Source organism: Petromyzon marinus, chromosome 6, assembly GCF_048934315.1.
Source record: "Petromyzon marinus isolate PM22_M1 ecotype Great Lakes invasive population chromosome 6, UKy_Petmar_22M1.pri1.0, whole genome shotgun sequence".
Classification (NCBI taxonomy): domain Eukaryota; kingdom Metazoa; phylum Chordata; class Hyperoartia; order Petromyzontiformes; family Petromyzontidae; genus Petromyzon; species Petromyzon marinus.
Window position 1 is genome coordinate 4,425,895 of NC_133672.1, and position 67,937 is coordinate 4,493,831.

Consider the following 67,937-nt stretch of genomic DNA (forward strand, 5'->3'; position numbering starts at 1 on the left):
CCACCGACGTGAACGTTAACAAACCCCCCCCGCCCCGCCCCCCCCCCCTAGGCCACTTCCCCACCGCCACCACCAGCAACCAGCCTTAAAAACATATTTTATTGGCGTCGTGGGCTCACGAGATGGAGTAAGCACTCGCATCTTAGCCATTAGCGTGCTATTTTGCGTACCTTAATGTGGAAATATTTGTATTTTTTCCTCTCATCGGCCAAGCTGAGGTGATCTGTTGCCTTCATGGCAAAGGGAGACAGGGAAAAGAAAATCGCTCAATAACAAAACTCCGACCCCATGCGATGCTACCCCTGGCCTCATCAGCGCATTCCATCAAGAATGTTTCATCTTCCACTTAAGGGCCCTTTTGTTGTTAGCCTCCTGGGCTGGTGTCGCTGCATAAAGTGGCACGTCCGTGATATAAAAAAAACAAAGCACAGTCGAGTCCTAGGGAGGGGACAGCCGAGGTGTGGCGTGGTGGTTGGCGCGCTGCGATCTGAACCTGCTGAGTTCGATTCCTTGACCACAGCCTAACATCAGTGGGCGAGTGATATGTGAACCGGTCCTTTCGCCCCCCCCCCCCACCTCCACCCAAAGTCATCCCTAAAGGGTACGGAGAATCGGGGCGACCGCCCTGGGCCCCGCACTTTGGGGGTCCCCGGGCTTCAACGTCACGCGGTGTCAGATTTAATACTTCCCCGTTAAGTTTGAAGGCGTGGGATTTTCCCCGCCCCACACTATTAGCGGCTATGCACGCGCCACACGCTTTCACCAACCTGCGCTGACCAGCGTGGTGAAGTATGGTCAAACAAACTACAACACGGCATGGCTAAGCCTTCATCCGACAGAGGATTAAAATGGCTGCAATACTTCACGCTCTACCATCAACGAGTCAAAAAACGCAAAGTGACGAATCGATTTTTCTTTTTCACGTTGCGGCGAATTGCAGCGGCCACTAATAGTTGCTCGGTTCGCGTAAACCCTTAACATACATTACTTTTCTTGTATCGTTTAATAATCGATATGAATCGATGCATTGCTACACCTCCAATTGTGTGAATTGTGTTATTAATCGGTGCAATGTCAGCATTATTTCCACAGCTCAGTGTGTGGTCACAATCGTTATGCTTCCTAACTAAAGCGTATACAGTGTGTGTTAATTTCATCACACGACAATCATTATGATTTGCAACGTCCTCGCGTAATCTACAGTGATGTATTCTGTGTAATAATCGGATAATTAATATTTGTAAATTTCTGAATTAAAATTAAGGTGTGCACGAGGGGACGCGTGTGCTCGTGGTTTCGCTCTTTGCAGTATGCAGAGCAATTCACCATCTCGATCTTGCATTCAGCCGCAGCCCATTGCTTATTTTAGATTAAGCGCGACCCTTCTCGATACCATTTCTCATTTTATTGCATAGCACACACTTGTCTATGCCAATATGCATTGACCGTAACGTCTTGCAAAGACGTCACGTAATTTTTTTTCAAACAACCCAATTCACTCTCTATCGATATATTATCATTGTACGTGAAATGTGACAACAAAAATGTCTAATCTCATAATTTCACAACCGTAGATTGTTGGGGGGGGGGGGGGGGAAACACCAAGCCTGAAAAACGTTCACGCTTCATCGAACTAGTGTGAGTCTACAGACACCGTGACCGTATGAATCGTGGTCTTTTTGTCAGCAATGCATTTGCCTAGGGGGGAGTAAATGAGGTGAATGGGCCGTGTGCAGTCGTGTGTACGCTCCGTGTTTCATGTACATATACATAAGGGGCTTCTCGGAAAAGGTCAGAGCGTTCGCTTGCCCTGAATGAATTTCTGGTTCTGCAGGATGGAGGTTAGCCAGAAAACAAAGTAACGGGCTACGACTGATCGATGGGGTGTTATCAGATTGCTTTCGTTAAGCGAATGGGGAGTGACCGTAGTATTTATTGCGACCGAAGCCTTATGATGGGATAAGCCGACCCAAGCCCAACCCCCTTGGTTCTCACATCACGAATACACATATATACCCATAGCGTCTCTCGGTTTCGCAGTGCAGTTACAGAGGCAATCCGCAGCTCTCGCCGCATTGGCCATTAGGATCGAGCAGACGGCGGACACTTCAATGGTGCCGCCTGTGATCTAAGGACTCGCGCACGCTGGCCCCTGCCTTTAAGGGCTCTCTGCCATCATGAGCAGCCGGCAGACGCCACTCTTCGTGCTGTTGCTGCTCTGCAGTTTGCTATCGCAAGGTAGGTTTCGCAGAGTTAAACGTCGTCGTCATTGTTATTGCCTAATTTTGCAAAGGGTGTCTCAGCGTCTAAACATAAATCGTATCGTGTCACTTTTGATTTACAATATATGTCTTTAACACGCTGCGCGGTGTGCAGTGCCGTTGCCCGTGCACGATAATCGCAAGTTTGCTTCAGCACCCTGGACAGCAACCAATGCATAATGCAGATGGCGAATGCCCAGTCGGAACGTTTGATAGTAATTAAATTAAGACGCTAGACTATGCAATAGAGGCGTTGACTATAGAATGCGTGCGATGCATTTCCTCGCCTTTTGCGAGTGATGTGTCCAGTTTATGAATTATTCGCCCTCGACTTTCTCCCACTCGTACGGATGGAGTCAGAATGTGCGCGAAGCCCATGCATTTATTTACAATCTCATTGACTTTCACAAGCGGCAAGAAACCAACGGGCAATTGTAAATGCGATCTCATGCAGGCCATGCCTGGAAGTGTTAAAGGTGAATATATCTCTTGGTCGGATATCCAATTGCATAGTTGATCACGAAAGCGATCCGATTTTCTCTGTGCGTTAAATATTGCACGGCTGTTACGTCAATTTCCAAAGGTTAAGTGTGCCGACTGGTTAAGTTAACGGAGAAATGCTTCACGTCAAATGGTCTTGACACATGCGCGCGCACGTTGATTCGTGGTGGCTTGTGAAATCCACTCACTGTCTCCGAATTCGTGTACAGCATCGCGTTTGTCTCACTGACGGCTTTTCGAGTGCGCCATTCTCGTTGCACAACCGAATGAAGTTGTTATCTCTGCGATCCATCTCACTCATAGGCACACTCCAATCACTCCATCTTTCTTTGATCGTCTCGTCGCGTGTATTTCTTTCCTCAGCTTCAATGCAGTCAACAAGGTAATATCCATCTATCTAGTCTCATCTTATTCTGCGGCCATCCATTGCAAACGATGATGACTGCGGAGAACAGCTGGTAGTAGTTGGTGGGATGAGAGGCCAGCCCTTGAGCGGAAGCATCGGCCCGCACTCTGTGGGCAAGAGTTGCTGCTCATCTGTTGATTAGGATTCGTGTCGTGGATGTCGATGTTGGTGTTGATGCTGACAGGAATTTTCCATTTTGTAACATAGATCCCTTCCGTTTAACACGTAGGCTTTCACGACTAATATCATCCATAATACAGGTTTTTTTGGGAGGTTAGATCGCGTAAAATATATAAATGCGTCGTGAAACCCGCCAACACCCAACACAGCCAATTATTAAGGTTCATCACCTAAACAGAACATGGCAATCCAATTAAATAATTATTTGTAATGGTTTATGTTGCATTACCTCTTTTGTCTATCCGAGCCATTCCAAGGGAGCATCTCTTCCGCGGTGTTTAAATTAATTGAGACCTTTTAAGCAAATCTGTTTCAAAGACAATGCATATATTATCAGAGCATGTTTGTTTGCATGTTTTGCAAAGCACGAGTGGTTAATGCAGACACGATTGCCTTGCAAAATTTATCTATTTGGCGTTTGAACATCTTTACACCTTTTTAAATCGCCAGAAAGTGTAACATCTCTACTTGTACTTTTCATCATTTTTAATGTATTGCTCGTGTAAGTTCACCGGACTAGGTGGATGACCACACCTTGCAAGATCGTGGGAGATAGCAGTGGCTTAGGGAGGCTTTCATTCAGCAGTGGATTTACCATGGCTGATGATTGCGATGACCTGTGACCCCTTCCCGTTGTTGTGTTTCAGCCTCGCTGGCACCTTTGACTGGGCAGCTGTCCAAGGAAGACGAAGCGGTTGGTTAATTAAATTAATTAAATACTTCCGCACCAGTGGAGACTAGGCTCTATGAAAAGCCGTTTCGGGTGTGGACCAATCAATTTCAAGGACAGTGCATATCATTATCAGAGTTGTCTCTTTTTCTTTGCATTTTGACTGCTTGTGTTGTGGTTATTACAAACATGATCCCTTGTATAAAGGTGTCAGTTTTGGTGCCAGATAAAAGGGTAAAAACCTATTACTACTTCCGCTCCGTTTCGTAGTAAACATTGAGTTAATGTCACCCTCTCGTGCATGACGAATCACCGTGGGTGGCCTGTTACGACTCATGAGACATGTATTTGAAGAATTCTCAAAACATTTCAGGGGGTTCCTTTGAATCCTAAAAAAAAGCATACTAAATCAAAATAAATATTGGTTTTGCTTTGAATTACCCATGCATCGTGAGAGGGAGAGTTAATCGAGTCGAATGCAACACGCTTCGGTAATAGATTTGCAACGTGCACGCTCCGTTGCAATGTAACAGTCAAATACTGCGATGTAGGAATGCGCAGAAAGACAACGTGGTCGCACTACGAGCCGCCCGCACGGGCAGACGACAGACCTTCGAGCGTGTACGTGATGAGTGAACGGCGAGTGTGCGCGCTGTCGTTTGAAGGTAATAAAGTGCATCATCGAGGTGCTGTCCGATACCCTGAGCAGAAGGGAGGATTCCACTCTAACCAAGGAATGCCTGGAGATACTGAAGAGCGGTTCGTATGCACTCGTATTTTAATGACAGCAGAAGCTGCGTACACAAAGCACACCCCCGTCGGGCGTAATAAGACCAGCTGTGCGCTTGAATCAGAAGTTTCCCTTCGCCTTCATCTCCCACGAGGTTCATGTAAAGAGCGTTGTTGCTTCGATGACAACTGCCATTACGTAAGGTGTAACTTATATCCAGCCTCCGAGTCTCAAGTTTTATTTTGTTGAACCCGGTGAGAAGTCACCAGACCAGCATGGAGGGTTTGTTTGCGAGATTGTGACCTGGGGCACCGAGACGACAAGAGCAAATAACATTTAAAAAAGAAACAGTGTGGGCAATGAAGCAAATAGCTTCTACTGTGATGATTTACAGAAACATTGCTCTCAAAATGTGGACCTTGTCGCTGAGAAAAGGCGATTTTAGAAATGATCGTTACGAAAACTAGGAGATAATATGCCGATCAGCATGTGTATCGTTAATTACTTTGTCTAATTATAATCATTTAAATAAATTAGCCCGCGCCAATGATCCAATCACAGGTGAATAGCATTCGATACCGTCAGATATCGGAAGAGTAAGCAAACTCGAACCTGGATAGGGCTCGGTGTCTCACCCACCATGCACAAATAGGGTTGTGATAAGGCTGCTGGACTGAAATGTGCAGAGAAAAAAAAACATGTGCTGTCCTGTATAGTATTTCTATGCTCTCTGCCTTTAACTGGCACTGACCAGCGTGGTAAGGTATGGCCAATGAACTCCCACGACCCTTGATGGCATGGGGAGGCCCTCGTCCGGCAGTGGATGGACAACAAAAGCGCTTAACCTATGCAACATTAGGCACAGGTAATGGATGATGAAGAAAAATAATATGGGGTTTTTTTCATTGTAAGTACATGTTTTCATTAACTTTTGCAGACCAGCGGATATATGACTTGCTGCAACACGACAGTGTTTTGAATGGACTCCAAGAACTGGCGACACCAAGTAAGGAATCACCTTCCGCTGCCAATCAAATCACGAGTCCATTCGGTATTCGCGTCATTCTTATAGCAACAAGGCGACCAAGTTGTTTGATAGCCCGTTTGACAATATTGTTCATGTTTTTGTTTTTTTGTTTGTTGCGGTTGCACCCGATTCAAGAGCCGAATGGCTCACAGGGCTATACCAAATAAATGAAAACTTTGAAAAAAAAAAGCTATGAAAAAACAATACGAGAGGCACACGAAGTATTCTGTGCTTATTTACGTTGTCGAGCGATACCGCACACAAACACGACCTCGTGTGCCTCTCTGCCCTGCTGCTGACTTCACGCATAGCTCTGTGGCCATATCGGAGATGTGAAAACAAATGTTTGGTGATGCTACGTTGGCAGTGATGCGACAAGCACCACCGATTAGCACGGTTAAGGTACGGACGGTGCGAAAGAAGTTCATCATAATACAACAAATTCCATGCTCATGTTTGTGCTATGGAGAAGGGTAATTTTCCTACACGTCGCCTATTATGTTTTTTTCCTTTTAAAAAGGTGCCATTGATAAATGTGTTGACTTTTATTTCGTTAACATAGGAGAGTTGTATTTTTTTTTGCCAAGTGTACACACTCCATATTAATGCGACAGCAGCTCCATGTTATGGGTCAGATATAAGGACACGTGGAAGGATTATAACCTCAAACCTTAAGGCTGACGCTTCAAACCCATCCGCTGTCAACGATCACACTAATAAGGGACGTACTGTAGCCGCATTTGCACGTGAAAAGCCACCAGAAATACAAATATTTATATAGCAGCACTCAAGCAGGGGATAGCCGAGCACTCCACCATCGAGGCGACCGGAAGAGTACAGGCAGAGACGTGAATGGGTCGCGTAACAACAGTGAGTTGTTTACATTGTTATTCTAGCGACGTTGCATCGTGTTTAAGACAAATTATTAATTTGACTGGTCTTTTAGAAGCGACGCTTCCGCATTCGGATAGTAATTGTTCATCAAATGTGGTATGGAATTGAATGCAACTATATCCTCTTAATTACATACACAATAACTCATGGTCGTATGTGTGTGCGTGCGTGTATTTGTGAACCCTTCTTCATAGCACATACATGAATGGGGAGTGGTAGTGTAGCGGTTAACGCGCTGCGCTACGAACCTGGCGATCCGTGTTCCATTCGCGCTCAAGGGCCAACACCAGTGACGATTATCTGAACCGGTCCTGCGAATCCTCTCCTAGGTAGACTCAGTCTCAAATGAGTACTTGGTGCGATGTGTAAATATCGCCACTAGGGAGACAAAGGCGGCCGGGAGTGATGTTGGCCACCCACCCCCTCGTGTGCCGTGCCGGCCTTCATAGGTGCTCGCTAACAGCACTTGCCCAAACAGTCTGTTAAGGCTATAAGGGTGATCTTTGTATTGGTGAATGAGATGCATATGAATGAGATGCAATTTATTGGCGATTAAAAGACAGACAATGCAGGGAGATTCCCGTTATGGACAAGATCTAAACTGTATAATCTCCTCTCGTTTATAATGGCACAAATTGGTAATTGCCAGTCTTCAATAGACAATTTTAAAACATGCTAATGAAGCTAATCATTTTGTTGCTTAGTGCGTTAGGCGTAAAGACAATGTAATTACCACGATGATTCATTATATCCTTTCTGAAATAAGTGTTTCAGTCATTGAGTAATAAGTTCCGTAGCGCTTCAAGGTAAGCATTTAACACAAGTGTGCAGGACATTCATTATTAACCTCCCATCCAGGGTAATCCATCCTTTCTCACTTAGCGATAAATAAACCAAGGGCATTCCAACCAATAATTCATCACGTTTTTCCAGGCCAAGTCAAACACAAGTCTCTCGCATCTGGGTCTGAAATTCGATCGCCGTATTTATTTAGCACCCGTTAAACTAAATCAAAACTTGTTCAATATAAAAAAATAGATATTTAGAAATATATATAAATTATTGCACCACAAACCAAATCACCCTGAATACGCTCAATCTCATCGGAGCTCGGAATATAAGCAGGGATGAGCCTGGTTCTTGAATTGGGTGACCAACTATGTCTGGCCAGGCGTTGTAGGCATGGGGCAACAGGATGGCTGGGAATTGGCGATGAAACTTGGACGTGTACAGCCTCGCATGCATGGGTTTTTTCCAGGTTCTCTTCCACGTGCTAAAAAAAGATCTATAATCGCCACATATCCTCATGTTGGACCCTTCCTAAAAATATTAATTGACACTCATTTGAGACTTCCCAGGCTAAATAACTGGCATTTATGATTCAACTTGTACGGTAGCATCTTGAGAGAGCAGTGTATTAGTCATCATGAGAGAGATAATTAACACAAGTGCAGAAAGTTGCTCGTGTGTGCAGTCTCTAGACCAAGATACAGACGGCAGCATGTTAAAAAGACATACACACATTTTAGTGTATCGCAGGATCCTGAGAGATGGAGGCAGCATGGTGAGACCTACATCCCTCAGTGAATTGATCATGGCTAGTGATGATGACGATGATGAGGATATACATTTATGCATTATATTACACAGTAATTACATTTTAAGTGATACTTTTTTCGACACATTCGATTTCACAGCTCTAAAAAAATTTTTTTTTAAAGGAACGCGTGTAAATGGTGACATCAAATGACTTTGTGCATGTCGCAACTGACATTCTCGGGTGTAATATTCGTTGCTCGTATTCTTCCCCAGGTGTAAAACTGACACCGAGCCGACGAGGTGACAGCAGGGATTACCTCTGGGATGACTTTCGCAGGCACTGGGAGAAGCGATTCACGGAGCCCAGCGAAGGTACAATAATAGCTTCCCCTCTTTGACCTGTGCAGCCGCAGCGTCTGTGGAAGCTGCATGGTGCTGCGACAATGGCCAGACTCCACTGGCCCACCAGTAGCCGACATTCCATGGGGACTTGGACATGTGCAGCCAGTTTTGTCAATCCGCTGCTGGGTGAGGGCCCACCCCACGCTGTTAATTTGCTCACTTTTCATGCAACTGCAGATGGAGGTAAAGCAACGCGGCATTGGCGAGAGTTGTGGTTGCTGACCTCTCTCGCCCCGCGGCCGCTGTGATGCGCAAAAAAAATTGCGGACCACCACGCCCCGATGGAAATTTTTTTTAAAAGAGATAATGAAGACTACTCTAAAAGTGCTTTCAGTTACGATTTTAAATAAATGCATACAAAGATGAACTCTTCTTCGCCATTGATTCGTGTAAATAGTGCAATGGATAGCAACACAACAATGTAGTTTGATGTAAAAACTAAAATCTTAAGTAGCTGCAACATTCCCGCGGATCGCTCCTTCCCGCGTCCTCGTGCAGAGCCGCGGGTTCCCAACCGGAGTCACGCGGGGACCCCTGGGAGTACGGGGCAATGTCCCAGCGGGGTGCGTCGTGAGACGATTTATAAACGCGTGAAATTATATCGTGCGTGATAGAGTCGCTGGCGAATAATCACGCATGAATCTGCCAATGTAAGAAATAACGAGGATAAAATGTTAAATCCATGTGGTAACATAGAACGGTCGTTAACATCGCGGTTTCCAAGAGTAACTCATGAGGGGTGAACAAATCACGTCATGCGTGCAGAGTGTCGTTTGGTTTTTTTCCGCTTGCAGTTACCAGCTAGTTGGGATACCTCACGAAATGGACAATTAGTTAAGAAAATATTGCTGTTCATTATTCACATATTTATTCATCAGAGCCATGTTGGGTCAGGCAAGGGGGGTAACACAGTAGCCAACGAAAACAAATGTTGACAACCACTGTTCTAGAGCATGAACTCTTGGGCGAGAATGAGTCGTGTGGTTGTGCCCAATGTGCCCGTGTCCAGAAGAAGATGTTCGGTTCTCTGGCAAAGAGCACGCCGAGCCACGCGGCCACCACGTGGACGACAAGCGACTGTGGCGGTTCTGGCCGTCGGTAGAGGAGGAGGGGGAAGAGGAGGCCAAAGAGCACGGGAAGCAGCCCATGGAAGAAACGAGGCGGCACCACGAGGAGGAGGATGAGAGGAAACGGCACCGCGAGGATGACCGCAGTGAGCCGGAGGAGAAGGATGAGGACGAGGAGGATGAGAAAGACGGCAGAGAGGCAAAGCGTCATCACGACGGCAGGCACAGCGCGGAGGACACGAAGCGGCACGCGGACCGGCACGGCGAAGAGGGGGGCGACGACCCGCGGCATCGTGCGGACAGACGGGGCGTGGAAGAGGAGGAGGACGAGGAGGAAGAGGAGGACAGGGAACGCCACCATCCAAAGCGGCACCACGACGACAAGCACAGCGACGACGACGACGAAGAGGATGAGGAGGTGGAAGAGAAACGCCACCTCGGTGAACAGCGAAGTGAAGAGGAAGAGGAGAACAAACGCCACCGTGACGACAAACGAAGCGAGGAGCGTGAGAAGCGTCACCATGGCGACAAGAGAAGTGAGGAAGAGCAGGGCCCTGTGCATCACCATGGAGACAGGCACAACGCAGAGGAGGAGAAGCGTCACCATGGCGACAAGAGAAGCGAGGAAGAGCAGGGCCCTGTGCATCACCATGGAGACAGGCACAACGCAGAGGAGGAGAAGCGTCACCATGGCGACACGAGAAGCGAGGAAGAGCAGGGCCCTGTGCATCACCATGGAGACAGGCACAACGCAGAGGAGGAGAAGCGTCACCATGGCGACAAGAGAAGCGAGGAAGAGGACAGCGACGAAGACGACAAGCGTCACCATGGCGACAGAAGAAGCGAAGAGGAGGTCGAGAAACGTCACCATGGCTACGAACACGGCGAGGAAGGGGAAGACGTCGAACGTCACCACGGCGACAAACGAAGTGGAGAGGAGGGAGAGTCTGAAGAAGGCACGCGCAACAAGGGGACGGAAGAGCACAACGGACATCACCACTTAGTTAAAAAGCATCACCATGACGACAGGCGGAGCAGCGAGCGCTACTTTGAGCGTCCCGGCGAGGAAAAGCGTCACCACGACGAGAGAGCGAGCGACGAAGAGGCCGAGGAGGAGGAGGAGGAAGACGGCGAAAGGAAGAAGCGTCGCCACGGAGAGACGAGGCACAACGAAGAGGAAGATGAGGAAGAGGAAAAGAGACACCGCCACCGCGAAGAGAAAAGACATCGCAGCAGCGAGATAGAAAGCGAGGAGGATGAGGAGAAGCGACACCGTCGGGGAAGCCAAAGCGATGATGAGGAGGACAAAACACATCATCACGGAGATGACAAGCGCCACAGCAGCAGCAGCAGCGTGAGCGAGGACGACGATGCTGAGGACGACGAGGACGAGCGTCATCGCGAGGAGAAGCGTCACCGAGAAGAAAAGAGGGCACGGGGCGAGGAGTGGGAGAGTGAAGGTGACGACGGAGAGAGGGACACGAAACGCGACGACGACGACGACGACGATCGTCATCATCGTCGTCAGCGCAGTCACCGCCACCAGGACAAACGCTCCAGGGAAGAGGACCGACGGAGCGAGGAGAGCGAGCGTCGTCAGCGCGGCCAAACGCGCGGCTCGGAGGAAGAGGACCGCGGCTCGGAGGAGAAACGCCTCAGGGAGAAGCGCAGCGAGAGCGACGGCGGCGAGGGAGCCGCGGCGAGCACGGAGGAGAAGAGGTCCCACCGGTTCCTCCCTCGCGCCGGGGGCAAAGACGCACAGATCCACGAGAAATTGCCCGACGACGAGGACGACGAGGAGGAGGACGAGGAGGTGGAGGAGGAGAAGAGCGAGGAGCATGGGGGCAGCAGCGCGGAGCTGAGGCGTCAGGCCACGCCGGAGGTCGAGCGACCGGGCCCCGTGGCGGACCCCGACAAGCGCACGACGGAGTCGGCCAGGGACGAGGAGACGAACCAGTTCAAGGTTCACAAGAAGGGCGAGTCGGAGGGAAATGAAGGTAAAGCTCAGGAGGTACGTGTGGCCAGGGCAAAGCCCTCTGCTTGGAGTCATCGGAGACTATTCCGTTGTTGTTGTTGTTTCCTCTGCGTTCAAAATGGAATTCCGGCGTGACGCTTACATATTTGTTTATTTCATGTCTGTTGTTGTTACTATTATCGGTGGTTTGACAGATTTGTGATCGTTGCATCGCAGGACCGTGAGGGATGGCAACCGCTTTGGCAGGCCATCATCCAGCAGTGGATTGATCATGGCTGATGGATGATGTTTATAATATTCGCACGATCGTAATCTCTGGGGTGGTTTTAATGTTTGGCTTCTTGCTTTGCTTGCGAGAACAAAGACAAAGATCCCCCGTATAGCCTTAACAGACTGTTGGGGCAAGTGCTGTTAGCGAGCATCACCTATGAAGGCCTGAACGGCACACGAGGGGGTGGGTGGCCAACACCACGCCGGGCCGCCTTTGTCTCCCTAATGGCGATGTTGACACATCGCAACAGGTACTCGTTTGAGGCTGAGTCGACCTAGGGGAGGATGCCCAGGTACCGGTTCAAATAATCGTCACCGGTATTGGCCGTGAGCGGGAATCGAACCCAGGTCGCCAAGTTCGTATCGCAGCGCGCTAACCACTACACTACCGCTCCCCACACACATACACACGCACACGTGCGCACTTGCACACACACGCGCGCGCACGTGCACCCTTGACCCTTTGACCCGTGCCAGAGTTACCGACGCAGTCCTTCAGTATCGCGTGCAGGTGTGGTATGGCAGCGCGTGGAACACCTGGGTCACGCCAAAATGGTCTCGTCACGATCACGATGACGTCGTTGACTGAACGACCCAAAGACATATAGTGGACGGAGAAGACGGGAGAGAGACATGCGAATGACGACAATTGAATCGTGATTGTGTGGACGTTCGGGCTTCAGCGGCTGTTTAATAAATCAGGGGCCTGGCCGAGTCACGCGAGAGCTGACACAGACCGTGGTGGCGGGCGTGCTAACAGAGTTGTTACACGGTTGGTTACGTACGGTGCGAAAGAAGGTCAACAAAAAGCAAAGACGCATATCCCCCCCCCCCCGCTGTGTAGCCTATGACAGACTCTAGGGGCAAGTGCTGTTAACGAGTAGCACCTATGAAGGCAGTCACGGCACACGAGGGGGTGGGTGGCCAGCACCACGCCCGGCCGCCTTTGTCTCCCTAGTGGCGATGTTTACACACCGCACCGGGTACTCAATTGATAGCTGAGTCGACCTAGGGGAGGACGCCCAGGACTGGTTCAGATAATCGTCACCGGTGTTGGCCGTGAGCGGGAATTGAACTCGGGCCGCCGGGTTCGCAGCGCTAACCAATGCCAATAACCCGCCAATAGGCACTAAGGGACGGCGACGTCACCACGGCGCCTGTGCCAGGCCATGTGCACTTTGAGGCAGTCACGTGAAGAGTCGAAGGCTCGTTGACAGCAGCAGGTCACGGGACACACCCAGCAGGTGCCATGGGTCGACTGGCTGAGATGACGCACCACCTGTGCCCACTACCCTGCCAGCTTGCTGTATTTTATCCGCCCGGAGCTCCGCTCGTTGTTGTGAGCGTCGCTCCTCTGCCCCCAGGTGTTGTTTGGAGGGCGACTGCCTCCCAACCGCCCAGTAGCAGCAGCAGCAGCATCTTTCACGAGCCCTACACGACCACACCAACCACACCGTAGTAGGGCAGGCGGCCAGCGCGTGCCCTACTCACATTCGTTTGCGTTGCCCTTTCGTTGCAGGTGAAAGAACTCACGAAGTTGGCCAAGATGGAAGCCGAGCTGGAGAAAATTGTTCAAAGGTTGAGTGCAGCTAAGAGTTAGCGTGACCCCACTGGGGCAGCTGCAGCGACCACCACCACCACCACGACCACCACCACGACCCGCTCCCCCAGCGCAGCACTTTCATCGGCAGCGAGCGCCCGCTTCACACACAACACACACACACCCACATCTATAATATCTCTATAACCCGCTGTGTTTGTGATGGGCCAGCGCGTTGTCGTTGCTGCTAAATGTCACCCCCCCTCCCCTCCCCCCACACACACTCACCGGTGCACGTGGGTGTTTGTTAGCCTGCGGTAACAATAACAACAAAAACCAGTGGCGGTCGTGAGATGAATATATATGAAACCGTGCATGAATTGTGTAAGCGGTGTTTTATTATTTGTTTAGTTGCCGTGTGTTGATGAGCAGACGAGACGCATCTATTGCAGACTGAAAAAGCTGAACCCGAAAGCACACGGAAAGTATTGGTTTATTGTTGGTTTCCTGTTGGTTTATTGTTAGTTCTAATCACAGTCTCGCCCGAGTGTTTTGTCGTTTTTGCCGTAATGCAAATAAAAAAAGTATTAATTGCAAGCATACGAGTTTGTTGTTATATTCCTGAACGCTTTGCAACGTGACGTTTACCACGTCGTTCAGCCTTAAATGTAGGCTCCACTTCTCATGGACCCGACACAGAATGCATTCACCAACGTGGACGTTGTGAACCAGTCCGGTGCTGCATAGCCCGATACAACATACGAGCAGGACGAACGATTCTGCGCAAAAGAACACGTCACAAAATCTGAAAAGTCACGCGCAGAATCACAGGAAGAGTCGTGCGTGAATTAGCCGTGTGACATTACATTGCACATACGAATGTAAAGACGCGAGAATTTAAAAACACATGACAGTTATTCCACCCCATGCCCCTGTGCGATTCCATATTTACACAGCTCGAAGAAATCCACAGTCCAAATGCGAGGACACTAAATATGGTTTGGAGATGACTATAGAAAGGATACAACTCTAGCACTGCAATAAAGAATGACGGGTATCAATGAAGCAACACAGCGAGAAGAGTTAATGGGGTCCCACCGTCATTCGTAAGCTGATGGGAGGGACACAAACAAGATTCATGGGATCTTTTTGCCAGTATCAAAAAGGTCCCATAGATATCACTGCTCATCCCGGGCGTATCCATGCTTACATACTTGCATTGCTTATATAACGATCCCCTTTTGTTGTTCTCTGGTCTAGCCCTGGTGAGACAAGGCCATGAAAAAACTGTCTGGTGTAGGCCTATCAGTTTCAAAGACAATACATACATTAATTATCAGAGCACATTTGCATGTTTTTATGTAAGTACGTGTGGATAATGCAGTAAACTTGATGCCTTGCAATAGGTATCTATTTGGTGTTTGAACATCGTAACACCTGTTATACCGCTAGAAATGGCTAAAGCCTATTTTTTTTAAAGTTCGTATCGGAGGTGGTTGTTGGCTTGCGAGAGTGGGTGGTTGAGGACTACAAGGGGGGATCAGATGAGGTCCAAGATGGGCAAACCCTCGCACTTGGTGGCTTCACAATCACTCAGGCGGCATGAGGAAGGAAATGCCTTCTCATGCAAATGTGCTTGACAATATCTTGGATTTCCCAAATGCTTATACAAAGGGTTCTTCAGAGTTGCTTTAGCTCAGCAGCCATACAAACTGTTCATTTTATTTTTATACATTACAGACGTTTCCTCCAAAGTGTAAAAATAATTATAAATATATGTCCAGGTCCTTTTTAAAATCAACTATTAGTTAAAGGGCTTCCCAGACGACATTTCAGTCGTGGGTATTATCTGGCCATACTTCGCCACACTGGTCAATGTTAAGGATGTTATCCGTGGTTGGGAATCGAGCTCAGGTGGCGCAGGTGAGTGAACAAAGTGTAGTGTCGTAGAACGACACTACACTTTGTTCGTAGAACGACACTACTGTATATAGGTGCCGTAGGCGGGTGTCACCGAGGTCGTAACAAGCCGTGGCATTCTGCGTGAACCCAACAGGACACGTGACCGGATAAAGGGGGGTCAGGGGCCCCAGGGGGGTCACGTGGTTGGGGGCTCGGGCCTTCCCGAAGGATCGGGAAGGGGGGCGTGGCCTGGGGCGGAGCCGGCCACGCCGGAGTGGTTACAAGTGGAGTCTGGACAGAGCTGGGCTGTTCTGTGCTCTTCTGCTGCTGGGTCATCTCTGGGATGAAGCTCTCTGGTCTCCGCTAGTGGACCAGGCAGCGTGTCGGGCTGTCCTGGTCCAGTAATGTAGTATCCCCGTGGGTTAGTTAAGTTAGGAACGGTGGCTACCACCTTAAATCGTTATGTTAAGTGTTAATTGTTATGTTACCTGATAAATAGTGTTGCCTCCAAAGTTCCACTGTGCGCCTGAATTTAACCCACTAAAAATCATTGCCACACATCAATGTGGCAATATTTCCAGTGACCGTTCTTGCAGCATAAATAACAATACCTGTATGATAATTTAAGATCAAGTCAAAGCGAGCGATTTCCTTCTCAAATGAGCATTGAGGTGGTGCCCATCTGCTGTTTGCTGTCTTAAATCAGATATTAAAGTACGGAACATTGTGCTGCGTTATGATCTTCACACAACGCTCTTCTATCTCTGTTTTCTCAGTCGGCTCTACTCACGGTGAAGTAACGCTTCCAACATTTCGACCGGAAACTTACACCGCACGTTCACGGTTTCCTTATCGTCACACAACGCAACGTGGACTTAGAGCAGTGGATCCTAACCTGGGGTGCACGCACTCCCTGGGGTTATGAGATGCCCTTTCTGGAGGTGTGAGACATGGCCAGATTTTTTTTTTAGAAGGCAAATAATCGAAAACACAAATTAAGCACGGGCACTTGAGTAGAACTACGTACTTTGTTTTATGTATTAACGATATACATTTGTGTGATTGAGAACCAACGTGGGTGGAAACTGCAGTACTGACTTAGTACTCTGTGCAACAAACCGCTCTGCAGGGGCTGAGCGGATGGGACGCAATCAACAAGCTTCAGGGGATAGGGGAAGTTTGGAGAGATATGAAAACACAGATTAGCAGCTGCCACTATTAGTGCAACAAAACAAAATGCTTTTGGGTTTTTTCGTCCTAACCCAACAGCATAAAGACACAAAGCACGTTCCATTAAAAAACACACACACGTGCCCTTTCAGCTTTTGTAATTAATTACACTGATTACAAAAATGATGCACTAATAGCCAAGGATTGTGGGGTATGTGTGACCGAAATTACATGGGAAAGATCAACGATTTTACGATAATTTTTGTTTTGCTTGTTACGTAGGAAAGCCGATTGCGATTGCGTTTCCTAATTAAGTACTTTGTGGGTAATTTTGGAAATTTGGAACAATTTGGACCATGATGCTGGCAGATGATGGCCTATTGGAATGACGTAAGGGGATCTTTTATCATCTATGTGCTGTGAAGCAGCCGACTCATGTTACGTTTAACACGTAGGAGGTTTTCGCGACCAATATTATTCATAATAAAGGTTTTTGGATTAAATCGCGTAAGTATAAATGTGTCGTAACCCTCCACCACCCGACACAGACAGTGGGGTTTGTCACGTAAACAACGCACCAATTACTGGCTGTGTCGGGTGGTGGAGGGTTACGACACATTTATATTTGCGCGATCTAACCCAAAAACCTTTATTATGAATCATACGTTACGGTTAATAAAACCCCGCAGTATTAACCGGGGCGACCTACAGGAATACACCGCAAAACTCTGGAACAAGTTGCAAACGCACTACCGCTGGGCCACGTTAAACCAGCTCCTGACAAAGAGGGAATGAGGATTTCATTCGTATGAGAAAAACAAACATCTGCTCACACAATAGCGCCATGACTACAAGAGCGCCATGAGTACAAGAGCAATGTCTGGCTCCACGTGACAAATTATGATCCACGATCTCGTTAAGCTTTTATTTTTACAGGCTCACATTATTAGACTCCGGCATTAATAATACAGTATCTCTCTTCTGCTTAACGGCGCTGAACTCAACGCATTCTTGTGAGTGCATTAGGGTCCGCCGTTCTTGACTCTGAGCAATAGGCTGTGTCAACACGCCTCGTGGTGCACGATTCAAATTCGTGGAAAATGCACCGCGCGTGCAACGTCGACACGTGTTCTGAAGGGACGGGCAAAGGCGCAGTCCTGCAATTGCTTGCACACGCCAAGCGGACAGGAGGGCCTCTCCGCTAGAGGTACCTCTAAAGCCCATGGTTCTTCACCTTTACTGCAGCCTTTGCGCGCCCTTGGCTCTCAATCGTAAACAATATATCATGTTAATAAATACCAAGGGTCTGATGAATCAAAGTAGTTGTACTTATATACGTGCCCGTGCTTAATTTGTGTTTTGATGGTTTACCTTCGAAAAAAGATCTGGCAATGTCTCGCACCCCCAGAAAGGGCATCTCGCAACCCCAGAGGGTGCAGTGTGCACCCCCAGGTTGAGAAGCACTGCTCCAGAGGGCCCCTTCTGGAGGATATTTGGTCTACCCTTCCACGCTGGATAGACACCTTGGAAAGAAGTGGAGTAGTACTCACACCGTGGTGTTACCTAATTATTCTACTGCTGGGTGGACACGTACACACGACATGCAGGAAACTCGCCCATTGCCGTAATATTATTATTTATATTGTATTTTTATTATTACTTATTTTATTATTACTATTTTTATTATTATTTTATTATTATTTTGCGAGACTGCTTTGACAGTGGCCCACAAGGATAATGAACTTGCACATTTGGCAATAACTTTGTTCCCGAGGTGAAGAAAAAGGTACACGTAGCCGACTTTTCGGTAAATGGCTGTTCCTTATCGGTTTTCTTTGGTTTCTTTGCTATTGATATCAGTTAAACTATAATCCGAATCTTATTTTTTTTTCCACAGTTGTCCAGTAGGGCGCGGCTCAGCAAGTTACCTTTGCCCCGAAGAAAGGGTCATTGAACGGAGCAAAACGTCGCCTATTCTCTGCGTGTTATCGTTGGCAGCGTCATGGGATGAATGATTTTTTTCTCTCGTGTATGAGGTTGAAGCGATCTTCTGCAGATTTCACTTCAGTTCACGTTCTCTCTCCCCTCCCGCTGTCGTTGGTCTCTGCCCTTTGATGTCGTGAATCGCGGCAGCTGGAGAGGCGCAGTCGCGTGGCCGAAATTGACGGTACATTTTGCAATGATTTCACAGAAATGGAACAAGATAGAAAGAAAAAAAAACTCCAACATAATATTTAAAAAAAACACACACAATGGCTTAGGAGCCAATGCAGGCAGGAAGCGACGCGGTAGGCACGGCCACTTTAGAAACTTCCTTCTTTTGGAGGGGGGTGGGGGGGGGGTGTGTGATCCGTTAGAGCTCGATTATGTTGTGGTCGAGCTGCCTCATGCGACAAAGGCACCGGCGAGACGCGCAAGATTATTGCTTAAAGCGGGGTGGGTAAGAAAAATAAAACCGTGGACAAATCGAAGAGCCCACATGGAGATCATTAAGCAAGGATATTTGGTGAAAAGGGTAAGAGAGTGCTTGTATATGCGTGGTGTTGGCTTGTTGACGTCGTGTTTTACTTGTGATGGATGAACATTGCCTTTGTCATGTGACGCAGAGCTTCGTTCGTTCGCGCACTGCGATTATGAAGCTCGTTTTGCCGTTGAACGGGAGAGCACAACGGTTTATATGGAGTGCCTCTTTTCCAAGAGCATTCCATAATCCAGTTGCATTCGTTCAAGAAGCCTGACTCTGCTGATGAGACTCAAACCGTCGGAACCGGTCGAGGGGTTTGCTTGACACTGTCTGAAAATCCAATAAGCAGAAACGTGTAGTTATATTTGGGAGCACGTAACAGAGTTTTGCGTATGCGGCCACGGCTAACGCCCGTGGTAAATATCCTTCCCAAGTCCGCTCCAAGTAGCGAGTGGTGAAGTATCACCAAAGAATCATCCACGATCGGTCAAATGTGGTGAGGCCTTCATCCGGCACTTGACTGACAAAGAGCTGAAAATTATAATGATTTTACCCGTTGTTAATATTTTATGATTAGCGTACTGTCTGTGTCACTGATGCTTAGCTGAGTGGTTAATGCTTCTTCTGTCAGGAGGCCATTTGATGGATCAAATTGATTATTTTCTAGAGCGACATTCATGCTAATTGCGAACATCGCAAGCCGCATTTACATCTAAAATCGTACGAGACACTACAGAGACAAAGCACAAGACACGATATAAGGTACGAAAGTGAACACAACACGAACCGGATAAATAAACACTAAATTAAGCGCCTGACATCGGCGTAAGTCTGGAGAATAGCGAGACATTATTGGAAACATCACAATTAAATCCAATGGATGGTGTGATACACATGTTCACGGTGCTTATCATAGAGCCACGGGGGAACAATGAAAACATTCCCGTGTCAAGCAGACGAGGCCGAGTTGCCCAAAGTCAACCATTGCAGAGTGTAAATTGAATGGGCACTCGTATTTCGGTGTTATGTTTGGCTTCATACGTTTACATGGTGGTCATGGATTATCATTGGCACTCGCCTATCCACTGCTGGATTCAGAATTAATCGACGTGGAGCTGCCAGCCCCATGCGACAGCAGTGCCACAACCAATATCGCTCTTTCACAGGAGCTGATCAAATCGCACTCCATCTCCACAATGATTGTCGTCTCAGGCGTGCTATTCTTCATATGATCGTCATGTTGATACGAGCGTTTTGTAATGATGTGTGTAAATATATACGTATACATGCAACTCTTTTACATCTATATTTAAATGTATATAACAGGAGACGTTCCAGGCGATGGCCCTGCTTCATAGCACCAAATTACGATCGGCAATAATCTGGTGCTTTGAAGAACCTTCGCCCGAAACGTCGCCCATTATCGATTGTTTTTACTTTCAAAGCCACGGTGTTATTGACAAGTGTGTTGAGTTTGTTATTTGTGCAACAGCAAGCATCACCAAATAATTTGTTACATCTAAATCTGTTGATGAAAAATGTGTAATAACAATCGAATGCATTTTGAAACAGGTGCATCATTCGTGCAAATTGCAAATGTGCAGGGAGGCGTACAATAAAATAAAACACATTTACCGTTCACCGTATTCAACTTGCCAGGAGCCCTGCCTACCAGAAACTCGCCTTACGCGGTAGTAGTAGTAATAGATCCGTTAAAAAAAGGGGCGCACAAAGCGAAAGTGCTCGAGGAGACAGCTGCCTGCCGAGTAGCGCAAACAGTACACACAATACACACCCAATGTTGTTCCACGTCCGACTGCATAGCTGCAATGGAGTGAAATTCAACCCGCATGCTGTATAACGAATTTTGGGTATAAATAGGTTAGCCCAGAGGTTGGCGACCTGTTGCTCCGAATTCGCATGCGACTCTTTAAGGACCGCTTCGTGACGTTAATTTATTCAGGAGTCGCCGTCTCGTATTCGCATTGCATTGTGGTTCTTGAAATATTGAAGAGTTTTTTTTTTACCGAATTAAAAAAAATTACGATATTATTTTTATTGCCAGGTCTGGGTGAGCCGCATTCATAGGAAATCGCACAAACAGAACCCGCACAAAGCGAGGGAAACTTGTCGAACCAGTCAGTCTGTTCCAAAATGTGCACCACCTATCGGAAACAAAATCATCTTTCGCGGTTAGGCCTCGTGTGTTAGCATGCACCGTGAATCGCGGGCGACACACTCGCACGATTGATAATTAATCAGTGTTTGTGATGGCTTTTATTGCTTCCATTGAGGTCTCACAAGAAAGGAAATTGATTTCCTCCCTCCATGGGCACAGGCGATATATCGCAAATATCATCATCGGCCGGAGCTCCTGAAGGGCGGGTGGGAAACAACTGCAGCAATCATTTTTTTTTTGCTGGAGAATCTCATTTTAAATTAACGGCAGGGGCAAAGCCCCCGGATCTCCAGAAGTGATATCACACACGGCGGCGGCTGCTGCTGCAGCTGTGATTGCTGTGCGGGCTAACCTTTTCTGGAGAGGAATCTGGCAATGGTCCATATCCAAACAGAGTTTGCAGTTTCATGTCCGTTGATGAAAATAAACGCGGCAACGCTACAAGAGGTTACTTGAGAGTCAAGACTTTTACAATTTGGCGTGGGTCGTGCGTGCGCGTGCGTGCGTGTGCGCGCACATCTGTGGGAGCACATTAGTGGTTCGACTCATCCGAAAATGAGTACAATACCTGCATGGTGCGATGTGTAAACATCAGCACTGGGTGGAAACAAAGGTGGCCGGGCGCGGTTCTGGTCACACCGTCATGCGCCGTGCCAGCCTTCGAATATTACTTGCTCCAGCAGTCTGTGTTAGACGGCTACACGGGGGATCTTTTGTCTTTCCTTTTGCATCACAGCGAGCGCTGTGATTGTGTCTGTGGATAAGTCATTTCATTTAACAAATCGGTGGTGCAACGGTCAGCGCGCTGCGCTACGAACCCAGCGACCCGAGTTCGATTCCCACTCGCGGCCACCAACACCAGTGACGATTTATCTGAACCTGTTCTGGGCCCTCCCCTAGGTCGACTCAGCCTCAAATGAGGACCTGGTGCAGTGGGAAAACATCGCAACGAGGGAAATAAAGGCGGCCGGACGTGGTGCTGTCCACTCACACCCCTCGTGTGCCGCTAACAGCAATTGCCCCAACAATCTGTTGAGACTATGGGGGGGGGAGGGGTCTTTGTCATTTAACAAGTCGCGCCTGGACCTCCTGCCAGCGAGACTCCAACACTGCACATGGTCTCAAAGTGCACTTAGCCTGGTACAAGTAATGTGGTGATTTCATCGCCACTTAATGGTAGACAGGGGGAGGGGCTATTGTTCTTGTCTGTTGGTGAGCGTACACAATACAATGCAAATATATACAGCATCTAATTGTGACCAACTCAACGATTTGATAACCATAATAAAAGTTTTTTTGGGGGATGTGGTTAGATCGCTTAAATATAAATGTGTCGTTTGTCACGTAAACAGAACGTGCCAATATAGTTACTACTTCAGCAAGTGATGACAACATGACGACAACTACGACTGCTGCCCAACACCACCGTCACGATCATCATCACCATCATCATCACCATCAAGCCATGACAATCGTTGCTCACCAGAGGCCAAAGCGTGCGACTGGGACGACGTTTCACTCGATCTGAATGAAGACGCAGACTCAGAAAAAGGAGGGTGGCCTCGTTCGAGACTACGACGCATTGAGGAGGACCGAACGTCGTCAGTGGCCCAAACCTCAGCCTCCAGACAGACTAACCCGATAAATAACAAGGGAAGGGGAAATTGCACATCCCTCACGCCGACATTGAACGTCCAAAGAGAGTGCCCGACTTAAACGCGGCCGCTTTAATCGACGGCACTCGCAGAATCACGCAAGGAAATCCACAGACTAAGCAAGCCTTGGATGAATGTCCGCGGGCTGTGCATTAGCGAGGCTAAGACGCAAATAATAATTTAAAAAAAGTGCTGGCCACTCGAAACACCGCTCGGCACTCGGTCCGCACGCACGCATTTCACAGCCCGCTGTGTCGATCTACATGCAAGGACGTCAGCGATATTCGACCGTGCTTCAACCACGCTGGTCGGTTCGCGGTTGGTGAAGGTGCCGCGGGGTGCAGATGAAGAGTGGAGTTTGCCGTAATGCCCTCTCCTGTCCCATAACGACCACACCTGTATCTATCCGCACATGGTGCTCAACCCGTGCAGCGCTATCCAGGCACGAGCCCCGCCTAGCCACCGAGATGCGACGAGATGGGGGCGCGCGTGCATTCCGGGGCTGCTCGGTCATTGCTGTGCGAATCCGCAGGGCCACGTTGTGCACAACTGGAAGGCGCGCTGGTTCATGTTGGATGGAGAGAGCTTGACCTACTACACCTGCAAGGGCGAGGTTTCCTCCAAGGGCTCCATCCCTCTGAAGGACTGCCAGGTGGTCAGCCCATGCCTGGACTACAGCAAGCGCCCTGTGAGTCGTCCGTTCCTACTGTCTGCAGCGGCAATGTGGGGGCGGGAGGGAGGGGGCGTTGAACGGTGCTCGTCACTCCGCGTTGGAGAACGGCCCGCGGAAGAATATGTCACAGAACTATTTCTAACCTTTGAGGTGTCCTCTATTATGCACGCACTGGAAGACGCTGCGCTCTCGCCCGCACGCCCTGCTACGTCGCATGCCAGTCACGCCAAACATTTTGTGACATTCTCAGAGCTGGACGTTTGGCAAATTTAGTGACGAAACAAATGTAATACTTTTTTTGTGTGCAGCCCTTTGTTGCTCAGCCGAGAGCATCAACTCATTACACTTGAGACTCTGGTTTGGTCACAGGTGGCTGAAACCCAGATTCGAACCCAGGGCCTGGGGAGTGCCAGGTCATTGCTCTGACCCCCTAAGCCACCCCCTGGGTTACCTCAATCAGCTGACATGTTTTGGGGGAGGTCTTTCTTCGTGGGCCCATTACTCGCGAGAACCACGTTCGCAAGTACCGCACTCAAGAATGCCGTTGCGTTCTATCTTAATTTGCTGTTAGCTGTAGTCATCAATGTTCTTATTAACATTGCAAAATTAACCATATTTCAGCAAACTGTAATTTCCAATAAATTGAAGTTGCATTTTATTCCACGATAATTTGCAGTACAGTAAAGCATTGAAAACTGATTATATTAGCGCGTATAATGAGATTTCATACATTATGTACACTAATATATTGACAAACAATTACAAGAAATAGCTGTGTAATTGTACTGCATTATATTCGAACCATAAATTATTATGATATTCTTAACCCAATAACAAAACAGCACATTCAGATATTTTCATGAATTATTCATGGGATAGCATTCATCTAAAACAATATAATTGGCTGATAAATAATACTGTGGAAATTAAACATTAGCATTCAAAGCATTACAGGATATGATTGAATACCGGCAATAATGATACTTATTGTCACTGAGATCCAGTATCAGTGGAGCACGCATTGAACACAATGAATACGATTAAATCAAACGTTTCGACTGAACCAAATTTCCCATTCTAATGCGTTTACCGCGGGTTTTTTGAGCGGAATTTGTGCAGGCAGTTATGAAGGAGGACATTGCCGCTGCTCATTCCCATTGCTCCGATTAACAGGCGCAGATGGCAACTACCGTTCCGTGAAAATGAATCGTGATGTTTCTACTGCAATTAGTTTCTTTGGGAATAAGCAATTGCACTCGTTGCGTATGCAAAACTTACTCAAAAGAGGTGAGCGCTGTGGACAATCAATCGTTCCCAACCGTGCACTGTTGGTCCTTGAAACATATTTCAAGGACTACCATGCAGTGAATGTAAGCACCACGGACCACTTCCCACGGTCTTACGGAGACCGCTGTAGATCATCTCACCGAAATGTTCAGTTAAATGAAGAGTTATTGTTAAATATTGCTCATTCTTGCGTCATGTTGTCATCATTTGATTTAAGGTTTCGTACAACATTGTCATTGGCCTTTTGCTTTGTGTTACCCACAATTCCGTTGAAAAAGGGAACAACAGTCTCCTGTGCTTGCTATTAACCTGCATCCAGCAAAGATGTCATCGAAAAACACCACTGAGGAATTGCAAGTGGGAAAAAAAACATCTTAACCGTCCTTCCCTAGTCGTGACCAAAGACCCCCAAGCATGGACTAAACTCTTAGTCTGTGCTCTCTCTCGTTCTCTTTTGAGAGCAGTGCACATGGGCAGGTCCATGGCCCAAGCTCCCTCCATTCCCATCCAACCCCACTCCCTCTATTCGCTTTGCAACACCACACTCTGTGCCAGGGTTCCCGAGTCATAACCATGGAAGAAGAGTTGAGAAGGTTGAGCTGTCATCCGGCTTCAAAGAGATTGTATCTATCGTCATCTACAGTAAATAATGCTGAATAAACTCCGTAGCATGTGGATTCTTCTCCATGCGTATGGTTCTGCATAATAACCCATAACTCCATGTCCAGCTCTGATAGCTAACACAGCCTCGGGAGAACCTCAGTGGACGTCGTCAATGCCGTAGTGAACAGATTCCAAATGCGGTTCACTACGGTCTGGCCAGAATTTCCACAGTCGCATGCCGCTGGGATTTCTCTGATTTTCTCCACTCGGCGCGAGTGCTATGGTTTAGTCGGCTCAGCGTGCGTGATCGTTTTTTTGAGGCAGGTCTAATCTGGGGTGGGGAGTTCGGGCGGGAGGAGGGGGGGGGAGGTGTGCTTCCTAACCGTGTTGTGCGTACTCCAAGACGGTCTTCAAGGTGGTCAACAAGAAACAGGAGCTGGTGATGCAGGCCTCGTCGCTCGAGGAGCGGGACGCCTGGGTGCTGGACCTGCGCTCCGCTGCCCGTTGCCTCCAGGAAGGGCGACCCTTCACGCGCTCCTCGCTGCGCCAGTCCATCCGCCTGGAGCACTCCCTCAACCTCCGGTAGCGTTCCTCTCCGGCGGACAACGGCTGCCCTGGCACCCCTTTTCCACTGGCGCGTGCGAGCCGAGCCAGCACAGATGGCCCTCGTGGAGAGAGGCGTTTTTTTTTTCCCAGTGGCTTTTTGCTGTCGAGCCGAGCTGTATACAAACCGTAACTACGCTGGGTTTTCGCGAGACATCTGAATTCGTACTCGGGGGGGGGGGGGCGGCGCGGGGGGGGGCAGTGTCAAAGCAGGTCCAGGGATGAATATTAAATAACTAGCTTGTTTGGCCGTCCTAGGACGGAAGCTGTAATATTTACAATTTTTTTTTTTTAGCAGAGTATAATTGTATATTGTATAAATTTAATGGCAGTGATTCTTGCACGAAACTATGTCATAAAACACCCCACTTCATGTCACTATAGCACTGTATATAACTGACCTTCAATTTGTTCAAATTCACTGCTCTGATACTTTGTTCTCTTCTGCTTTCGGTCGCTGGGGTTGAAATAAATTGGAATTCGATACAATATCTGAAAAATCACCGAAAAATTTCTATTTTACCATAATGTAGAATCATAATTTAGACTTACCTTTATATTTCAAGTGCCGACGAAATAAATAAATAAATACCGACTCCCAATCCACTTTGTTGCTGCGTATAATTATTTATTGCATTCATTTTCAATAATAAAAAAAGCATGAAACTTAAAGCGCATATGCGAGTGTAAAAATCCACCCGCTCATGCATCAGCCACGGGTCCAGTTCTGACATCACTTTTCCATCGATGGTAGTAGCCCTTGCGCTTGAATCGAACTTGGGTCACCCGGTTGAGTGCGGCCACGCGCAAACCACGGTGCCGCCGCTCCACCCCAAGTGGATGTAAATCATGTTCAGATTCTGCACCAGAGGCGTTATGATGCCACCGCGTGCTCGCGGGTCACTTTAACGCCCTACTTTGTCAACAGCAAGTTCACGCATTGCCGTTCAACAAGAACACTGAATTCTCCTTTTGACAAATTGTACATTCCCTTGCTTGCGTAGAGAGATTTTGGCGAAAATGAAAGACCCCGAGAGTGGAATCAAGTCGGAGAGCTTTAACAGCAGCAACAAGCTCTACAAGGACTGCTTCACAGGTACATCCTCCGTGAGCGTGGACATCGACAGAGTGAGTCCCTTTTGACAATCCACTGCTGAACGAGAGTCTCGCTACGACCATGCGTCCCATGGGGCTTTATGACCATACATTACCATGCTGGTCAGCAGGGGATGCGGGGCCCGCGGGAAATCACACCGTGTGATGACGGTTGCTTGTGTTGCGATCGAAACGTCGTGATTCATTAATCTTCTATCTCCGTGACTTTACCGAAATAACCAAAGAGTAGACCTTCTCTATACTCTGCACTCCTATCGTTCTGTTTGTATTGTTTGTTGCAACTTTCTGATCCCGTGCCCCTTACTGGACACCTGTAACGAAACGAAAGAGCTTCGTAGCTAATCGGACTCCTCCCCCCCCCCCCAGTCTAAATAAACATTCTAATCCTGATTCTGCAGCCCTTTGTCAATCGACCGCTAGATAAAGGCCTCTCATCACCCGTGAGGATTCATTAAAAAGCCACCTGGGGACAAATACAGACATCGCTCACCACTTTGGGTTTCCACCTGTCATAGTTTTCCCAGGATCGTCCACTATTTTTTTGTCAGGCAGCTGTCCTGGGAAATCTGAAGTATTCCCCGGGATTAAAAGTGCATTTTTTGCCAGCTGCTTAGTAATACTGTTGTACAGCGCTCAAGGAAATTAATTTGCATGTGGTCTTCGCCTCTTCTGGTGTCGTGAGAGATTTTTTCTTGCCATGAGACGTCCCAGTATTTGTGCCTCAGGGGGGTGTGGCAGCCCTATTCATCCGCTGATGTTGGCTGTGGCCAGAAGTTAAGCCCAGGTGACTTGGTTCGCAGCTAAATGCATCGGCCACTGTGCTACCACTCCGCCCTCTCTTGATTTACTGAACTAATTTGCTGCATTAACACATTTCTTCATTTAATATTAATGTGGGACTGTTTATATTAACGAATAAGTGGAAATGTTCACGCACTGTACATTTCAGATCTCTTTTTTTGTTTAACATATTGACTTCGAATTTTGTTTATTTTTTTTACGTGTGCCAATTTTAAAGAGTTAACTGTAACCTTTTTTCAGGATTGTTTGTTGAGGTGTGAGGTTGGGAGAGCCTTAACTGCCCAGGCCGCTCCTTGCTCATCACGTAGCCCACAGTTCCGCTGCGCATATCAAGTGGCTTTGTCCACACACCAATAAGCCTCTTTTCATCTAAGAGTCACGATCTCACGATCTGTTTATGCGTCTATATCAGATCACATTCTCCCCCCCCCCCCCCCCAAAGCTCGTGTTCGGTGGCACGTGCTTGTTTTTTAGAAAGCGGCGATATTGGAGCTTGCCTGCTCATTTTAACTCCCCACCCGTCACGCCCGGCTGCAATGTTCAAAAAGGCACAGTTTGAATAAAAAAATCCCCGAACTCTGGAACCCTAACTTATTGTTCTTATGCGAATACGGCAAATACTGCACGGATTTAAAGAAGCGCATTGCAATATTCGCACGTACGTTATCTCCAGGTTGGGTTTTTTTTTTACATTTTGCATCTTGCTTTTGCCTGCGAGCACACACGTGTACCCTTCACTCTCTTGACGTGCGCCAGAGTTAACGGCACTAGTCCCTCGGTGCCGAGGGAACACCTGGTTCACGCGCAGCGGTCCTGCGATCAGTGTGCGCTTTGAGAAGGGTGGCATTTGAAGGGACGTGCGAATGCCCTTCCTCCGCTGCGCACAGGAGCTTCGTGGTGGCGCCGGCGACTAAATGACTGCCTACTTCTTACTGCGCTGCGAAAACACAGCAGACGACTTCGCCATTCGGACCGAAGCGCCGATGGTGTCACCGTAGCGCTTGCGCGTAAACCGTGCGCCCGGATGAGGGCAGGCGAAGTGCAGAGGGCTCGCTGGCAGGAGGTCACGAGACACACCCAGGTGTTATGGGGTCCGTTGAGATGACTGGCAGGTGCACTGCCTTGTGCTACCCGCTGAGAAAACTTGCCGTGGTTTGGGCCATTCGGTGCCACGTTCGTTGTTACGAGGGTTGCTTTTCCGCCCTCCCAACGACAGGGCGTACACACACACACACACCACACACACCGATGAGATTCCTGATGACTGCCAGTGCAGTGTTCTTCAATATGAATCAACGACGAATAGGCGGCAATGTTTCTTAAAACGCGTGAGCTGCAGTGAGCACAAGGACTGAAATGACCTTGTCGCGAAAAAGTAATGGAGCACCACATTTTTCCACACTGAGATCGATTCTAGCTCAACGTGCTCTGGGCCCTGCCAAACACTAATATACAGAAAACAGACCACATGCCTGCTCTGTCAATTCAACATTAATGAGGTGACTTTACCGAAAGAACCAAGAATATTAATGAGGTGATTCGTGTAATTTTTAACCTCACAGGCATGAAAAAGGTTTGTGTGCGCATTTGTGCGTGCATTTAGTTTTTGTGGAGCGGTGGAGTAGCGGTTAGCGCTACGCTGCGCTATGAACCCGGCGACCCGAGTTCGATTCCCGCTCACGGCCACCAACGCCAGTGACGATTAACTGAACCGGTCCTGGGCCTCCCCTAGATCGACTCGGCCTCCAATGAGTACCTGGTGCTTTGTGTAAAAACATCGAAGCTGGGGAGACAAAGGTGGCCGGACGTGGCACTCCACACCCTGGCCTCCATCACGCCTCGCAGCCCTTTGCAGGTGGCTCGCTAGCGGCACACACTGAACTATTTGCTAAAAGTTGTTTTTATTTTACCAGGGAAGGCCCACCGAGCTCCAAGCGACCCGGCCACAAATGATAGCTCAACGAGGGCGTGGGCTTATCGCGTGGACATTCATCGCAGCAGCCAAATACTCTAAACGCGTAACGTTGATTCGAAATGTGGAAGGGAAAAAAAAAACCCGGAGGAGCCGGGATTGAATTCCACGCGACCACGGGAGTAGAGAAACACCGCAAACTCCAAATATCCAGCAGCAGGCGTCGGGGGTCGAGCGCACGACCTCCCGCGTGCCAGGCGAGGGAGTTAACATCTCCTAGCCACCGTGATGACGATGATGATGATGAGAGACACGCAAACTCCAAATATACAGCAGCAGGCGTCGGGGGTCGGGATCGAGCGCACGACCTCCCGCGTGCCAGGCGAGGGAGTTAACATCTCCCAGCCGGCGTCCCTGCGCGCGAGCGATCGACCGTCCGTAACTTTGCGCGCCCGCGTGCAGGCGCGTGCGTGGTCAACTGGCTGGTGTCTTCGGAGGTCGTGCGCACCCGCGCCGAGGGCCTCCTCGCGTGCCTCGCGCTGCTGGACGACGGCTACGTCCGCCCGACGGGCGATCGTGCCAAATCCGCCGCACACTCGAACTCACAGTTCCTCGACGACACGGAGGCACTCTACTGTTTCGTGAGTTTGTTCTTTTTGACGTTTCACCCGATGAGCTCGCGCCGCCGGGCGGTCGAGAATCGGCCGAGACGGGGGGGGGGGGAAGCGTCGGATTCGTGAGGTCTTTTTTTCTTTTGAGTTTCTTTTGAGTTTTTTTATTCTATACGTACTGGCGGGAATCCGATGAGCTACAAAGCTCTTTTTTTCCCCACAGATGTCCTAAGCGTGGCGGGGGGTGGTGGGTCGGAAAGTTACAGCAGCAATGCAAAACACCGCTGGGAGTGCGACATTTAGGAAAAATCAGTCACACCAAAAATCAAGTATGTAAGGACAAATCGCAAAAGTGTATAGATCGTGAAATACTTCTGACGATTAGGGAAGCGAGATGTATGTCCAGGAGATCGCTCACCCCACGCCATTCCTGTTCCACCACCCACCGGCACATCCAAGCCGTGTCAATTGGGGGGGTGGCAGGGGGCACCCGCGTCACGGGCGGTTTTTTTGTATTCGTGGAGACGATGATATCTTTTTACTTTGCTGTTTTATATTTATAGAGCGACTTCAGTCAAGGGACTGTGACAGAGTTTTACAGCAAACGGTGAGAGAAGGGAATGGTTTAGATGACCAGAGGGCGCCAGGATTGAGGAATGAGTGACCCGCAGATAGAGGGCTACTTAGGGAGATCACGAAAGGGGTAGGGGAGGGACGGGAAGGAGTGGAGGGGCGAGGGGAGGGAAGAGGAAGGGAATGGGCGATGATAGAGAAGAGGTGGTGAGGCTTTAAGCGAAGAATGAAAGGAGGTTAATGAGGGAGACTGCTTAATGTACAGTGGCAATGTTGAGTCTATGCGCAGTATTGAGTCTATGGTGTAGCGTTGAGTCTATGGTACAGTGTTGAGTCTATAGGCAGTGTTGAGTCTATGGTGCAGTGTGGAGTCTATGGTGTAGTGTTGCATCTATGGTGCAGTGTTGAATCTATGGTGCAGTGTTGAGTCTATGGTGTAGTGTTGAGTCTAAGGTACAGTGTTGAGTCTATAGGCAGTGTTGAGTCTATGAGCAGTGTTGAGTCTATCGTGCAGTGTTGAGGCTATGGGCTGTGTTGAGTCTATGGTGCAGTGTTGAGTCTATGGTGTAGTATTGAATCTATGGTGCAGTGTTGAGTCTATGGTGTAGTGTTGAGTCTATGAGCAGTGTTGAGTCTATCGTGCAGTGTTGAGGCTATGGGCAGTGTTGAGTCTATGGGCAGGGTTGAGTCTATGGTGCAGTGTTGAGTCTATGGGCAGTGTTGAGTCGATGGTGCAGTGTTGAGTCGATGGTGCAGTGTTGAGTCGATGGTGCAGTGTTGAGTCTATGGTGCAGTGTTGAGTCTATGGTGCAGTGCTGAGTCTATGGTGCAGTGTTGAGTCTATGGGCAGTGTTGAGTCTATCGTGCAGTGTTGAGGCTATGGGCTGTGTTGAGTCTATGGTGCAGTGTTGAGTCTATGGTGTAGTATTGAATCTATGGTGCAGTGTTGAGTCTATGGTGTAGTGTTGAGTCTATGAGCAGTGTTGAGTCTATCGTGCAGTGTTGAGGCTATGGGCAGTGTTGAGTCTATGGGCAGGGTTGAGTCTATGGTGCAGTGTTGAGTCTATGGGCAGTGTTGAGTCGATGGTGCAGTGTTGAGTCGATGGTGCAGTGTTGAGTCGATGGTGCAGTGTTGAGTCTATGGTGCAGTGTTGAGTCTATGGTGCAGTGCTGAGTCTATGGTGCAGTGTTGAGTCTATGGGCAGTGTTGAGTCGATGGTGCAGTGTTGAGGCTATGGGCAGTGTTGAGTTTATGGGAAGTGTTGAGTCTATGGTGCAGTGTTGAGTCTATGGGCAGTGTTGAGTCTATGGTGCAGTGTTGAGTCTATGGTACAGTGTTGAGTCTATGGTACAGTGTTGTCTATGATACAGTGTTGTTTATGGAACAGTATTGAGTCTATGGTGCAGTGTTGAGTCTATGGGCAGTGTTGAGTCGATGGTGTAGTGTTAAGTCTATGGGCAGTGTTGAGTCGATGGTGCAGTGTTGAGTCTATGGGCAGTGTTGAGTCTATGGTGCAGTGTTGAGGCTATGGGCAGTGTTGAGTCTATCGGCAGTGTTGAGTCTATGGTGCAGTGTTGAGTCTATGGGCAGTGTTGAGTCAAGGGGCAGTGTTGAGTCTATGGGCAGTGTTGAGTCAAGGGGCAGTGTTGAGTCAATGGGCAGCGATGAGTCTATTGGTAGCATTGCTGCTTAATGTACAGGGGAAGTTGATTCCCATGGAGGAGGGGTGCAAGGAGGGAGAAGGACCAAGAACGGGATTGGGCACAGGGAGAAGTAGGGTAGAGAGAGAGGCAGAGAGAAGATTGGGAAAGACGTGGACGGAAGGGGACATGGGAGATGAGAGACGCAAGATAAAGTGGGGCAAGGCCATGGAGAGATTTGTAAACAGGATGGAGGCTTCCGTTACGGTCTGACTTGGCAGCTTCTTACGCTCTGCAAACCATCAGAACTCAATGACGTTACAGACGCATCGCTGTGTATTACATAAGTTACATATTATGCAGATACATATTGTACCAAGGTGCGTGGGTAGAATTCGCTCCAGATGACCTTGGGAATGTGGCATCTCGTGAGCAGTTTAACCCTGGTTTACCTTTGGATGGAAGAAAATGAGAAACTTCATCAAAATAAAGTAATTGGCCTGACTGCCAATGGTGAATTGTCCTCTCAGTGACATCTGACGAGCGATGAGCACTGAGGGTCATTACTCAATTATTGTACTTTCATTTTTCAGAGATGCATGCTTTTACTTTATGGTAAAATAAGTATTGAAGAAAACATGAATGCAGGAATGTATCTGCAATACACAGTCACAAACTATTTTAACAGTTTATATAATGATTTTCAGCCCTTTTTCAATCCACTGCTGGATGAAGACCTTTCCACATCATGCCAGTCATTGTGGTTATTTCACCATACTTCACCGTGCTGTTCGATGTGGGCAGGTGTGAAGCGTATAAGTACAGCATGACGATATATCTTCTTTGGTTCTTTCGGTAAAGTCACGTAGAATGAGAATAAAATAATAAATTGATAAAATAAAATAACACAATACAATTCTCACGACGTTTCGGCCACAACACAAGCGGCCTTCATCAGGTGAAGGGACGAGATTGTCTGGAGGACAGCGCTGGAGCAAACACAGCCAAGCTCAGACCGTGACCTTTAAGCTGTGTGAGAAGAAACAGAGCGCCTTGACAAAGGAATTAGCATAGAATTTAGCATTGAAATAGCTGAGTGATTAGCTGGTGACTGGTCACAGAAATGGCTATGTTAAAGTCAAAGCATACACATCCACAGAGGCACCAAGTACAAATCAAACAGGAGAATTTAGCATTTCAATGCTAAAGTCTCGTTCCTTCACCTGATGAAGGCCGCTTGTGTTGTGGCCGAAACGTCGTGAGAATTTTATTGTGTTATTTTATGAATGTATTATTTTATTCTCATTCTACGTGACTTTACCGAAAGAACCAAAGAAGATGAATCCTTGCAGTCACGAAAGCTTTAAATCGAAATTTATGACGATATATGTTGCTACACTGCCCTCCGCTACACACCACACAGCCCCACCGGGTGACACGTGTGTATATATATTTATTTTTTTGCGGTTGTGCCGTACAGCTCTCCGGCTTATTTTCTGGCTGTACCGCACGTTGTTCGCCACGGTATCCGATGTTTCGCTCCACGCGTGCCGGGACCTTCTTCGGTTCCGTGTAGCCCAACGCCAGACGAAGTAGACGTGGGGGAGAGCCGCCAATGCAACGACGCCCCGCCGAGAGGTCGCGCGCTGACGCCCGAGCTCCCCCCGTGTGCAGATCGACAGCAGGCACGGCGCACAGGACACGGACAGCGACGACGAGTGCTCCATCCTGCGCGAAGAGTTCAGGGGCCGCATCATCAAGCAGGGCTGCCTGCTCAAGCAGGTGACCGCGCGGCCTCGCACGGCTCCCAACAGGCAAGAGCCAGCGCTCGTGATCACCGGCATCTCCAACCCAATTACCAGCCCATCACCGACGGAGATTTCGCGGAACATCTCCCAAGACCTGACAAATGAACCCAGGCGCCCGATCGCACAGGCTACGTGAAGTACATCGGATTAATGAGCAGAACCCGCGGTTGCCTGCCTGCGGTGGTGCTGTTAATGCGACCCCCCTCCCCCACCCCCGCCGTGCACTGATACTGCCGGCAATTTGTCTGCATTAGGACAATTTGTGTTTTCTTCCTGCATTCATAAGCACTGGCCGTGCTGCGGGGTAATTAACGGTGCGAGCAACGCGGTTTAAATACGCGACGCTCGCAAACCATGATATATTTGCAATTGCGTTGACATGATTTGCTTTTACCGCCACTGCTTGCTCTGCGCGCATCGCGGATTTATGACAGCGATTTGAGCCTCCTGGAGGCTGCATGGCACAGTCGCGATTGTGGCTACGATCCAGAATGCGCCGGGACGGACGCCAGAAAGGCATTAATCATCGTGCTAAAGCAGTCCAAAGCGATAGCAGATGCTTATCGTAGAACATAAAAGAACAAAGTTGACAATGGAGGTGAAAAAAAATCAGCATTTTGAAATATGTCATTTCATTATTTTTTTTGCTTAGGGCCACAAGAGGTTGAACTGGAAGATAAGAAAGTTCGTGCTCAGGGAGGAGCCTGCATATCTGCACTATTACGACCCAACAAAGGTGAGAAGGTAGAGACGCAACATTACAATAGCAGCCGATGCCTTCCCAACATGTCTGGGAAAAAGGAACATTACCTACTATAATCACTCTTGATTTGAGGCTTTCGTGACTGCAGGAACCCACACTCTTTGGTTCTTTCTGAAAAGTCACAGAGAAATGTCTGTCCGTCCCGCGCGTGACGTCACTCCACTTGAGGCCCACCCCCCACGCGTGACGTCACTCCACATGAGGCCCCCCCACGCGTGACGTCACTCCACATGAGGCCCCCCCCACGCGTGACGTCACTCCACATGAGGCCCCCCCACGCGTGACGTCACTCCACATGAGGCCCACCCTCCCTCATTAATATTCATCGAGTGGGTGACGTCACTGCACATGAGGCTCCCCCCCACGCGTGACGTCACTCCACATGAGGCCCACCCTCCCTCATTAATATTCATCGAGTGGGTGGATTTTTACACTAACGCAGAGGAAGGTCGAGCTGAATAAAACAATTTATTACGAAAAATATGACGCTTCTTTACAGAAAGTGACGGTAAAAAATTAAATCTACACAGCACAATGCGTGACGTCACTGCAAAAGAGGTCCCCCCCTCCTTCATTAATATTCATGCCCGCGTGGAAATTTCCACTAATGCACAAGAAGGTCGCGCACTCCACATGCCGCACCCCTCCCCTCATTAATAATCATAAGCGGGTGACGTCACTCCACATGCCGCACCCCTCCACAATAACCATGAGGGGGTGACGTCACTCCACATGCTGCACCCCTCCCCAATAACCATTAGCGGGTGACGTCACTCCACATGGGACAACCCCCCCCCCCTCATTAATAATCATGAGCTGAACAATGTTCTATTGAATATTTCAGATTTACTGCAAAATGCACCCTTGGACGGGCAAAAAAGCGAGTTCCCAATAAACATGCAACGTTGGACCATTGCACCAATGTTGGGCCAACGTTGGACCAACGTTCGCTGATGTGTTCGAGTTTATTTTGTGCAACCTAAAACCAACGCACAAAACATGCCATACACGGTGCACAATAGAAGTTGCTCGGTAGATTTTTGTCAAAACTTAATTTAAACAAATATATAATAATAATAAATTGTATCGTAATATATATAGGACTGCAGAGCTTGGCCAGTTTTTGGCACTGACTCAATGCCTGTCTGAATCAGCAATTAAAGCATTGCATTTGCATAAACGATGACAATACATGCAACTGAATACAGTCTATACATTTTCCCTAATTATATTTTCAAACGATGGGCCATTTCGTCGCATAAACCAACGAGTAAAATGTGGCGTTTCTTCGCCCATGAAACGTACAACTCAGGAAACCAAAAGCAGCTCAAAGATAGGGGGAAAAAAAAAACAACAACAACAAACAACAGACATCGCCTTTTTTTTTCTTAAAAACGCAATTATATTTGAGAGGACGTGACCTGCCGGGCAGAGCGACGTTGAATTGGGGCGGTTGGGGAACCCGGCTACTGCCTCACCGCAAATACGCGTTGAGCAAACACCGTGGCAATAGTTGCAGGTTTGGACACGCTCGCCAAAGAGAAGGGATGGGGACGGTCCTTCATCACCGGGGGGAGGTGTGGTGGGAACAAACCGACAGCTGAGAACGCGGCCGACGCCGCGGTTGAATTGAATCACCCTCCGTATTTTTACTCACGGCTCTCTCTCTCTCTCTCGGAACGTCAACAACATTATATATTCTTGGTTCTTTCGGTAAAGTCACGTAAAATAAAAAATATATTTTTTTATTATTTTATTGTTTCCCTTCTACGCGGTGACTTTATCGAAAGAACCAAGAATATGAATCTCTGCAGTCACGAAAAGCTTTCAATCGAAAGTCAACAACATTGTTACGGAAAGGTCTCCACATTTGTGCTCCATGGGTATTGTTTACACGGGAGGCATCTCCCTTCAGTTCGGACTTAAGCCGTCAGTTGTTATTCGGGGGGGGGGGGGGGGGGGTTTGAAACGTCGTTCCGGGCCGAGAGCGTCGTGGCATCATTAATGTCAACGGCTTAGTGGCCTGCGAGCCAGGCGTTCTTTATCAAGGAACAGGCATGTGGGGGATCAAATGGCAAACTTTGACCGGGCACGCAAAGGGGTGCTGGCCTCTATCCAGTGAACACCACTGCGGCGGTGACGTAGAGTGTCCTAACTTTAGAGCCGCAATCTTTTTTCCAAGAATCGTATCGACAATGCCGTGCGTTTCGGCAAACATTTTAATTCAGTTAATGTAGTGATGGCCAGGTGATCGGGGTCACTGAGCTGGACGAGCACTGAGATCCTGGGTCGGTATCCGGATTTCAGTCAGCTGTCGTTAAACGGGGTTCTCAAGTGTAGCGAGTCATCGGCGACTGTATGTAAGAAATGTAGTTTTAACTTATGTTGGCTAAATTCCAGCTCTGAACATATCAGTTTGACTGCCATGCGTCGAACATTTCCGTTTGGCAGGGCGTGTGAAAAAGTGCAGCATGCCCCGAGTGTGTGCGTGTATATGATCACAACAAAAATTACATTTAAGTGTTCATCCCTGTGCCATTTTCCGACACACAGCGTCCATACACTGCTTGCTTGCCAGAGTTCCAAATTGACACTTTGTCTCATATCGTGAAGCCAATGGCTACGCGTGAATTAAGTTGGGTACACGATGAGAGAATAAAGGGGGAAAAGTGAAGTATATCAAAATTATTCCAGGTGGGATTGCACCACACTCCAGCAATCCAGGGCATTGAGTTAGTAGTGGGTGATGCTGACATCGTCATGTGCTTGAGGCACCCACCTGCCCGTTCAGCAGGGCGCCTGTGAAGAGAGAGTACAGCGAATAAGTTTTCTCCCTCGCGAAACCAAAGACACGCGTTCAGCTGTTGATTTAAAGCTTTCGTGACTGGAGGGATTCATATTCTTGGTTCTTTCGGTAAAGTCACGTAGAAGGGAAACAATAAAATAATTGCTTTATATTTGTATTATTTTATTGTTTCCCTTCTACGTGACTTTACCGAAAGAACCAAGAATATACATACGTTCAGCTGTTGGCCGAGCTGAATGAAACTGAAAATCCAACAGGCATGGACTCGGAACGGTCAAAAATAATAGTGCAGTAAAGTGAGGAACACGGTGTGAGTCGTGTATTTGTGAGTAGGACACCGCTATGCACGCCCGTGCCTGAACGCACGTCTCATTAGGCTCTCCGTGCAGGAAATTTGCGAGTCACTCCTGGGCAAAACACAACAAAACCATTGTTTCACAATCTGTGAACTTTTGCACAGATGCAGGGCTGACCCAGTGTTGTTGTCTGCGGCGACAGGAGGATTCACGTTATCCCCTTGGAGGCTTCGCGCTCAAAAACAGCATCATCTCGGCCATGGGAGAGGACGGCCTCCCGCCCGGTACGGAGACAAAGATCCCCCGTGTAGCCTTAACAGACTGTTGGGGCAAGTGCTGTTAGCGGGCACCCTATGAAGGCCGACACAGCTCACGAGGGGGTGGGTGGCCAGCACCGTGCCCGGCCGCCTTTGTCTCCCCAGTGGCAATGTTTACACACCGCACAAGGTATTAACTTGAGGCTGAGTCGACCTAGGGGAGGCCCAGCACCGGTTCAGATAATCGTCACTGGTGTTGGCCGTGAGCGGGAATCCAACTCGGGAAAATCCGGGTTCGTAGTAGTGCAGCGTAGCGCTAACCGCTGCACCACCGCTCCCCACGGAGAGCCAACACACGCGCATGGCGCGTGGCCGACCACCGCCTCTGGCTTGTACGGGGCCGGTGGCCCGCCAGCCAGGTCAGCGAAAAACAGGGAACCGGCCAGCTTTGGCATTCGATCACATGGTCTTCCAGAAATAAAATGAACGTTTTCCAAATTTGACGCACGATGTAAAGTTTAAATTTGGTCTGGATTTTTCACGAAATTACACTTTTTTTTGCAGCAGCAGCAGTCTGCTTACCACAAAATGTGGCACTCGACAGTTTTCTTTGCAGGGAGATTGTTTGGCGCGTTAAAAGTGAAACTAAAATGCACACGAGTGTAAAAATAACAGGATTCATCTAGAAATAAAACAGCTGCCGGGCCAACCACAAAACAGAAACAGTGCAGACCACAGTCACGTGAAGTACTACTGTACAGTACAGCAAAGCAGACGGAACTTGCTAGAGTAAACCTACAACTGAATTCTGAAATTAAAAGCAACAACTCTCAGATACAGAACCAACATTGCTTGTTTTAATGTACAGATTCTTTCTCTTTGCTTGTATTCGAAGAGGAACGTCACAGCGTTGAATACAGCTACACACATTTCTCCACGTACGAAGGACGTTTCGTTTGTTCTCAGAGGAAGAACGTGTTCTCGACTTCCCATATGTACGAGTCAGCTGTAGAACATAGAACAATACAATTTCTGTTAACATCCCCAGTCGACAAGAAATCGCGTGATGCTACAAGCACGGCTACCGCCACGTTATTGTGAGCGCTTAAACAAATGTAAACACAAAAATGTAATTACCGTATCTACCGAAATTAACCTGAAGTGGGATTTACCGCAATTATCATTTGGCATGCACTCCTTTCCCTGGGTGTGTTTGAGAGAAAACATTGCTATCGTAATTCGACAAAGAAGTTGCATTAAAACACATGAACGATTAAACAAACGAGCGGAAGACCCGATTCAGTGAAAGAATATTAAAAGCACGATAAAAACAATTATAAGCATGATTCCTACGAACATTTAAAGGCGTATAAATGTATACACACAGGTCCTATGCGGATTGTAACATCGCAGAACCGTAAGAGACAGCATCAACTTGTCTCTCACGGTTCCCCCACCTCCGATGAACATGGTTGGCTACGTACGGTGTGGAAGAAGTTCAACATATATACATACAACTGGGCCAGACCTCCGTCTGCCCGTTTCTACCGCTGGATGGACAGGCGGGGGTGGAATTAATTCAAACAAAACCTGCAACGTTGTTTCAGCTGCCACACCTGGAGATCAGATCAAACCAGCGACCTCTGGATTGCGCGCCCAGTGTGATAACCATTAAACCACGACAACATCCCTTATTTCTATAGGAAGCTTTGATAAATCAAAACTGTTACTAAACTATTTGTTTTATTTTACCAAGGTAAGGCCCACTGAGCTAGATGGCTCTTTTCAGACATCACAAATGATAGCTCAACGAAGTAGCTTATTATATATGGAAATATATAGCAGCCACATGCTCTTAAATGCATGTTGATTCTAAATGTGGAGAGAAACATCGGAGAAGCCGGAGAACATGAAAAATAAAAATATACAGGTGTCAGGGTCCAGATCGAACCCACGACCTCCTGCATACCAAGTGATGTAGTTAACATCTTACCACCGGTTTTAGTATTAATAATAATAGCATTATTAATAATACTAAAAGCGTATTCTCCAGATTACAAGGCGCTCCGGATTGTTAGATTCACCCTAAACGTGTGCCCGGTGTAAGTAAGGTGATGCAGATCTGGTCACGATTACACCTTTTTCTCTTGAGGCCTCTTTTTCCACTGTGCAACCCGAAGCCGTGCCGAGCCAGCCCCCGGCACCGGCTCGGCACGGCCATCGCCCCGCGGCGGCTGCGCAGCGCAGAAGCGAAACGCGGAGACGAACCCTTGCCCGCCCCGAACGCGCTCACGTTCCTCTCCGCTCGCAGGCGGGGACAAGGTGCAGGGCAACCTCATCCACATCATCACGCCAGAGGACGTGCACTACTACCTGCAGGCCAGCACATCCGCCGAGCGGCAGCAGTGGATCGAGGCCATCAAGCGCCTGTGCTGAGCACGTGGCTCGCAGCGCTCCATGGGGAGCCGGCGGGGTGGCGGCGCTCTAGCGCCGCCTTGCGCCCCGAACCGGGCGGCCCGAGTTCAATTCCCGCCCCCCTCCCTCCGGTCCCTGCTTGCGGCCAACAACGGTGACGATCATCTGAACCGGTCCTGGGCCTCACCTAGGTCGACTCAGCCTCCAATTAGTAGCTGGTGCGGTGTGTACAAACCTCAACACTGGGGAGACAAAGGCGGACAGGCGTGGTGCCGACCACCCACACCCCTCGCGTGCCATTCCGGCCTTCATAGGTGCTCGCTAACGACACTTGCCCCAACAATCTATTAAGGCTATACGGGGGATATTTGTCTTTCATGTGAAACCTGCGGTTCTCACAATCAGCCGGTGAACACCGCAAGCTCAGCCGTACAGAGTTACCGTGTGGATTTTGGTGACATTCATCGGGAGAGCCGAGGATAAATGAACGCCCCTCCCCCCCTTGTCCCTGTTGCCGATTGGTGCGTGGGTGAGCGGTAGGAGAATCATTCGGAATGTAGCAACCAAAACGCGTCAAGCAGAGCCAATTGACCCCCGAGACCCCACACCACATTTGCCTTCACGAGTCCGCTTGTTATGAAATGGCCGAGTCACAAGCGGATTCCATTAAAACATTTTTGTAGTTTTTTTTAATTTAAACAGGCCACCAACATGGCATTGCAATGACGTGTACGAGCAGTACCAGACGGGGGGGGTGTAAATAAAAAGGTGAAATTTCAATAGGAAGCTCCAATCAAGTTCAATAGGAAGGTTTTTTTTTCCATCTTTCCGTACTTCATTCACATCGCTGAGAAACGCACATCACCTTAGCCCAATTCCCTGGCCATAAAGTTCCAGAGGGGGGGGGGTGCTCCTCCCCTTCCCCGCTATGAAAGCATTGACTCACTCCCTCCCTCCCCACCAACTTGTAAAATGGGGGTTCCACCCGTGTTGATATGCTTTGTTATATGCAAAAAAAAAGCTCATGTATCCGAACTACAAGTCACTTCGCGCCTCTGTGAAATGTTGGGTGTGCATGCATGTGAAGGGGAATCCATGGGAGTCGTCCTGGCAATGGAACTTCACGGCTCACATCAACACCGACACTCGTAGGGCAGGCACAGCACGGACGCTTGCAGCGACACTCGTGGTTGACTTCAGCCAAATCTTCCCGGAGCCCCGAGCCTTAGCCCCTTGCCTCTTTATAAACCCTCTCGCCTTCTTTCCCCCGCCAAATTGTATCTTTTGGGGTTTTTTTCCCCCTCCTATCCCCTTTTCCTTTGCCTTTCTTGCCGGCGGCTTTCTTTAATTATTTTTTTTCTCAACGCACTCCCTTGACCCCCTTGCCGTGACCCCTGCATTCAATCCTAGCGGGTCCTGGCACGACATTCACATTTGCATATTTGTGATGCGCATGCACTCAGTATATGGGGAAAACAGCGACGGCCGCCATTCGCCACGAAGTGTCGGTGACGTCACCACAGGGCTTGTGCCAGGCTAGGTGCACTTTCAGGCCATAGGTCAGGGGACAAACCCAGGTGCTGTGGGTTGACTGCAATGCTGTGGGTTGAATGAAATGACTGCCAACTTGCTGTGTTTTAGCCTCCCGTTGCTCCGCTCGTTGTTGCGAGCATCGCTCTTCTGCCCTCTTATTATTGAAGGGCGACTGCCTCCAACTGCCCATTAGCGCCGTTCAATGAGCACGAGCCTGTTTGGATCTTTTCTCGGTGGACACACCTAGAAAGGCCGGCACGGCACACGAGATGGTGGGTGGCCAGCACCACGCCTGGCCACCTTTGTTCTGGACCTCTGGGAGGCCCAGGACCGGTTCAGATTACTCGCAACCGGTGTTGGTCGCGCGTAGGAATTGAAGTCGGCTCATCGAGCGGCGAAGACGAAAACAAAGAACCCCCATATAGCCTTAACATACTTTCGGGGCAAGTGCTGTCAGCAGCTCGCAAGCTTGGTGATATCACTGCCACTCAAGTGGTACGTGGCAATCGTCGTTTTTTGTTGTCTGTGTACGCGTGTGTCGAAGTGAACGCAAGACGGCACAAACCCATCGGAGTGGAAAGGTTCAGGATGAGGGATGCTGAATTTTCTGCTGATATGGATTCTCATAAGGGGCCATTATGCCTCACGGAGTGTTTAATTTGGCCATCCATGAGGCACGGAGTCTGCGGCATGCTGTAGTGCACCATCCGCTGCCCGTTTGTGTAATGAACTCGGCCAGTTCCATACTGGCAAAGCCACAAACGTTCACCATTCATCCAGCGGTACAGCGACTACCGTGCCAAACACGTGCTCAACAATACTACTGTTGTAGTAGTAGTAATACTATAACCGTATTCTCCGGTTTATAATGTGCACCCATAAATGTGTGCCCGACGTCAATAAGGTCATGCAGGCCTGGTCTCATGCACACGGCTACCGGATTATAAGACGCACCCCTAACTTTTTCTTAACAATGCAGTGACAAGAGGGTGTCTAAATAATCCAGAGAATACGGAAATAGTAAAAAATATATAATGTTCAACCACTGTCACTAATAAAGGAGCTGCACACGCCATGTCATGAGGGTTGTTTAGCCTTACTTCTCCACACTGGGGGGGGGGGGGGTTCAGGATAGTGCAGATATCAGTCGCTACCGATTTTATCCATGACCAGATTTGACTTCAAATCGCAATGTTAATAGTGTGCTAACCGCGGTGCCACCGCTCCTCCACTTATGTTAATGTAACTTCGTTTTTTTTATCCGTCTGCCTAACAGCTGTGCTGGATTCGAGTTGCGATGTTTTAGACGATAGCGAACAACTGACGAAGTTTGCCAAGTGGCTCAGAGAACACTTGAGCCAACACTGCTGTCAACCTGGGTTCGATTCCGGGTCTCCGCCGCCCGTGACTTAAAAAAAAACGGGTTCTAAATTGTAGCCCAGCCCCCGTAGATTACACAACACATCCATCCCATTGACTTTGGTTTCGAACTCAATAGGGTAAAATTACAGCGATTTAAAATAAAAAAATAAATGGAATACGCCTGCGCCGAGACATACACAGGAATTGGCGTCTGCGTCTGAAAGAGCGCCCCTACTACCCTCGAAAGAATAAAACGACCACTTGAAGGATTTGTTTGGGGGGTATAAAATCCCGTGCAATATCTCTTCCACTGAGATTCTCCGGCAAAGTGAGCCGCTCTATCACGTTTCTGAATGTAGTCTTCATCTGGTGGCATTGTGCCGATTACCACAATTCGCCTACATTTTTTTAAATTAAACAAAATGTTCTTGTAACAAAAAAAGTGGTAGATTTGCTTTGCAATTTTTTTTTACCAGTCGGTCTGCCTCGTGAAAATGAGCAGGAAAACAAATTGGGCCCCATGACTGAAATTACGAGAAAACATCGGAGGAAGATTACATCACGTTCGTGAAAGGCATTCATTGTGCTACGCCCTTACACAACGGCAGACTGGAACAAAAAAAAACTCTACCCACCAGCAGTTTAATTCTGGCAACTTAGAAAGCACAATAGCAAACATTGTACACCCACGTATGCCATGGCATTCCCCTCCCCAGCCAGCATCCCATTGCGCCAGTACAGTGCCAAATTAAAATCCATCCTCGCTGCGCCATATGCCGCCCACACAGCTCTTGCAGTTTCACAGAGACGGCCGAGTCAGGCTTTTGTGATCGTGGCAGGAAGCTCCGTCTCCCCATCGTGAGAAGCCGCAACCATAACCGCGAAAAACGTCGTCGTTCGAGAGAGAGAGAGATAATCCACAGTCTGGCGGCATGTTGCCACGTTGTACGTCGTGAAAGTCGAGCTGGGCTTCTTCGTTTCTTTGCCATATTCCATCGACCGATTGATTGTCGGTGAAGTGATGTTTTGAATAATTATCTGACAACACGACAAAAATAGTTGGGGGGGGGGGGGAAGTCTCAGCTCTGTTGCCACGTGTAGGAGACAAACAGCCATTTCATTTAGAAAATTGGCGAGAATAATCGACCACGAAAAAAAAATGCCAACGTATACATTTAATTTTCATGAATCTATTTAACAGACTACTCATCCGAGCGGTAATTACATTGTTCGCTGCGAAGTAACTTCACCGAGTGGAGATTTTTTTTAATTTATTTTCAATTGTGCCCCGAGTCTTTCCCAGATACCAACGTGCCCTTGTCTTTGGCGGTTTGAATAACAACAATAACCGCAAATGCACGCAACCAGTCATGGTCGTTTCGCACATGTGGCCAAGGCCAATCATTGACTCGCCGCGAGTCTCTTGGAAGCATGCCCGTGTTTACCTTCCCACACTGAGGCCAAATGATCTTTGCTTAAACGCCTGACATACGTGTCTATCTTTAATGAACACACAATCAGGCGCACCCAGTTTAGGAATGGCTGAAGAAAATAATAAAACAATGTACTGTACTTATTTATTCAGCATAGCCATATTGAGTCGAAGCACCCTTTTTCAGGAGAGAGGCCTGCATTTTATTTAATTTAAGATGTTTTCAGCCAATTCATACAACTGGCAGGAAACCAGAGCAGCCGGGGAAACGAACGCGTGAGCGGAGGCAACCCTATATCCCCGTACAGATGGAAACAGATGGTGATTAGTCAACTTGCTGTACTACATCTGACTGGCGAGCCGAGGGTATGGCATCTCCTAGACACCCACGGCAAGGGGGTGTGGAGGAGGTGCCATCACAACCTTGGCTCCCGCACCTCCGATTAGCACGGTTGGCTACGTACGGTGCGACAGACGTGCAACATGCCGCACGGACATACGAGAGAGTTTCACGAAATTTGCGTGGTCGCACAAACCCTCGCCTCTACAGTGCTGGATTACAGGAGTTGTTCCACTACCGCCTGACAACGGATAAGTCCGTATAAGTCCGTTGTCCACATTATTATCGGATAAGGCCACGCAAATAATGGTATTGACGTGATGGTTTATTTTCGCCTTCGTAGAGGTATTCGCGGAAACTTTCATTGAATTCTCGGCTCGCGCTCTGTGGCTGTGTGCGCGTCTCTTAAAGTATGCTAAATGTAAAATGTCGGTGCACCCATTTGCTCTGTTAACGCCTGTGACGACGTGACGTAACGTCGTGTACGGTGATTATTTTGTGTTAAGCATTCTATTAAAAATTGCTTGCTGTTCATGCACGTCTTTTTGTTTTACCAAAAACATTGACAGAAAGTGTTCTGCTTCGGGAAAGGCAAAAAAGTGTGGCTGTGCTGGCTATTTCATATAATGCGTACGCCCTTAAATGTGCGACTTACATTATTTCATATATACAATGAGGGAAAAAGCATTTGATCCCCTGCTGATTTTGTACGTTTGCCCACTGACAAAGAAATTATCAGTCTATAATTTTAATGGTAGGTTTATTTGAGCAGTGAGAGACAGAATAACAACAACAAAAAATCCAGAAAAACGCATGTCAAAAATGTTATGAATTGATTTGCATTTTAATGAGGGAAAAAAGTATTTGACCCCTCTGCAAAACATGACTTAGTACTTAGTGACAAAACCCTTGTTGGCAATCACAGAGGTCAGACGTTTCTTGGAGTTGGCCACCAGGTTTGCACACATCACAGGAGGGATTTTGTCCCACTCCTCTTTGCAGATCTTCTCCAAGCCATTAAGGTTTCGAGGCTGACGTTTGGCAACTCGAACCTTCAGCTCCCTCCACAGATTTTCTATGGGATTAAGGTCTGGAGACTGGCTAGGCCACTCCAGGACCTTCATGTGCTTCTTCTTGAGCCACTCCTTTGTTGCCTTGGCTGTGTGTTTTGGGTCATTTTCATGCTGAAATACCCATCCAGGACCCATTTTCAATGCCCTGGCTGAGGGAAGGAGGTTCTCACCCAATATTTGACGGTACATGACCCCGTCCATCGTCCCTTTGATGCGGTGAAGTTGTCCTGTCCCCTTCACAGAAAAACACCCCCAAAGCATAATGTTTCCACCTCCATGTTTGACGGTGGGGATGGTGTTCTTGGGGTCATAGGCAGCATTCCTCCTCCAAACATGGCGAGTTGAGTTGATGCCAAAGAGATCCATTTTGGTCTCATCTGACCACAACACTTTCACCCAGTTGTCCTCTGAATCATTCAGATGTTCATTGGCAAACTTCAGACGGGCATGTATATGTGCTTTCTTGAGCAGGGGGACCTTGTGGGCGCTGCAGGATTTCAGTTCTTCACGGCGTAGTGTGTTACCAATTGTTTTCTTGGTGACTATGGTCCCAGCTGCCTTGAGATCATTGACAAGAACCTCCCGTGTAGTTCTGGGCTGATTCCTCACCGTTCTCATGATCATTGCAACTCCACGACGTGAGATCTTGCATGGAGCCCCAGGCCGAGGGAGATTGACAGTTCTTTTGTGTTTCTTCCATTTGCGAATAATCGCACCAACTGTTGTCACCTTCTCACCAAGCTGCTTGGCAATGGTCTTGTAGCCCATTCCAGCCTTGTGTAGGTCTACAATCTTGTCCCTGACATCCTTGGAGAGCTCTTTGGTCTTGGCCATGGTGGAGAGTTTGGAATCTGATTGATTGCTTCTGTGGACAGGTGTATTTTATACAGGTAACAAGCTGAGATTAGGAGCACTCCCTTTAAGAGTGTGCTCCTAATCTCAGCTCGTTACCTGTATAAAAGACACCTGGGAGCCAGCAATCTTTCTGATTGAGAGGGGGTCAAATACTTATTTCCCTCATTAAAATGCAAATCAATTTATAACATTTTTGAGATGCGTTTTTCTGGATTTTTTTGTTGTTATTCTGTCTGTCACTGTTCAAATAAACCTACCATTAAAATTATAGACTGATAATTTCTTTGTCAGTGGGCAAACGTACAAAATCAGCAGGGGATCAAATATTTTTCCCCTCACTGTATGTGCAACCTGTACGGTATGTGGTAATAATAATGTTTCAATTGGGCTTCACTTTTAACAAGCCATAATGGGTCAGTGTTTAACGTCGTTTTTGTTCAAGCATTATTTCAACGACCATACAATTATTTGTTTCATATTTGAACAGAGCTAACGTTCTCTCACACCGCGGAAATTTCAACTTGACCTTCTGAAACCTTGCCCGCTTGAGACGGAAGAACACCAACTTCCATAAAATCTGTCCTTTCCCCCGGCACCTGATTAGCAATGGTTGGCTCCCTACCTGGTGCGAAATAAGTTCAACATACATGCACGCATACAGATGTGGACCACCCCCACCAGTTCCGTCTGTGTGGGATAGACGAGAGTGTTTCCCGCTCGCGTTGCGCGTGTTTTCTCCAGGTACTCCGGTTTCCTCCCGCACGTAACACTCCTATTGGCCGATAACGCCTCAATGTATAGCGCCCAAGCCCTGCGATTCTCAGTGCACGTTAAGGTTCAATGGTTGAGTTGCGTTCTTGAAAACCCGAACGTAAGGTGCGAATTTCTTTCCACGTGGAATTACATGATTTCTTATGGGAAATTAGCGTGCAATTGACCACTATCAGTGAAGAGGCGAATCGCCACATTCAACTTGCTTCTCGTGCCATCACCTGGATGGGCAGGGTAACTGCAGCATCAGTTCATAATGCAGTTAAGTCAACTTACGGCTGATGAAATTAACACGAGGTTTCTGACAAAAACGAACTGTATATAAATGGAATAAAACATAAATAAAGGACTACTTTTAATATCCTAGAAAACAGACCTTCAATTCAACACTCCTTTCCTTAAACTGAACCGCGACCATGCGGCTTTTCAGCTTTCCAAGAAAAGTGTCGAGTTGCCCCAAATATTTAACGCAGCTCCGAACAACCAGTGAAAGCCATGGAACATGCAGTAACTATAGTCATACCAAGAATATGTGAGTCATCATAAAAACGGTGATAAAATAATAACTTCCAGCCACTGTCAATCCACTGGTGGATGAAGCTCTCTCTTCTTTGGTTCTTTCGGTAAAGTCACGTAGAATGAGAATAAAATAATAAATTGATAAAATAAAATAACACAATAATATTCTCACGACGTTTCGGCCACAACACAAGCGGCCTTCATCATGTGAAAGGGACGAGACTGTCTGGAGGACAGCGCTGAGATCACGACGCTGAGATCACGACCTTTAAGCTTAAAGGTCGTGATCTCAGCGTCGTGATCTCAGCGTGGCTTTCTCACTCCAGCGCTGTCCTCCAGACAGTCTCGTCCCTTTCACACGATGAAGGCCGCTTGTGTTGTGGCCGAAACATCGTGAGAATATTATTGTGCTATTATATTTCATCAATTTATTATTTTATTCTCATTCTATGTGACTTTACCGAAAGAACCAAAGAAGATTAATCCTTGCAGTCACGAAAGCTTTAAATCGAAATTTAGAAGCTCTCTCTCTCTCCCCCCGTGGTCGCGTGGATTTCTCTCAGGGTCCTGCGGTGGTTGCCTCCACATTTAGAATAAACATGCGATTAGAGCATTTGGCTGATATAAATGTCCACATGATGATAAGCCACTTCGTCGAACTCTCATTTGTGATGGCCAGGTCGCTTATGAAAACGAGCTGTACTCTATATCTCAGTGGGCCTTATCTGGTGAAAAAATAAAGTTTTTTAAAAAGTTTTTAAAATAGTTTAGAGTCATCGGGGATTGTCTGACCATACTTCACCAGGTTGGTCAGTGGAGGGTTGGTGAAGGCAGGGTGCGCCCTGGCATATAAAGGTCACTCTAATTATTTACACGCTAGAGGCTACTCATTGTGTAAACAGAGATAAACACTGCCTTGACTCGCATATTTTCCTTGAACAAAAATAACTGCAAACCGTGTGAAAGCAGTGAACTTTGTGTGTGCATAACTTATATCTAAAGGTAATGATTAAGCAATTAACTCTCTTCCCTTTTCTGTGTCAGCATAGCTTGCTTAATAATACTTTAACGCCGTTTTATTCGTATTGTTTCGTGTTTATTTGTCTCAAAAGTGAAGAAGTTGGCAACAGTTCACGTGTTAACGTTCATAGATTATCGCACGCATGATTTGATACGCTCGAGAACCCCAAAAAGTACTTCTAAAGAAATTAGTTTGCCAATATAGATGATGTAAAAATGCATAGCTCCGGTTGCTTTCCGAATATCGGAAGGAAGAGCGTTCCAGACGGCCGCAGAAGCGCATCTGAAAGCGCGCGACGCGGCGACCTCCTTTGTGGCCAGCCAAACCAAAAGCCGCTGCCTGTTGCTGTTGCTGCTGCTGTTGCTGTTGTTGCTGCTGTTGTTGCTGTTGCTGTTGTTGCTGTTGTTGCTGTTGCTGCTGCTGTTGCTGCTGCTGTTGTTGCTGCTGTTGTTGCTGTTGCTGTTGTTGCTGTTGTTGCTGTTGCTGCTGTTGTTGTTGCTGTTGTTGCTGTTGCTGCTGCTGTTGTTGCTGCTGTTGTTGTTGTTGCTGTTGTTGCTGTTGCTGCTGCTGTTGTTGCTGCTGTTGTTGTTGCTGTTGTTGCTGTTGCTGCTGCTGTTGCTGCTGTTGCTGCTGTTGTTGTTGCTGCTGTTGCTGCTGTTGCTGTTGTTGCTGCTGTTGTTGTTGCTGTTGTTGCTGTTGCTGCTGCTGTTGCTGCTGTTGCTGCTGTTGTTGTTGCTGCTGTTGCTGCTGTTGCTGCTGCTGTTGCTGCTGCTGTTGCTGCTGTTGCTGCTGCTGTTGCTGCTGTTGCTGTTGCTGCTGTTGCTGCTGCTGCTGTTACTGCTGCTGTTGCTGCTGTTGTTGTTGCTGCTGTTGCTGCTGTTGCTGCTGTTGCTGCTGTTGCTGCTGCTGTTGCTGCTGTTGCTGTTGCTGCTGTTGCTGCTGCTGTTGCTGCTGCTGTTACTGCTGCTGTTGCTGCTGCTGCTGTTGCTGCTGTTGCTGCTGTTACTGCTGCTGTTGCTGCTGTTGCTGCTGCTGTTGCTGTTACTGCTGCTGTTTCTGCTGCTGCTGTTGCTGCTGTTGCTGCTGTTACTGCTGCTGTTGCTGCTGTTGCTGCTGCTGTTGCTGCTGCTGCTGTTGCTGCTGTTGCTGCTGCGAGGTTGACATAAGTTCGACTGATAGTTTATCTCCTTGACGACGACATCGACAAGGTCTTGTGGTGCATTTGTGACAAGCGCTTTGTGCGTAATGAGTTCTGGTTACTTCGCCTCCTCCTGGCGATCCATGGGGTTTGGCTTCTCCTCGACGTCCGTGCATGCCACCAACCCTCACCTCAATAGCGCTGGGTGGATTACTTTTCGTGTATAGGGGCCGTCCATAAATGACGTCACGCGATTTTGGACAATTTTAACCTCCCCCCCCCCTCAAATATGACGTCACAAAGCTTTGCCCCCCCCAAAAAAATAATTTAAACATGCTTCAAATCGCTTTAAACTATTGTCATTGTAGTGCGTATTTAATGTGGCGCTGCACTCTGATGCTGTAGGAGAAAAACATGTATTAAAAAGTCCATTTAATTAAGTAGAACGTCTATATTTATTTAAAGTTGCGCATTTTGATGTAACGTCATATTTCTCAAACCCCCCTCGCCCTCGTCACACATCGTCACAAATGTCTGACCCTCCCCCCCCCCCCGGGTGCGTGACGTCATTTATGGACGGCCCCATAGAGCCACCCACATGAAGTATAATAAAGTATTATATCTCCACAAACAACAAAGGGCTTCCATAGGCCGAGTTTGCGGGGGGGGGGGGCACCTTTATTAATGTATTTTCAGTAGTTTACAATTAAGATGTTTAAACTAATTAATTATATGCACCCGCGATTCCTAATGTGAAGGACAAATCGAACCAACCCCCTCCCCACCCGCAAATAAAGAAGTCAAACTCCGCCTATGGGGGGGTCTTCGTAAAACATGATAAATAATGTTGTAAATGCCCTTTCAGTTTGAGGACGAGACTTCAGTCCGTCCCAATGCAGCTCTAAAGTAGCCAGGCAACACAAACAACTTTTGTTGCGTACAGTTCTGAAGAGATTCGTTTTTTTTTCAGCAACAGCAAAGGTAGGAGGTTGAGAGTCTACATCCAGCAATGGATCGGATCATGGCTGATGATTATTAAACATGCACGTGGTGTATATAATATTCGTACTCGAGGAAAGTTAAAAAGTCACCGGTATTTCCGGATATTTTGTAATGTGAGAAAAAAAATATTCATTGCAGGCAGATCGTGGCTGATGACTGCGATACACAAATCTTGAGCAAAGCTATCCCGCCACCACGAGGTGGCGATGAAGTACGTTTGCACATAGCTACAAACGGCAATAATAACATTAGTATGGCTCTTCAGATGATGAACACAGTCTTTTACATCCTTACGCGCAACGTTTATCAAAGCCCATAGCCCCTAACTTTTTTGACCCGCGACTCGGGCCAGAACCATTCATTGACGCTCGCAATGGGGCCCATTGTTACCAGGCCACTTGAAACCCACAGTATGAAATTAAAAACCGTCCCCTTGCTGATCATCCAGCAACGAAATCCCGGCAAAAAAAAACTGAACACGGGGTAGTCCTTGGGTCAGAGCAGAAAGTGGTACCACCTAAAATTAGCAAAACCTTAAGTCGTACCGATGGATTTATGCGGCCAAAAAAATATGTATTTGATAACCCCACTCAGTTCCAACGGTTATGGCATAATTCCGCTGTTGTTGGCCACAAAAGAAATTGGAAGCACTGAAGTTAGTGCTCCCGAAATGGTTGCCCAACTTAAGCTGATGATGAAACCCCAGAGGATTCAATCTGGGCCAGCAGATTTTGTGTGCAAATGCTGCTTAATGATACTGGTCTGACAAGTCAAGCGGCCCATGGTTGTACTTATACACGCTACTACTGGTGATGGAGTGGCAGTTACAGGAGAGAGCCACATTACAAGAGGACCCGACCGCCACGGAGATGGAGCGATGACATCGTTTTTTCATGGGCAGGAGCGAGATGTACCGTAAGCAGCACCGGACCATGAGGGATGGCGATGGCACGGGCAGGTCTTCATCCAGCAGTGGATAGACAATGGCTGACGGTGATGATGGCGAACCAACCAGCCAGTCACGCTTAGCCCTCCCTGCTCCTGGCCGTTTTCAATATTTTATTTGCTTCTTAGTTTTTCTACACCTGAAGCAGGGGGTCTAAGACAAACATCTCCTGGACTCCTCGAGGAACAATGCCACACGCAAACACGCGTGTGTGTGTGAGTGTGCGCGGCTTTGAGCTGTCACCCTGCGGACTGTCAAGTTGTGCGTGTCACTCAGAACAAATCGTCCATCGCAACCGATACAAATGAAGCATTGCCGTGACACACAAAAAAAGAAATAAGCCGACAAGCAATCTCTCCCACAAGTCTTTCCGGGGCCTGCGTTATTTGGGCAGCAATGCGGCGCAAACTCTGGGCCAGTTTCGACACGCAGTGTCTCATCGGCATGGTCAAACTCGCTCGAACCAATGGCGCCTCTGTCCGCCCGAGTGGCGATGATTCGACACCGCACTGGGTGGAAGTCATTTGAGGCCGAGTCGACCTAGGGGAGGAGGCCCCGAACTCGGGTGGCCGGGTCCCGGCAACGCCACGCGAGCCTACTTCGTTCGATCTCTGATTGGTGATTTCCTCGGGTTTCCCATGGTATTGTCCTGTACTGCATCACTCCACTGCTCCCCACCTACACACACACACACATTCTGGTCCCTACGCCAATTCGACCCCGGGTGTGAAGTAATTTTGGGCGAGGCGCGCTATCACGTTTGTTGTTGTTGTTACTGCTCGGTTGATGGTGGCGGTGACGCAGACTCATGCACGGGATACGAGGCAATGACGCCCTGTTTATGGAAGTAATTAGTACAATGTCTGCAATGATGACGCGTGTTTACCTAGGGAAAGACTCACCTGTGACTCGTGACCTGGGCCACACGGTGGCAAGATGTGAATTACCTCGCCTGATAGGTCGTAGGTTCGATCCCGACCCTGTCGACCGTACATTTTGGAGGTAGCTTGGTCGATCTCCTTGTCGTGGTGTCGATTTTTCGTCTTGAGTATTTGGCAACTGCTAGAAATGTCCGCATGATAAGGGGGCCGTCCATAAATGACGTCACGCACCTAGGGGGGTGGGGGGGTCAGACATTTGTGACGATATGTGACGAGGGGGGGGGGGTGAGACATTTGTGACGTCACATCAAAATGCGCAACTTTAAATAAATATAGACAACACGTTCTACTTAATTAAATAGGCTTTTTAAATGAATGTTTTCTCCTACAACATCAGAGTGCAGCGCCACATTAAAAACGCACTACAATGACAATAGTTTAAAGCGATTTGAAGCATGTTTTATTTTTGGGGGGGGAGGCAGAGTTTTGTGACGTCATATTTGAGGGGGGTCTGACTTTTTGTGACGCCGTGTGACGAAGGGAGGGAGGGGGGTCAAAATTCGTCCAAAATCGCGTGACGTCATTTATGGACGGTCCCTAAGCCACTTCGTTGAGCTATCGTTTGTGGCCAGGTCGCTCCTTGAAAAGAGCTACGGAGCTCAGTGTAGCCTTACCTGCTCAAATAAAAACAATGTTTAGTACCAATCTCGGCGTAGAGGAATATAGATACTGCCGTGGCTTAATGGTTCGCATACTGGGCGTGCAATCCAGAGATCGCTTCTGAATACAGAGCTATGGGGCGGTCCATAAATGACGTCGCGCACCTGGGGGGAGGGGGGGGGTGAGACATTTGTGACGATGTGTGACGAGGAGGAGGGGGGGGTGAGAAATGTGACGTCAATCAAAATGCGCAACTTTAAACTAAATATATAATTGTTATAACAACGCTAATTGTTATAACGACACTCGTACAACATCAGAGTGCAGCGCCACGTTAAATACGCACTACAATGACAATAGTTTAAAGCGATTTGAAGCATGTTTTATTTTCAAAATGGAAATTTGGGTTTTTTTTGGGGGGGGGCAGAGCTTTGTGACGTCAAATTTGAGAGGGAGGGGGTCTGACTTTTTGTGACGCCGTGTGACGAGGGGGGGGGGGTCAAAAATCGTCCAAAATAGTGTGACGTCATTTATGGACGGCCCCTATATACTGGTTCTTACGAATTCGCAGCTGGGGGCGATGGTTGCTTTGTAGATTTCAATTGTGCCGTGCAAGCGCAGCCATGCAACCCGTACATTTGAATTAACATAATGTCGCTCGTTATGTAAATAACGCTCAATAACAAGGTCTAATTAGATCTAATTAGTTTCGCACTAAACCCCTGCCGTTGCATGTGTATGAGGAATATAACGCTGCATCTGTGCCCAGACATTCGATTCAATCGTCAATTATTTATGTTTGTCTATTTATTATTACATTGCCCCGTCGCCCAAGGGGTCTCGTTCGTATCGCTTGCCGAATTTATTTAATGCGACTAGAATGTACATTATTTGACACTGTCGTTCATACAATTTGCATACTTCGTAAATAAACTTTTCTCACGTATCCGATTCGGTCAATGCATCTCGAACGAACCACTGAGTCGATGTGTACGGTTGGTTGGCTGCGTACGGTGCGAAAGGCGTTCAACATGCTTACACAAGATGGTGCTGTATGGAGCCACTCTTAAAGGGTAATTTGGTTTACTCTCGCACGTAGGCCAAACGTCTTAGAAGAAGTGAGATTACCCACCCACACTTGACCCCACCACACGAGATCGACCTACCTACCGAACGACTGTGGCAGTCGCATAACGAGCGTGGGACCAGGGGTGGCCAAAGCTACGAGTTGGGGCCCCCTTTGACAACCAACTTGAGATCTGTTTTCAACAACAATGTAAAAGAACAGCACTTAAAACGTTAAATGTTCGAGAACGTGAGCGTAACGATGTGATTTGGCAAGAGGAGCCGCGATAGAGAATACGCCTAGGTGTGACCGTGCGAGATACATCAAATATTGATTGCCGCACCCCCTGAACTGATAATGTAGTGACTACGCCACTGATTATGTAATGACCACGCCCCTGATGATGTAGTTACTACGTCACTGATGATGTAATGACTACGCCACTGATGATGTAGTGACCACGCCACTGATGATGTAGTTACTACGCTACTGATGATGTAGTGACCACGCCACTGATGATGCAGTGACCACGCCACTGATGATGCAGTGACCACGCCACTGATGATGTAGTGACCATGCCACCGATGATGTAGTTACCACGCCACTGATGATGTAGTGACCACGCTACTGATGATGTAGTGACCACGCCACTGATGATGTAGTTACTACGTCACTGGTGATGTAGTTACTACGTCACTGATGATGTAGTGACCACGCCACTGATGATGTAGTGACCACGCCACTGGGCTGTGGTTGTAACCATTTACTCTGCTGGGTGGATAGACTCTTCAACTCCCGTGCCGGGAGACCGAACCAGCGGGCTCTGGGTTGTCGGTTCAGTGCAGCGTTGACCAATACACCACGGCAGAATTCTCCATGGCTAATAGAGTACTGTCCTGTGTTCATGGTCAGACAGCGTATGAATGGTGTCATAATATTGAGAATCTTCAATAGGAGAGTTAATCATTAATGTGTAGGGGAAATCAATTCAAATGAAACTTGCATTACCATTTATATGGAAGTCCAAAAGAACAGACATGTTTACAAAGTAAACATTGTTTAGAATTTTGTCATTGAACATATGTAGGTGCAATCAAATTGAGCTGTTCACATTTCTTGTTAAATATTTTTGGCAGTGTTATTATTATTATGACAGTGTGGCAAGATGACGTTTTGACAATCCGTTGATGAATAAATTATTCTTAAATATGTTTTTCTCTCTCGTTAAAACAGTACAGAGACTCCTCTACTTAGGTTCCAGCGGTCTGTCCATAAGTCGAATTGTTCGTAAGTCCAACTTTACTCCTGTCGATTCCAAACATGTTGTATAGCATTTACACTAAACACGGGGAATGGCTTTAAAAGTTGTATAATCTCCTGTACATGTTGATGCCACTGGTTCTTCATGTTCTGCCGATGTAGATGCCACCACCGACGTATATTGCGCGGCGGTTTAACTTACGACTCTCGGTCCGAACAGATTTGTTTCGTAACTCTGAAAGTTCGTAAGTCGGATGTTCGTAAGTTGAGGAGTCCCCGCAATGTATATTCTGTTGTATCGAGCCTCGGATTCCCAACCTGTGATCCGCGGACCCCTGCCGGTCTGCGAGGCTACTGCAGGAGGTGGTCCGCGGAGAAGAGGAAAAATAATAATAACATCCTCACCAAGGAAACGTACGATTTCAATTACTCGAAGCATGTGGTTGTCCGGGAAATGTTTGGAGGTTGAAAAGGGGGTCACAGCACACTCGAAAAGGTTGGAAACCGCTGAACATAGAGACAGAGCATTGCTCGCGGGGCGATTATTCTTTAGAATTGTTTTTGTGTGTTTAGTTTTTTTCTCCTTCCCCCGACCCTCCCATTAGCACGGTTGGCTACGTACGGTGCGCAATAAGTTTAACGTACTGTATATACACATCTCAGCTCACACGAGACACGGGCAAAACGTGCTGCGGTGGCACAGAGACCGCTTCAGGAGGTGCACAAATCCATCATCGCATTCCTTCACAAATGGCGATGTATCACACTCAAACGTTTGTTTTTTACGACTCAAACTGATCACTGAGTCGGTGCTCATCTCCTGTTTACAGCCCTGGGCCATTGGTAGAAATTCAACATTCCTGTGGCGACATGACATCTCCCTCGCCTGGTATGCAGGGGGAGGGCGTGGGTTCGATCTCGACCCTGACGCCTGCTGTGTATATTCGGAGTTCGCGAGTCTCTGTTTCTCCCAATTGTCGCGTGGATTGTTCTCCGGATCCTCCGGGGTTATCCCTACACATTTAGAATCAACATCACGCGTTTAGAGTATTTGGCTACTGCTAAAAAAAATGTCCACGTGATAGGGCACTTCGATGAGCTATCATTTGTGGACAGGTCGCTTCTGAAAACGAGCTATGTAGGCTCACAATTGGGCCTGACCTGGTGAAGTAAAGAAAAGAGAGTTAAGTGTATAGTTTCTACTTGGAAACACCGATTGGCAATCCTGGCAGGATGAGGGAGCGCCTGCTGTCATGCGACGTTTTCCTTCCGTCGTGACGGACAATTGAATCGCTGGAAGGTGCAGCCTGGCACGGATAGGCAGAGCGCGTCACGAGAGTAACTTCGCGTTAGGGTGCCCTCGCTTAGATTACAGAGGAATGTGTCAAAACACACGAGTGCGGTAAAGGCTATCAAAATAATAACTCATCGATTCGTGCCGGACGACGGCGACCTCTCTGCGTTGACGGAGTCAAAAACTGCCCCAGTGCAGGGAGCAGTGTGGAGTGGTGAAAGTGGCAGTCGCGACAAAAGGTAAATGGGGAAAGGAGACGAGCAAAAATCAATGGCACGAGCAGACGAAAGACCACGTGTGAATGCAGGGTTAGATGCCCATTATGGTTTTGTGTACGGCACTATGTTCAAAGTCTGCACACTTACGAATGAGGACAGACAAACATATTTATAATTTTAAAAAACGACAACGCAGTTGGTCCCTGAATCCTTACGCTTTGTGAGTCATGGTCTACTGATGGTGGCGTGATGACGCATCCGTACATCGAATGAGTGACAGATGATCGTGTGGGTATGAATCAATGTTTTTAGATTCCTATTTTATGTTACGTCTAAAAGGTGCGCCGTGACCCCTGCAGCCAACTTGAGTCCGCTATATTCACCGCACGGTGTTTAATAAATCGATTGTCGGCATTGTGACATTAGAAACCTGCGTAGGGAAAGAGGTGAGTTTTTAGAACAACTGCTACCAGTTGGCGTCATCTGGTCGAGCACCAATTGGGTCGAGGCTCAAAAGAAAGCCGTCCCTTGGTGTGGACCAATCAGTTTCAAGGACAATGCATCATATATTATCATAGTATGTTTTTTGTTTGCATTTTGACTGCAGGTATTGTGGTTAATGCAGACATGAATACTTGTAAAAAGGTTTCAGTTTTGTTGCCAGAGAAAAGGAGAAAAACCCCTATTATTATAATATAACTGCTACCAGTGCTTGTATGACCAGATTTGCATACATTGACTAACACCATGGCATAGGTTTCGGGGTGCGTCCTGCAGCGTCTTATAATCCGGAGATTATCTCTGGGTTTACAAAGACAAAGATCCCCCGTATAGCCTTAACAGACTGTTGGGGCAAGTGCTGTTAGCGAGCACCTCTGAAAGCCTGCTACTGCACACGAGAGGGTGGGTGCCCAGCACCATGCCCGGCCACCTTTGTCTCCCCAGTAGCGATGTTTTTACACATCGCACCAGGATCTCCTTTAAGACTGAGTCGACCTAGGAGAGGCCCAGGACCGGTTCCGATAATCGTTACCGGTGTTGGCCGCGAGCGGGAATCGAACTCGGGTCGCTGGGGTTCGTAGCGCAGCGCGCTAATCGCTACACCACCGCTCCCCACTCTGGATTTACACGCATTCGCGTGTCCTAAACAACAAAGGACACCTGTACACACCTCCACTGCGTATCAGGCGTCGGTCTCCATATAAGTTTATAACCATTGCACAAAGTTTCCGATTATTTTTACCCAAAGCAGTCAATGTTCAATATTTATCCGAGGCTGATTTGGTGGTAAAGGGCACGAACCGACAAAAGTTTGAAGTTGAAAGCGACCACGCAGTACACGTGTTCACGGAGACATGTTCACGTATTACATTTACAATAACGAAAAGTAAGACGCCTACAGGGAAATATTTAGCTGTTTCTATGCAGGATATGTAAGGCATTTATTGTACTTTAGGCTTAGGGTGCCCACCTTCACGCGAAACCGCACTCACCAGCGTGGTGAAGTATGGTCAAACATAAACCCCACGCATGCTATAGTGGAGGCCTTCATCCAGCAGTGGACTGACAAAAGGGCTGTGCATATGTAGGCTCGAATTCAAAGCGCAATTACATTCATACACTGGGATCGAATGGGCTGTAAAGAACAGCTATTGGCAGAAACGTCGCTATATATTTATATTTCGAAGGACACTGTTATTGACGAATGTGCTGAGTTTATTTGTTATGTACTGCGTTGCCAAATACAATGTACAACTAAGTTAAATACAATCAAACGTTATTGGAATAAGTCGACTAAAGTAGCTTTACCATTTTACAATATTATACTGGCATCGCGTGATGCGATTACGCAATTTTATTTTAAGAATGGAATATACAAAGTGACTTCTTCCTTAATTATGATTTTTTAAAAAAAATCACTGTCTTCTTAATGCATTTAATTTAAAATATTCTAGAAAAGGCATGTGTGTATAGTCATCAGATTTGCGAGCAGGAGTCGTTCTGCAAGACGCATGTTCACACGTCCTATCAATTGCTCAATTGCTATACTGTGCATTTTCGCACCCGCCTTCAAATCACACTGACCAGCGTGGTGAAGTCCGGTCAAATAACTCGCAAGATCTGCAAAGGCATCTGGAGGCCCTCCCTCGTCCAGTAAGCAGTGGGGCTGACACAAAAGGCCGTGCTTGTAAAATAATAAAATATCAATCTCGCATCAGTACACACACCTACGATATACTATTCGAAACCTGTTAGCGCAGCAAAGACGAGGGATTAGGATTGACGACATTTGTACACGCGTAATAGGCAAGATCTCCATCGATTTCAATCAGCCCTCCCTACAAGTCATGCGGTACCTGTGTAACAATTAATTACGCGCGTGCGACGCGTGACGACTTAAAATGTTTCTGGACGGAAATTACTGAGACCATCACGGAAATTCGCGTGGTCGGTTTACGGTCGGTCACGGCGGACTCTTTATCAAAGTATGAAAAATAAGAATAGGTTTTTATCCTTTCTGGCAATAAAACACGTGTTTAGATATTCAAACACCCAACATAAACCTTTTTGCAAGGCATCAAGTCTGCATTACCCACACGTACACGTGGTGAAAATGCAAACAAAAACATGCTCTGATAATACATGCGTTGTCTTTGGAACTGACTTTAAACTGATTTGAAACTGACGGGAAACTGACTTGAAACTGACTTGACACTGATTTGAAACTGACTTTAAACTGACTTGAAACTGATTTGAAACTGACGGGAAACTGACTTTAAACTGACTTGAAACTGACTTGACACTGATTTGAAACTGACTTTAAACTGACTTGAAACTGATTTGAAACTGACTTTAAACTGACTTGAAACTGACTTTAAACTGACTTGAAACTGATTTGAAACTGACTTTAAACTGACTTTAAACTGACTTGAAACTGACTTGACACTGATTTTAAACTGACTTTAAACTGACTTGAAACTGTTTTGAAACTGACGGGAAACTGACTTGAAACTGATACCAGTAGGTGTCCCCCTACAGGCCAGGCTAGATTTGTGCGCTTTCTCCGCTCATAATCGTGGATAACTTTTTTATTTACAAGAAAAATAAAACACTAAAATTACAGACAAAGAATTGGATGCTCACTCATTCACTCAATGACATTAATGAAAGTGGTCAAACATGCCAATGTTGGGACCCCCTTTCTGGAAGGGAAAAAAAAACCCAGCCGTGCGACTCACTGCTTTATTGCAGGGCGCGCCTCCGTTACCCTCGTTTCATCCACCCAGTAGACCGACTCTAGCGATAGCGACACTCAAACATCCTCGTCTCTTATTACGCCATGGACCAGGATCGTCACCGCCGGGCGTCGATTCTCAGTGGCAGACCCCCGCGTGCGTCTCCTCGCTTCTATCAGCCTGCACTACAGCTCACGGTAGAATGATCCACACAAGGGGCAGGGAGATTCACAAACCCCCTCGCCTCTTATTACGCCAACGAGCAGAACCGCCACTGCCGGGCATCGATTCTCCGTGGCGGCCCCCCTAAACCATCTGAAACGCGGTCGTCATCCCACTGCACGTTCGCAGTGGCTTTCGATCAACATCGCACGTTACAAAGGGCCGCCGCTTTCTTCAAGCCCCCCCCCGCCCCCCCACATATTTCTCCCGACTTTCCAGCGACGCCGAGTCTGGCCTTCAAGAGTCACGGTCAGTTGATGTCCATGAAACTATTGCACGCGCGACAGATTGCCTTATTACTATTGTTATCGCATTCGTTTGGAGCGGTGGTGCAACCGTAAGGAACCCGGCAACCGTGCAGAGTTTCATTCCCAATCAGTGGCGAATGAAGGTAGTGCGGGGCCTGTAGCATATGTTAGAAAGGGGCTCTCAACAAAAAAACCACGTAAATATTAAAACACATGTTTTTAATTGCATAGTAAAGTCATTGTATTTTTTCATTTGCTACACAGCCAGATAATACGACAAACCGCGAACCTTAAACACCCAGTAGTTCATAAAAGTTGAAGGCGGTATAGTACTATAGTAATAGAGCAAGTGCAGAATCATTGACCCGGAATTGATAGCTTGAAAGCATTTAGCGCGGGGCCCTTGAAAGTGCGGGGCCCGTAGCTACTACATGTGTAGCTACTTGTGCTACTAGGATCATCCAGAACTGTTCCCAGTCCGGGGCTAACGTCGGTGGCGAGCGATAGCTGAACCCGTCCTTGGCCACCCGTTCATCGACCTATGCTAACAAGGAACAAAAATGGTCTTGATAAGAAAAAGGGTTCCACTACATTGAGGCATTCCTAGGCAAAGAGCACTGTTTGCCAATGCTGGAGTCCGTGGATACGCCTTGGGGTTTGCGTGCGTTTAAAGGCTATGAAGTAACTGTAAAGTCGAGTAAGGGGACACTTGCATGTCAACAACCTCACCCGCATGTCATCCATCCTGTGGACACACCTTGCACAAACACGCATCGAAATGATCGCGACTGCTGTGCCTGTTTTTTGTCCATTTTCTTGTTGCTTGATTCCTAGCCCCGGTGTAGCTACCTTAAGGGTGACCTCAAATGTGACAATGTGTGCGGCAGTCATCCATAACTAGAACACACACGACGCACGGTTGGCCAACAACAGCTACCAAGTGCAGAGAACGAGCAAACACACACGCACACTCACTCAAGCCATCTTTGCGTTAATCATCAATCAGGACCCCCCCCCCACCCACCACCACCACCAAGTCTCCGGGGAGATGGAGCTACAAACGCTCGGAGGTTGGACTTTAGAAAGAACAAACAAAAACGGATCTGCCGAGTGTTTATTGGTCTCAAACACAACGCCGCACCTTTGCGATGTGAGGGGGGGTGGCGGCGGATGGAGTTTGAGATGGATTTCACAATTGCCCCTCTGTTCTATTAGCAGTACACGTTAACGGCCGGTCCGGTTTGTCTACCCAAACAACGTGTTGGGGCGGTGGCTCTCTTTCACTGGCGATGCCGTCCTTTGTCTGTGCCAGATTATCCCAGCTGTCTATGTGAAACGGCCCATACGAATTAAAAAAAAGAGAGTGAAAACTGCCAGGGATGTTTAACGCGTGACCTCTAAAAACAATAATATTAGAGGGTTTTTCTGGGTTAGGTCGCGTAAATATATAAATGTGTCGTTAAACCCGTCACCACCCGACACAGCCAACTAGTAAGGGTTGTCACGTAAACAGAACGTGGCCAATTCGCCACTAGTACAGCACACCGGTTGTGTGTTGGAGAGCCAAGCCACAACATTAACGATCTGAATACGGCGTTTCGCCAGTAATTACAACATGTTCTATTTACGTGACAACCCTTACTAGTTGGCTGTGTCAGGTGGTGGCAGGTTGAACGACACATTTATATAGTTATGCAATCTAACCCCAAAAACCCTCTATTATGGATGATATTGGTCGCGAAAGCCTACGTGTTAATCTAAAAACAAGTTCCGAGTATTATGTTGGATATGCTGCGTACAGTTTTGTAACTGTGAGACGGAAGTTGTGGTTGCTGTGGTTAATGAACGAAGCTACGATTCCAGGCCATGGGTAACATCAGTGGTGATTCATATCTAAACCAGTCATGAGGGCCATTCCCCCATGAGACACTGACCATCATGGTGAAGTATGGTCAAACAACCCCCATAAGTGTGGGGGGGGGGAGCATGGGGGGTGGTGAGGACTTCATCTATAGGTGGATTGGCCGTAAATTATCATCATCATTACAACCGGTCCCATGTATATTATAACCATGTGTGTCCTGTGATGGTCACACACTGAAACAAACATTACATATACCACGTGACATTGATGTAAATTTATATTATTTCTCCTGTTCTCTCTGCCGTGAGGAATGTCCATTGGCCAAAAAATAACCGATTATATAATTATTTTTCCTACAAGGGCAGTAACATTGATGGATATGTTTAACTTAAACTCTGATGTTATAGAAGGGCTAAAAAATCGGAAATCTAGCACACATACAGCGATGTAACGATACAAATCAGACAACGCAACATTTTCCAACTTGGGTCCCTTCGAAATGAAATGATAGCCTGGAGGTTGAGTGGTGTCCTCCATGAGGCAGGCTCAGCCTCAAGTTCGACTTTGCTTAGAGTCCTGTGTTCCCCGCTTTCAACAAACCAAAAGGAAAACAGCGTTCAAAAGGCGAACAAGCGTCCTCTGGTCGAACACTTTGAGATAAGGCTCAAAAGAAAGCTGTCTCTGGTGTGGACCAATCAGTTTCAAAGACAATGCATCACATACTACCAGGGGCATGTTTTATTTATGTTTGCATGTTCACCACAAACACGTGTGGTTTAATGCAGACATGATCCCTTGATAAAGGATTCTGTTTGGTGTTGTAACATCTTAACGCCTAAAGGATAAAACCTATTCTTATATTTTGAGACTGGCCATCCTCCTGTTGCTGCCTAATTCGCAGGTTGCCTTTTGTGGTGGACGTGTCCCGGGTGGAAGGAGGGTATTTTGAGCGCAGCAAGGCTGCGGAAACTTCAAATATAATTTTTTTTTAAACTCAATAAGCTCCCACCCCCACCCCGTTGCCTGTGAGCTGTGATGACGAAACTTCTCTGGCACGAGCGGTGCACATTGTGTCACCGCGAAGTTCATATAATATAATGTATAAAATGTTGATTTAAAGCTTTCGTGACTGCAGGGATTCATATTCTTGGTTCTTTCGGCGAAGTCACGTAGAAGGGAAACAATAAAATAATAAAAATATAAAACAATAAAATTCTCATTCTTGGTTCTTTCGGTAAAGTCACGTAGAAGGGAACAATAAAATAATAAAAATAATAAACAATACCATTTTCACGACGTTTCGACTGCAACACAAGCAATCATCATCACACCTGATGATGATTGCATCATGATGATTGCATCAGGTGTGATGATGATTGCTTGTGTTGCAGTCGAAACGTCGTGAAATTTTATATTTTTATTATTTTATTGTTTCCCCTCTATGTGACTTTACCAAAAGAACCAAGAATATAATATAATATATATTCATCTGCTACATTGCTTGATGACGTTGCCCGCGTTCATTTTTCCCCCCACTTGGAATATTTAGTGGGCCTTGTTAGGTCTCGGCAAGGTAAAAACAACGAGCCTACCTTTACCCTACCTTTTACCTTACCACAATACACTCACTCTACCCTACCTTTTACCCTTTAGCAGGTAAGGTAAAATAACGAGCCTACCTTTACCCTTACCCCATACAAATTACCCTATTACAGGGTAATTACTGGGGTACTACACATGAGCAAGGTTTATAACAGGTAAATGCTAGGTAGAGTGCTTTATTCACATAGAATACTCTCGAGTATTCCAATTTTACACGCTTTCTTTTAACTCTATTGTTGTCGTTGTATCCTCAAATCTTGTAACTCAATTTTAACCCACTTCCCAATGTGGTATCCACTGCGAACTTGGTATACTTATGTCATACTGATGATTCTATCATAAAATAAATATTTTTAAACATTATTTTTAATGTTATGTTTCGGCTTGGGTCTAATTGTCCACACTCAACTGACGTTGGCTGTAATTGGCCACGGTCCCCTCACGTTGTGGCAAGCTTCGGGGCCACTTCCTAGAGTCGTGGAGTTCTGTCATTACTAGTGCGGCACATCATTAAAGCGTGTTTTTAAAAAAAGTACTTTTAAAAATATTACTTATTAGATGGAGGCCACGGACTGCGCCACGGAGCTTTTAGCAGTAAACAAGGCACCGTATTTACCGGGTAATACTTCACGCTACCGTTACCCTACTATCCTTTACCTTATCCTTTACCCTACTATCCTTTACCTTACCCCTTGGCATGTCGACACCTTTACCCTCTTACCTGGTAAAAAGGGTAAATTACCTTGCCTTGCCGAGGCCTAGGTGTTGTATTTCATTTACGCTCCTCGTGGCAATCATGCAAATTGTATAGAATTCGTTTCCATTCTATCGGGTCATCGAGATTTTCTTGAATGAATACCGCCTTGGAATGAATACCTCATTGGAATAATACATCCTTGGATGAATACCTCATTGCCATGAACACCTCATTGAAATACCTCGTTGGAATGAATACCTCCTTGGATGAATATCACCTTAAAAGCCTCTGCCCTAGACACCCAACGGCCCCACAGTTTTTCACGTCTTGAAGATTCGGTTGCACACAGACGCTACTGTATATACACCAAACATTGTATTGGATATCGGGGCTTTGTCCCCCCCCCCCACCCCCCCACCGTAGAGGCTATTTGTTATATTATTTGCCTTACGTACGGGTCAACATTGCCAAGTTTGGTGCGGTGGCGTCGCGCAGCTACTTTGGCGACGTTTTGGCGTTTTGTCAGCGGTGACTTGGCCGATGCGTTGGCGTCTCGGGCGGCGAGACACCGGGAGCGGTGGGAGGGGTTTGGAAACGCGCGCGCGCAAGCACGCGCACGCGCAAGCACGCGCGCAATCAAATCAACGGGGACAGATTTACGCCCACGTGGCAGAGCTAACGAGTCCGCTCACGGTGACTGAATGAGGTCATGGAACCACGCGCCACAAAATCCCACCGGATTATAGAAAGCGCCACCCACCCCACCCACCCCCCCAACTTTTGCTTTACAATTCACTCAACTGCATGCGCGGTAACGACATCCTGATGGCAATGTTTGCATTCCTAAATGTGTTATGTTTACGAGAATAATCCCACCCCGTTCTCAATCCCATGCCGTTCAGTTATGGGGTTGTTTGACTATACTTCCACCTCGCTGATCAGTGTGGGTGTGTGTATATAGTGGGGAGCGGTAGTGCAGCGGTTAGCGCTCAAGGCCAACACCAGTGACGATTATCTGAACCGGTCCAGGGCCTCCCCTAGGTCGACTCAGCCTGAAATGAGCGAGACAAAGGCGGCCGTGCGTGGTGTTGGCCATCCCCTCGTGTGCAGTGCCGGCCTTCATAGGTGTTCGCTAACAGCACTTGCCCCAACAATCTGTTAAGGCTAAACGGGGGATCTTTGTATTTTGTGTATATGGGCCAGCAGGGAGCGGTAGTGCTCAGCGCCACGCTGCGCTACGAACCCGGCGACCCGAGCTCGACTCCCGTTCACGGCCAACACCGGTGACGATTATCCGATTCGGCCTTGGGCTTCCCCTAGGTCGACTCAGCCTCAAATGAGTACCTGGTGCGGTGTGTAAACATCGCCACTGGAGAGACAAAGGCGGCCGAGCGTGGTTGCTTGGCTACCTACCCCCTCGTGTGCCGTGACGGCCTTCGTCGATGCTCACTAACAGCACTTGCCCCTAGTCTGTTAAGGCTATACGGGGTATCTTTGTCTTTGTGTATATATGGGCCAGAGCACCATTAGATATCTCTCGCCACTGTTAAGTCGTGGCCAAGGAAATGGAACTCACGTTGCCGAGTTCACAGCGCAGTTGCTAACAACTGCGCCACCGCTCCACCACATTCATTGTTCATTGTTGATATTTTACTGTAGACACACGTATTGTTACGAACACACGTGGGTGCTACAATCGA

The 67,937-nt window shown here is 47.6% G+C and overlaps 2 protein-coding genes across 3 annotated transcripts; both read left to right on the forward strand.

Annotated features, from left to right (window-relative positions):
* The first annotated feature begins 1,841 nt into the window (after positions 1–1,841).
* Positions 1,842–14,059, forward strand: LOC116939639 (uncharacterized). Of its 2 annotated transcripts, none has more exons than XM_032948299.2 (7): positions 1,842–2,238; positions 3,996–4,042; positions 4,684–4,777; positions 5,686–5,754; positions 8,482–8,580; positions 9,620–11,688; positions 13,442–14,059. In XM_032948299.2, exons 1-7 carry the CDS (start codon positions 2,178–2,180, stop codon positions 13,520–13,522), a joined length of 2,520 nt encoding a protein of 839 aa, XP_032804190.2. In that variant the 5' UTR covers positions 1,842–2,177; the 3' UTR covers positions 13,523–14,059. The 2 variants fall into 2 exon arrangements, with proteins under 2 accessions (XP_032804190.2, XP_032804191.2); XM_032948300.2 differs by having other exon boundaries at positions 9,620–11,674.
* A 4,802-nt stretch (positions 14,060–18,861) lies between these two features.
* On the forward strand, positions 18,862–46,196 carry LOC116939638 (pleckstrin-like). Its single transcript, XM_032948297.2, has 9 exons — positions 18,862–19,049; positions 23,365–23,520; positions 25,799–25,977; positions 27,003–27,094; positions 30,290–30,468; positions 34,327–34,434; positions 35,113–35,196; positions 38,528–38,609; positions 40,894–46,196. The coding sequence occupies exons 1-9, from the start codon at positions 19,014–19,016 to the stop codon at positions 41,016–41,018; spliced, it is 1,041 nt and encodes a 346-aa protein (XP_032804188.2). The 5' UTR covers positions 18,862–19,013; the 3' UTR covers positions 41,019–46,196.
* The last annotated feature ends 21,741 nt before the right edge of the window (positions 46,197–67,937 follow it).

Excerpts from the sequence above, each read along its gene's own strand:
- LOC116939639 (XM_032948299.2), top strand. The coding sequence starts at position 2,178 with ATGAGCAGCCGGCAGACGCCACTCTTCGTGCTGTTGCTGCTCTGCAGT. Across the intron at positions 8,581-9,619 it reads ATTCACGGAGCCCAGCGAAG|AAGAAGATGTTCGGTTCTCT; the intron begins GTACAATAATAG and ends GCCCGTGTCCAG. Across the intron at positions 11,689-13,441 it reads ATGAAGGTAAAGCTCAGGAG|GTGAAAGAACTCACGAAGTT; the intron begins GTACGTGTGGCC and ends CTTTCGTTGCAG.
- LOC116939638 (XM_032948297.2), top strand. The coding sequence starts at position 19,014 with ATGGAGATCATTAAGCAAGGATATTTGGTGAAAAGG. Across the intron at positions 25,978-27,002 it reads GAGCACTCCCTCAACCTCCG|AGAGATTTTGGCGAAAATGA; the intron begins GTAGCGTTCCTC and ends TTGCTTGCGTAG. Across the intron at positions 27,095-30,289 it reads CTACAAGGACTGCTTCACAG|GCGCGTGCGTGGTCAACTGG; the intron begins GTACATCCTCCG and ends GCCCGCGTGCAG.